The sequence below is a fragment of the Leguminivora glycinivorella genome, chromosome 3, assembly GCF_023078275.1.
Source record: "Leguminivora glycinivorella isolate SPB_JAAS2020 chromosome 3, LegGlyc_1.1, whole genome shotgun sequence".
NCBI classification, from domain to species: Eukaryota; Metazoa; Arthropoda; class Insecta; order Lepidoptera; family Tortricidae; genus Leguminivora; species Leguminivora glycinivorella.
Window position 1 is genome coordinate 9,590,993 of NC_062973.1, and position 62,695 is coordinate 9,653,687.

Sequence of the window (62,695 nt, forward strand, 5' to 3'; positions counted from 1 at the left end):
TGTGAAAATAAAATTATCGACTCTTCTGCGTTTTTGGCAAGTTGAACAGTTTTTTAATACTACGTCAGTGGCGGTAATCAAGCATACGGCCCATCGGACGGTAAGCAGTCTCTGAAGATTATGGACGCCCTCAATTCCAGATGTGACATGTGCATTAATTTAGGATATTTAGGTTTTGGGAGAAATCAAACAATTAAGAACTAATCGAATGAATAACCAGTGGGTTGTATAATGTAAATTATAAATAAAATATGTATAATCTAAAGAGCAAATAAACACGTGAATGACATTTTATGCATATTCGAAACTCGAATAATTATGTGTTACAACCGCAGAAACCGATATTAAACAATCGCAGGCATCTCTCTTCGTCAGTCTTATTACAACTTAAAGGGAGTAAAAGAGAAAAATGTCATAATCTGCAAAACTTTGGTGTCCGCGGTAGGCCCCATGATTACCCAAACCGGACATTATCTCCACATTTGATATGTGTATAGGTATCGAGAGTTTATTCGAACTAATGTTAGACATTTAAATGATGCCAGTTAGTATTAGTGGTTTTATTTCTTAAATAGTATTTTTTAATGTCGTTCGCTTAGCCAATAAATGTTCTTTTAAGTCAGGGTACGTAGCCAAACGCACAAACGCTTACGATATCGTTATCGTAGCCAGCTGCCTCTATTGCTCTTCAGTATTGACGCGACACGGCAGAGCCAGACTGCGTTTTGATCTGCGTCTAATCAAAGATTGTCATTTCAGCTAGGCCGGATGATCCTCGCTAAAAACCAGCGCTATGAATAACCGTGGCATTAAGAATGGGGGATTTATTTTATTTTTTGTGTCTTTAAATAAATGTGTGTATTATCATAGATTAAATATAACAAGATCATACCATCCCATACATTAAAATGCGACCGCCTAAAACCGCGCTTACACTCCACCACACATAGATGGCGCCACAAAAAAAATGTCTTGTAGCTTTCGATTATACTTGTAGATGGCGTAAAGTGTCACTTTTGACATAGATTTACGGTTAAGAATTGACACTTAATGCCAATCTACAAATAATCGGTGGCAACAAGGCATTTTTTGTGGCGCAATCTATGTGTGGTGGAGTGTAAGCTCGTTCGTAGGCGGTCGCATTTTAATGTTTGGGATGGTATGATCTTGTTATCATGCCATGATTGTACCTATTTCTTAATAGAATAAAAACTATCGAACGAAAATCGCTTACACTTCTTAAGCGTATCGTAGCTAGCTTTCCCTATCGCTCTCTGTAGTGGCGCGATAGAGCCACACTGCGTTTCGATAGCCATGTGGCGTCAACGATTGTAACTTCGGCTAGAACTAACGGGCCTAGCACGCTAGTGTACATATATACAATCACGCCTGTATCCCATAAAGTAGAAAGAGCACATGAAACTACTCAAGTGTCAGTGCCACTCCTGGCAATTAAGGGGTTGAAAGAAAACGAAATTGTGACATTGCACTGACAGGTTGCCAGCCTCTCGCCAACGGCACAATTTAATCCATATTCCACAGTCGACTTCTACGACACCCACGGAAGAAAGGGGGTGTATCACACCCTAGTGTGATATAGTTTATCGCGTCCTTGTTGCACCTTTAGTACCTAAGGCCGTTTTCACATTATCTGATCTGATATCGGATGTCGGGAGGATTTCAATAGAAAAAATCCAAGATGGTGACTGTAATGTATGGGATATTGGTCTGTCATTCGATATCGGATCGGATAATGTGAAAACGCACTGTGTCGTACCGCTAGTAGTAGTACTTATTGACTGAGACGTACAGACTAATGACGATAAAGTGACTAACTTTAATGTCAAAATGAGCGTTCGAATGGGCCGCTGGGTGGACTTCTCTCAGTCTCGTACTTCGCGATAATGAAGCCAGGTTTATATAACGTGTAGTGTAAATATTTATTTATAATGTTTATTAAAATAATGGCCTGCTTGCAAACGATATGTGCAGTGATTTTAATGATTGTGATGACCCTTGGGGTTAGAGGTCAAAGTAATGTGAGGCCGAATATAGTTTATATACTTGCAGATGATTTGGTAAGTAAATAATCGTGTTTTTTAGTAAAGAAGTAGTTTATGGCCTAATAACATGGCCTAATAATTTAATAATTGGACATTTGCTTTAAATTAAATTCTTTTAAATACATAGACAATCATTACCTACCATCATTTTGTATCGAACACCTAAAGAGAAATAAAAATATTTTGGAGACCGTCTGTCCTAAAAAGCTAGTACCTAGTGTAGGTAACACGTTACCGCTGGGATTCAAATCCCGGTACGTATATTGACTTGCATGTTGAGTTCTGATACTTACTTTGTTCCTAGACCATGGGCATTTCAGAAACAACAACAATACGGAAATCCATTTGTGCTCCACATACGCCGTCGATTAAGACAAAAGGAAACCATGATCCAGCGGGGTATAGGCATTTATGCACCACAGGCAATAAGGAGGGGGGGTTGACTAGTTACTTCATGTAATTATGTGTGATATATGTACGTATTTAATATATTTGCAAACTACAAAATTAAATCAAATAACTAACCTACCTAATCAAAAAGACCTTCACGTGTTCAAACTTGCCGCATTATCACGTTGGATGGAATCACTTATTATTGTGAATTATAGAATGTTTAAATAAAAAATGAATATTAAATTTGTCGTTGTCTAAGTATCCATATCTATCTAGAGTATACCATGATACAGGGTTGGGACGACGTGAGTTTCCACGGTTCGGAGCAGATTCGTACACCGAACATCGACCTGCTGGCGCGCACCGGTGTGGCACTCCAGCGGTTCTACTCGCATTGTCTCTGCACGCCATCGCGATCAGCCCTGCTTACTGGAAAACATGCCTATACTTTAGGTGGGTTATATTAACACATGCAACCAATTATAAGGTGCTGTCATTAGAATGGTGTAAGAATCCATGGCTGTGTGACAAGTGTGACGAACATAGACCATAGACCTGGTACTCCTGGTAGCGTACTGGCGTGGCCCTCCAGCGGTTCTACTCGCATTGTCTCTGCACGCCATCGCGGTCAGCCCTGCTTACTGAGAAACATGCCTATGCTTTAGGTGGGTCCTAATCACACATGAAATCAGTTAGAATATACTGTCATCAAAATGGTACGATTCTCCAAATAGACCTGGTAGCGTACCACTGTCTCTGTACCCCGTCGAGGTCATCCCTACTGTCTGAAATACATGCCTATACTTTAGGTAGGTCATCAAAAAAAATTTTATTGATGACCTACCTAAAATTCGAATTTTAAATTCGAAAAAAAAAAAACGAATTTTTATTCATGCCTATATTTTAGGTGGCCCATAAACGATTAAACCCTGGCCCCGTAGCCGAATGGCATTTCTCCGACGCGAAACGAAAACAAAACGCCGCGAAAGGTAATCTAGCTCTGTCGCGCCAATAAGCAAGAGCGATAGAGATAGATATCTACTAGCGTTTCGTTTGGTGAGCGTTTGTGCCATTCGGCCCTGACCAGAAATATACTATTGTCATGAGGGCGCTGTTATTGAATGTATGGGGTATCAGTTCAGTTAAGTATGGAGAAAATAGTTCTAATGATTCCGCAAGATGGCGCTTGGTCATATATTTCTAGTCAGGCTTTAAATACATCATATTTTATAAGGTTAATGTAGGAACTTTCATATGCCTTTCACCGTCAGAAAAAATGCGTTTTGCTTCTTTTGCCCTGACGATCTCCAGTAAATAGATTAAGTATACAAATGGGAGAGTTAAGAAGCGACGACAGAACTTGTACAAGGTTTTTCCTAAAAGAGGACCTTCTACGTGACCTAAACCGTGAGAACATCTAAGCTCCATATCATTTATAGCTTTAGTTTATCGTGCTAGAATAAAAGAAATGCTAATTCTGGGTTAAGAGTCTCCTTGTGCTGGATTTCATACAATTTAAGAATATTAATATTCGACCATTTAATATCTAAGATTTCACAAGAGTCGAAATTAGGTATTTGAGGCTTTTAATCTTAAAATCGTTATCTGGAACTTCCAAGAAACGTAAGCTCATAATTTAAATATGAAAAATATTCAGCCTCCAACGAAATACTTACCTCCACTCCAATGTCAATTATCTCGGTATTAAATATTAAGAAACAGCGTTATTGCGTTTTAAAACATTCAAATTTCAAGTTTTCCTTATTAAGGTCTACACAGGTAAATGTGGCATACGACGAAATGTGTCCTTAACATTTATCCTGTTTGAATAATTATGTGTTTACATTAGAGTTCATACATTTACTGGTCAGCCACGTTTGAGGGCAAGAGTACTGTCAAACTGGTGTGACTTGGTCGCAATTCAGATTTACTCTTTGAAACGAGACTGAAGTTAATAACAAAAAATAAAACCGCCTTCAAAAATAAGCGCGTTACAAAACACGGAGAAACTAAAAAGCCAAAAATAATAAACCTTTCAATTCAGATTTCTTATCGTATTGCAATAAGCTAAACATCCAAATTATAAACAAATCAATTATTTTTGTAGTCGGTACCAGACCTGTTCGTCGCCTTGCTATTGCCTGTTTGACCCACCCCACCATACACAGGCTGGTACCGACTCCAAAAATAATTGAATTGTTTATAATTTGGATGTTTAGCTTATTGCAATACGATAAGAAATCTGAATTGAAAGGTTTATTATTTTTGGCTTTTTAGTTTCTCCGTGTTTTGTAACGCGCTTATTTTTGAAGGCGGTTTTATTTTTTGTTAAAAAGTTTATTTATTTGTTGATTTTTAGTGGTTCCTAGTGATATTATATGTATCAGTCCGAATACATGTACAGTAGTGAAAGAATTATCCTTTAACTCCTAACCATTGAGGAGTTGACCTTCCATCATCAGCTCAGTTGATTTTTAGTGGTTCCTAGTGATATTATATGTATCAGTCCGAATACATGTACAGTAGTGAAATAATTATCCTTAAACTCCTAACCATTGAGGAGTTGACCTTCCATCATCAGCTCAGCCACATAAAATTATTACCATCAGACGTAAATACTGGTGTACCTTTGAAAAATATACTAAAAACATTACATGTGCCTATAACATTTGAAGAGTTCCCTCGATTTCTCCAGGATCCCATCATCAGACCCTGACTTGGTGCCAATGGGACCATCTCGGGGTTATACCGGTTCGATCAAAAAAAAAATTTTGAAAATCGGTCCACGATTCTCGGAGATATCGAGTAACATACATACAAAAAAATAATAAAAAAAAAAAACATTCAGTCGAATTGAGAACCTCCTCCTTTTTTGAAGTCGGTTAAAAATACCCGTGACCATGAAGGAAGACATACTTATCCTCGTTGGTACACTTAACCGAGTTGACCTGGGGAGGAATTTGACACGGCCGAAGTGACGTTTCATAGATTCTCCGATGATACAGATCATTATTATGACTTGTCGAACTGGTACTAGAATCGACCCTCTTACATACCTATCGTCACTACTTTAGAGATTTTTTCAAAGTAGTGACGCTATGTCATTTGTACGTTACAGGCATGCAAGGGTACCCTCTCGTGCATAGTGAGGACAGGGTACTGCCGCTAACCGAGAAGATTTTACCGCAATATCTGAAGGAGTTGGGGTATTCGACTCATCTGGTGGGAAAATGGCATGTGGGCTTGTGTCGGTCCGCGGCTCTGCCTACGGCACGGGGATTCGACTCGCACTTCGGGCACCGGGGCGGGTATATTGATTACTACGAGTATACGATAGAGGAATCGGTAATTATTACATTTACTAGCATTTGCCCGATGCTTCGCTTGCGTTAAATTCGAAAATTGCGGAATGCTTTATAACCCCCCCCCCCCCCCCCATTTTTAGAAAGTTAGGGTTAGAAAGAGACAAAAAGTAGCCTTTGTCACTCTCCATCTCTTCAACTATTTCCGCTTAAAAAATCACGTCAACTCGTCGCTCCGTTTTGCCGTGAAAGAGGGATAAATAAACAGACACACACTTTCCCATTTAAAAAATTTGTATGTATGTATCTAGGTATGTATGACTATTACTTATGTATAAAAACCAATAGTTAAAAGTTTAACGAGATATAAGGTGAGCAGATGGAACGCCTGATAGTGAGCGATTGCAATTTTGGCGGCAATTTTCTTGCGCGAACGCAGCGGTAAGTGATCTCACGCTTATCTCAATGCAACGCTTATCTCTATCTGTCTCATTACAAACTTATATCTCACTGCACTAAAGCCCACCACGGGAAGCATGGTCGCGCGATAGACGATAAAATAGCAGGCCGTCCCTATCGCACTATTTGTAAGTGCGATAGGGATGGCCTGATATTTTATCGTCTGTCGCACGACCATGCTTCCCGTGCAGGGTCACCTATATAAGTGAAAGCGTGAAATAGTTTTTTTTTCGCTCCTAGTTATGGTCACCTTGGTGCGATGCGATAGTCTGTTAGCACCTTAAAAACCGCGCACTTAATCGTTCATCATAGGCCATTGTGTAGACGCACCATAACACAATCCTCACGCAAATACAGGGTGTAATTTTTATAACAAGCAATATTTTAAGGACACAATGGGCCTATGTAAAAAAGAATAAAAAACCAAATGTCATATTTGTTTGTTTACATAAAAGGGCCTTTACAAACTGTCTTGTTGATTGATGTTCCAGTGGAGCTCTGGGACTGTGTCGGGCTACGACTTGTATCGGAACGGGACGCCGGCATGGGACTCCGAGGGCTATGTCACTGACTTGTACAGCCGGGAGGCTACATCCCGTAAGATTATGTCTGAGTAATTATATGTAATGGAAATGATTAATATCTTGTTATACGATAACAATTTGCTTCAGGCTAACTCAGCTCCGATTAGCTCAGTATTCAGTTATTACTTAGTGTTGGCCAAATTTGACGTGCTTTGCGTGCTACGGGGGCTTCTAAACGGGCAATATCTTTACTGTAATATGTGGCCGGCATCTGTTGGTGTTCCTCTTTTAAAAACATCTATAGTTGTTAGCCACATATCGCATTGAAAATATGGTCCGTTTAAATGCCCCTTTTGATAATTGCTTGATTAACTAAAATATTTTCGTACAAAATTTGAGAAAAAATGTCGCATGTAGGTATTTTTGTTAGTGAATAGGCAAGAGATGCATCAGTGCATGCTCCACTCAATATCTGTGGGAAAATGTACTTTGAAAGCTCGGCCACACATGCGCGTTTCGAGAGCGTAGGCGGAGCGGTGGCGGAGCGCAATGGTAGCGGTGCGCCGGACGAACGCTGGCGTTGCGCCCAGCGGACGCCGGCGGGAACTAACGAGCGCGGATCGCGAGCAGAACGCCAGCATTCGTCCGGCGCACCGCTATCATTGCGCTCCGCCAACGCTCCGCTAACGCTACGCTATCAAAGCGCTTTATGTGTGGCGGAGGTTTAACTAGTCGCAATTCTCCGACAGTTATCGAAGCGCACGACCCGTCGTCACCGTTGTTCCTGATGGTGGCGCACAACGCCCCTCACGGCGGCAACGACGGGGCTATACTGCAGGCACCGCCGGACGAGGTCCGTCGCATGCGCCATATCGAGTCACAGCAGAGGCGTATACTAGCAGGTGATCTAGAAATATTTAGTGAAAGCCAAGACTATTCGTTATTTCTGATGTTCAAAGCCCGTCACGGAGCCATCGACTGCAGGCGCCTTCGGACGAAGTGCGTCGCATGCGGCATATCGAGTCGCAGCAGAGACGCACACTAGCAGGTGATCTAGAAATACATATTTACTATTAGTCTAGTGTATGTAGTCACAGTAAATGCGTAAACATTTAGTGAAAGCGTCCCTCATAGAGGCATCGACGACGGGGCTATAATTTAGGTGCAATAGGACAAATGACGCATAACTAGCAGTTATACAGGGTGTCCCTAAACCAACGCCAAAAGGAAAAGGGTTAATACTGATAGGAGATATCTCAAAAACTATGACTTCGAGCAGGTTCAATTCCCGGTTATGTATGAGAGATTTAAAAAAAAGTTTGAATGTCATTATTATTAAATTTAAAATCTAAGCCAGGTTTCCTAAGAACAGTTGTCGCTATCCTTCATAGTTTCTAACTTCTTAATTCTGTCTGTTTTTAGATTGATCATTCTGTGTAATATCTTGTTCCAGCTATGATTAAAAAACTAGATGACAGCGTGGGCGACATAGTAAAAGCACTTTCCGATAAAGGGATATTGAACAACACCATAATAGTGTTCACATCGGACAACGGCGGCATGACGTCCGGGCCTTCCCTGAATTATGGATCTAATTGGCCGCTGAGAGGGATTAAAATGTCTCCGTTCGAAGGCGCCGTGAGGGTAGCCGGACTTTTGTGGAAGGCAAACTTAAATCCCGTGAGCGGGGCTTGGAACGGGTATATGCATATTTCAGACTGGCTCCCGACTTTGCTACACGCAGTGGGTGCAGACCCTCCGACAGGTATAGACGGGATTAATCAATGGGACAACATCATTACAAATGCAACATCTGGGCGAAACGAAATAGTTGAAATCGACGACTATCACGGTTTCTATATGATTATATCGGGAGAATACAAATTGATAACAGGGAGCGTGATAAAAGAATACAGTAACTATCAGGGTCATGATTTTAGAGGGATTATTGGAAGCCCTCCGTCATACGTTGATGCTTTGAAGAAGAGCACTGTGTATTCAGTTTTCTCAGATAATGGTCTGAAAATTAATATGGCAGATGATGGACTTAAGAAAAGTTTAAAGTTGATTGCCTAAAAGGAAACGATGAACGCGATGTCTCATTATGTTACCCTGAAAATGGTAAGTTCTTACAATATACAAATAAGAATTTGATAAGTACCATCCATACTAATCCATATCCATAACTAATCCATACTAATATTATAAATGGGAAAGTGTGTGTGTCTGTTTGTTTGTCCGTCTTTCACGACAAAACGGAGCGACGTATTGACGTGATTTTTTAAGTGGAGATAGTTAAAGGGATAGAGAGTGACATAGGCTACTTTTTGTTTCTTTCTAACCCCCTACTTCCCTAGAATGGGGGGTGGAAGTATGGAGCATTCCGAAATTTTCGAATTTAACGCGAGCGAAGCCGCGGGCAAAAGCTAGTAACCATATATTTTTTTTCTGTTCTAGGAACAGTCTGTCTCTATAATGTTATCGAAGACCCTTGCGAAACGAAGGACATTTCAAAACTACATCCAGACATAGTGGAGAAACTGCAGCAGAGATTGGAAACGGAGAAGAAAAGAACAATACCCAGGATTGTGCCCTTGGTACGAGACCCTAGGTCTCATCCGAGCCAGTTCAACTACGGCTGGTCGACTTGGGCGGATCATATGAAATAGCATCACTCACTATTATAGGAGGTTGAATAATGTGTTGTAAATTCGCCTTGCAAAATATTTAATACAGTTTTAATTTTAATGACATTTGTTTAGAAAGGGATATTATTAAGTAGTATGTATTTTTTTCACATTTTTTAAGGTATATTATTTCTACTTCAGAATCCCTATTAGCTTTTTCAAAGGCAAAAAAAGTGTCCCATACGATTTTTTCCTTTTTTTTCCCATCTTCAATACAGTTTGAGATTACAAAAAAGGAAAGTAACAAAAATGAATGGAAATTCTGGAACACTTTTTAGGGTTCCGTACCTCAAAAGGAAAAAACGGAACCCTTATAGGATCACTTTGTTGTCCGTCTGTCCGTCCGTCCGTCCGTCTGTCTGTCAAGACCCTTTTTCTCAGGAACGCGTGGAGGTATGAAGCTGAAATTTATATCAATTACTCAGGTCTACTGTCCCTTGAAGCTGTGAAAAAATCAAACTTCTAAGCCAACGCAATCAAAAGATACAGCCGTTTATGCCGCAAATTTTCGACACTTGCAAGGGAATCAAAACCTACAGGGTGCTTCCCGTGAACTCAGAATCTTGAAATTTGATACGAAGCAACGTCTTATAGCATAGATAAAGGAAAAATTACGAAAACCATAAATTTTTAGTTACATCACATAATATATATTTTTTTAATAATTTTAACCTTACTACCCATTTCCTCATAAACGCGTAAAGGTATTAAATTGAAATTCATACCAAATACTCAGGTCTATAATACCTTTAAGCTGTAACAAAATCAAACTTCTATGTCAACGCAATCAAAAGAAACAGCAATTTAAGCTGCATATTTTGAAACTCGCAAGTACTCGCAAGGGAATCAAAACCTAAAGGGTACTTCCAGTCGACCTAGAATCTTGAAATTTGGCATGAAGCAACGTTTTATAGCACACATAAAGGAAAAATTCCGAAAACCTTAAATTTTTAGTTACATTACAAAATATATATTTTTTAATAAATATAAACTTATTACTTTTTTCCTCATGAACGCGTAGAGCTATCAAGTTGAAATTCATATCAAATGCAGGTTTGTACGGAACCCTCGGTGCGCGAGTCCGACTCGCACTTGGCCGGTTTTTTTTCTCCTATTGAGATAGAAAGTGCTCGTGATACTAAATAAAATTAACTTAAAATTCACTCTTATGAAAATAAGCAAAAAAGAAACGCTCATAATTTTGATATGTACTTACTAGTATTAACAAAACCGTTAACAAATGAATAGACAATATTTACGAGAAAAAGATCCTCTACAGTTCCTCCTTTTGATCCGACCGCGCCAGCAAAGAATCGTAATCACGAACAATAAAATTAAACTGAAGTTTGAAAAGGTTGTTTTGTTTGCCCGTCCCAAATTTTTGATATGTGACGTAAGTCCGTTTTCACATTATCCGATCTGATGTCGGATGTCGAAAGAATTTCAGCGGTAAAAATCCAAGATGGCGCCTGTAATGTATGAGATATCGGTCCTACATCCGATATCGGATCGGATAATGTGAAAACGCACTAGGAGATTTTGTGACATCAAATTCTAAACTTGTTGTAACTAACCATTTTGTCATACATATTTATGTTCAAATTGTACCTAAATCTCGTTTTTTTAAAGTAATAAATATATCATTGAAAATCAGTGATCTCAATTGAAGAATTGGAAAATAAAGAGGACCAGGAAAAGATAATAAAATGTTGTTCCATTCAATTTATATTTTTTAAATATACTAAGTACTAGTAAATATATCTAAACAATTTGTAGGTATAAAGAGATACTTTAAAAAAGTAACCTCTGGTTTGTGGGATGTAATCTTTGTGTAGGTATCTACTTAATTATGTAAGGATCAGCAGTTCTCGAAAAGTTTGTACAAAAATTAAGGGAAAAGTTAAATTTGTTTTTATTAATTCCTATTTTGTTACCAAGATTTTGTTGATGAATTGAGATTTTATTAAGTTTTATTTCGTCATTAAGGTTCTCTAGTATCTATATTTTCTTAATTATAACAATTATCCTGTATATATCTTACGAAAGTCGAATTATATTACTAAATGTTGGTAACAAAATAGGATCAATTAAAATTTGCTGACGTGTCATTGTACAAAGTTGACGGGAATTGCTGGGATATTACTCGAGACCTTATAAGTGAAGTTTAATTCAGTTCTTAATTAACTTGCTGGCTGAAATAAATTATAAACTGCGGTCTACTTGTACTAATAAATACAGAACTAATTTTTAATTAGAAATGAAGTGTCTTTTCAAAAAGACTTATATATTTGTGAATTTCATACAAAAATAAGCGTTTTGCTAAAGATACTCCTCAAATAAGACAGGGAAATTTGAAGGAATTTCTCTAATTCTGAAAAGGTGACATGTTTTTCAGGAGTATTTAATTAAATGCTTAAACACAAAGGCTGTTTTATAAAGCTTTTGAGTGTAAAATAAATTGGATTGTAATCTTTTAATTAGGTACATTAAATAAGAAAACAACAACATACATACAACATACAATCACGCCTGTATCCCATAAAGGGGTAGGCAGAGCACATGTAACTACTAAAGCTTCAGTGCCACTCTTGGCAAATAAGGGTTTGAAAGAAAACGAAACTGTGACATTGCAGTGACAGGTTGCCAGCCTCTCGCCTACGCCACAATTTAACCCATATCTCACAGTCGCCTTCTACGACACCCACGGGAAGAAAGGGGGTGGTGAAATTCTTAACCGTCACCACACAGGTAACCACATAAGAAAACAATACCTTTATTAAATACATCCTTTGAGTTGTGCACCAGTTTACCCAAATACAAACGAGAAATACATGTAAGTGAAGTCAGACGATTCACAGAGCTAACGTTCATTCGAGTGGACCGTCTGTAGGCCTAGCACATGATGGCCGCGGGAGTATATCGCCGCGAGATAGATGCCACGTCTTCTTCTAACTGTATTAATGACATAAGGACGGGTAGTCTATCTCGCGGCGACATACTCCCGCGGCCATCATGTGCTAGGCCTACTGATGTCAAAGTCAAAAGGTATAGTACCAAATGACACAACAACAAGTGTTCTTTCATAGAATCAAGTAAATTCGAGACGTACGTAAACAGAAGCAGAAGCACTACTTATCATTTATATACTATGGTATTGCGTGGGAACAAATGCACAACTGCCAATTGGCCAGCGATACCTCAAAAGCATGATAACCATCCAACAAGGAGAAATAAGGATGTAGAAGGAAAAATCGTTATTCGCTATCGTAGCGTCAAACCCAGCCACATAGTGGCAACCCGTCAATCTGTGTGAGAAAACTTTTTTTTTTATTTATTTATTCATACAACATACAAGCTTACAGTATTAAAACCAAGACGCTTACATGTTACCACTTCTTAAATTCTACTTTTTTGCCGCGCTGTAAGACCCAACCGTGAGAAATGCTCACCTCCATGCCTCTAAGAGTAGCTTCCTTGGGAAATACAATATAAGGGAAATTTAATACGAATATCCTAGTGGTTAGAAAATATGTCCACGTCCAGGATAAACCAGATAATTACAGGATGGCCCAAAATTACGTTGACAAAGAATAGTAAAATGTTGAAATAAACCTAAATATCGAAGTTACCAAAAATATTTTTTGAGCCTATATTTATTGTATATTTCTACATTCACCATGAATATTTCAACAGCATTCATGTCCATTTCGCAAGATTTGCTATGTAGACCAATTGTAAAACGGCGATTTTTTCAAATTCATACGTTCGATACGTTTCAGCCTACCTACGTAAATTCACCTCACTTAAAACTATAAATTATAGTTTGTAATCAATCTTAAAACCCTAGCCCGTTTATTGATCACAAAAATTAGGATATTTAAAAAGCTAAACGTGCAATAAGTTAGACGAAAGTCATACTAGAGGTGCAGCGGCATATCGTTATTTTTTTTTCTTCTTACATTTGCGTTTGTACTTCAAAGCCAAAGTAGGGCATTTTGAAGGCGATTCGATTTATTTGGTCAATAATTATTAAGGTTTCACATTTTAATTTGTTGGACAATCATTCGTATAAGGACAGAAAAATAATTATACAAACGTTTGTCAACGTATTTTTGGGCCACCCTGTAGAGCCCAATACCCAGGCTTTAGTTCGAGTTGGCTTATTCAAAACTGCTCGATATCCCTCTGATTCTAGCCGAAGCTAAGTGACATTGACGCTATATGGGGATCAAAACGCAGTCTGACTCTGTCTCGACTACAGAAGAGAGATGAGAGAGCGAGGTACGAAGCGTAAACGATTGTGAAGTTGTCTAGATACCCTGTAGTGAGTTCACGCGTCCAAGTTTATAACTACCCTCATACGCATGTACGGTATAATTAGAGCTCCAAGTCGTAGCTCAGAACACGTAGTTCGAGCATCAAGTGAGGTGCTTAATCAAGTGCACACATGTAACGTCTAACTTTACTGGACTAATAATGGAAAGTTCTAAGGTAATTTCTGATTCAATGGATGTGTGATTATTGTTGACTGTGATAATGCTAGATTATTATATTTATAGGCTCAGAGCCATTTTATATTAATAATAAAACTACCGTGAGACACTTACCTACATAATATTAAACATGCAAAATCGGATAACTCACGTAAAATTGTCGAAGATCTGCGAGCTGCGGCCCGCAGTCTGCGTCGGGATGCCATCGGCATCGCGCGTGCTCAATGAAAATGCTCCTTGTTACGGAGCGAAACATGTCGAGCGATCTTCGTCAATTTTACGTGAGTTACCCGATTTTACATGTTTAATAGACCCAGAGCCGCGATCTTCCTCTTATTAAAAAGGATGGAAAAAAATAACACTAGACCCTATTCATAGTGTGGTGTTCCTGCCGGTGAGTAAGGCTGCCAGAGCTCAACGAGGGTGCGGTATGCTGATAAGGGGATCTATTGTCCTTTGAGTCGTCGGCAACCCGAACCCTCCTAGAGCTTGTACGACATCTATTGACAAATAGCAGTACTGATCTACTGATAATTTACGCTATTTGACGCGTGATTAACGCTAGATGTTACTACAAATAAGTCGCATTTACTGATGTATGGAGTTACAACTCTTTCCTTATTCCTCTATGATATAAAGACACATTGATTTACGTCCTGGTTGTACAAGCCAAATAAAAGGGTTTTATAAAGTGAAAGCGATCTAGTTCCGATTTGTTTCCCTGTACGTCGATCTAAATAAATGAGGGCTGTCCAATAGGCATTTGGCGAAGTGAAATTCTTCAGCCTCTATCAACAACCATTCGTTTGCCCTAAACTATCTTTTACGATCTATCGTAAAACGATTTATCGGAACGAATTTTCCACTTGCCCTCGTCTGAAGTTTATTGTATCGCCGTGGCTTGCGTGGGCGACGGTCGCGCGATGGTCGCGCGACGGCGATGCGACGCATACCAAATCAAACCTTATCGATATGGAAGTATAAGACGCGACGGCGACGGTCGCGCGACCGTCGCCCACGCAAGACACGGCGTACAGCGGGGCAAATCTCGACTGGGGAGCAAATATAACTGGTCCATTTTTTCCATATTTTATTATGTTTGCATTATTAAATAGAGCGTCCACCGGTTATAATTATATGGTAGGCGTGTTCAGTGGATACATGTAGAACTCAACACCATAGTGTATTAATGGAAAAAATTGATTAGTTACAATTGCCCCCAGTCGAGATTTTCCCCGCTGTACCTCATAACTATACTGAAGCGCTTTTATTAACTTACACTCGACGCCTTGGGGACCATCCACACACAGGCGACTCATGTCCTGAGACGCGGAGCGAACGTCAGCGCCACGCCGCCCGAATGTAATTTAAAAACCGGCCAAGAGCGTGTCGGGCCACGCTCAGTGTAGGGTTCCGTAGTTTTCAGTATTTTTCTCAAAAACTACTGAACCTATCAAGTTCAAAATAATTTTCCTAGAAAGTCTTTATAAAGTTCTACTTTTGTGATTTTTTTCATATTTTTTAAACATATGGTTCAAAAGTTAGAGGGGGGGGACACGGAGCGATTATTTCCGAAAATATTAATATTATCAAAAAACGATCTTAGTAGTTGGGGTTCCGTAGTTTTCCATTTTTTATTTTTGTATTTTTCTCAAAAGCTTTCTAGTGCTACTGAACCTCGAAACTATAAGGGTTCCTAAGTTCAAAAGTTTTCCGTAATTTTCCTAGAAAGTCTTTATAACGTTCTACTTTTGTTCTACTTTTCAAAAGTGATTTTTTTCATATTTTTTAAACATATGGTTCAAAAGTTTTTAGTATGGGGTCTGCTGATTATTTTTTTATAGGGGCACAACTCTCTCAGACTTATACTTTTTAATTAATTTAATTGTTTTATACCTTTTTACGTAATTTCTCCTCTTTGCTCTGTTTTGCATAGAGTTCGTAACATAGATAACTGATAAAATGAAAGTCAATGTGACAACAGCTACATTATAAAGATGATTTATTATTTTCGATAATTACGTACTTAATTATTTCAGCTTTCTAGTGCTAACGGTACACTATTGCAGATTATCCGCGGACGGACGGACAGAGTTGTGCCCTTAGACATGGCGAAACTATAAGGGTTCCTAGTTGACTACGGAACCCTAAAAACGTCTCCTCAGTACATTTTGTATAGAAAGGACGAAAGACGCGCCCCCAGACGACGCGTCGCTTGGCGCGCGGCGCGTCGCCTCGCGCCGCGTCGCCTGGGGCGCGCCAAGCGACGTCCCTTGCGCGTCCCTTACGGGTCCTTCCTATACAAAATGTACTGAGGAGACGTTTTTTAAATTACACTCAAGCGACGCGGCGCTGATGTCCGTTCGTTTGAATAGTTCTTGTAGTAACGACAAGGCCAAGCTGATACAGTTAGGGTCACTTGCATCAACGAAAATGGAGGGTTAACCAATGAGTTAAGCCACCATTTTATATGAAATTTGACAGCCCACTGACGCTGAGTTGTGGTTGGTGCAAGTGGGCCTTAGAAGTTTGGTACTATATTAGTAGGTAGTTGTAAAAACTTTTTGACAGTACAAGCTTATACATATCTTCTTCGCAACATTTTAAATAAAAATCTTTCTGGCGGGCTATTGTTTTTGGAGGGTTTGGGGCTTAGTTCGCTCAAAGGGTTACGAGTAATTGAGAAAACCGCGATATCCGGCGGGATTTTGGTTAGTATAAATACGTAATTAGGTATGTCCATTTTTGCCCTAAAGATACTTGCTCATTTGAATTCGTTAGTTAGCCTCCTAAGTCGTCGGGTACAAATTTTTGTACATTCCAAAATTTATTTTGAACTTTTATTGAATAACAAAGGGTTAAAATTCAAAAACAAAATAACGCTTCTGGGACTCAGGAGGAGAAAATAAATGATTTTACTAACATCGTTATGAATAGCTTTATTTTATTGAATAACAAAGGGTTAAAATTCAAAAACAAAATAACGCTTCTGGGACTCAGGAGGAGAAAATAAATGATTTTACTAACATCGTTATGAATAGCTTAATATTTTTTACAGGCGCTTACGGTACCTACCTAATTAGGATAAGGAGAAAGAGTGGTCGTTTTTCTATATAAAATAGGTAAACTTCTTTATAAAACCGCTCATATAACCCGGCAACCTTCAAATCAAGAGTGAACAGGCATCTTCTGGGCGAGCTCACTCCATCGTAGGCCACGTCTTTGCCTTTGGCTAGTCTGTGGTCAAAAGTAAGCCCATTTATAAAAAAAAAAAATGGCGCTCCTTTTCGTTGATACTTGGTTAGTTGGCAACATGCAATAATATTATGGGTCGAACGAATCATCGTCATGGGAACTTTTCAAATATCAGTTCTTAAAGTTTTAATACTGTGTCTACTGACGGTAAATGTTCCGTTTGTAGTTTACTGTGCGTCTTTGGTTTAAACAAGAAAATTTTACAATTTGGTTTTTGGAAAAATTACGAAATATGCCAACAACACAATTTAATACCTAATCCGTATTTCAATAAACGGGGCTCGTGATAGAAAAGAAGGCAAGAAATAAATTGCCACTTAAACGAGAAACTCGACTCAGGCACTGTAAAAAGGAAAAAATGCAAAGAGAAATTTTCAATCTCATAAATTTTAAACTGAACTGGCCGGCACGGCAGTCAAACACGTAGACGACTTTATAAGCCGGCAAACAACTGAATAAGATGAACTCTGGTCAAGAAGTGGTTTTGCGCTAACATCTTAATATCAATTTGATATTTTGATCGTAGATCTTGGTATATGTTGTTATATTTATGGTCAGATTATTGATGACTACTGCTTCTTCATCATCTAAAATCATTGTCTTTAGAGCCACCCACTAGAGTTCACTAGACACATCGAATTAGGGCTCATTTAAACGGTACGAGGACTCGTACGAGTTTCATTACATTGCGTATTTTATTGGTGCGCCGAGTTGTTTGTAACCTCAACAATCCGTAATGTATCTAAAATCGCATGCGTCTTTGCATGCCGTCTAATAATTCAGTCCTTAATGCGTTTTCACATTATTCAATCCGATATCGGATGTAGGACCGATATTATCCCATACGTTACAGGCACATTCTTGGATTTTTTTCCATTGAAATCCTTCCGACTTCTGATATCAGATCGGATAATGTGAAAACGGACTTAGGTGTGTCTGTCTGACTATTTTACTAGAGATTGTCATACCAACAACTTTTACTAGATATCTAACCTCCACATCGCGAAAAACTGTAGTGCCGTATAAGTTTTTACCTAAAGAATACTTTTCTCAAAATGACATTTTATTGCAGGTATGACAGTGAACAGCACCCCAAAATAGTTATTAACTAGAACCATACATTTTCTGTGAGCTTACATTTTTTCCAGGTATCCTCAAACTTTATAAACAATTAAATATGCCGTCGTACTCAGTTGCCCTCACTAAAGAAGATTAAAAAAATTTGTAACGTGCGTACCGAGCTGCTGGGTTGTAAAGGATCGGGGATCATATTATTATGGTCTTCTATAGAGCAACTAGTATTTTGCGGCATTTCACAATTGACACTTGTTGAAGTAGTCTTCATTAATATTACTATCAACATTCATTTCAGCGATCTGTACTTCTTTTGTCAAGATTTTTGTATAGATAAGTGTCTACAAATTTGTAATGTTAAAGAGACATAAATAAAACGTAGTAGAGTAAATAATGTGTTTTTTTTGTAACCCAAACAAAATACTTGTAGATACGAGTGCGGAAAAGAGGAAAATCGATACGAGTAGCGATAAATTAATACACGATCGTAGGGAGTGTTTTAAATCGACACGAGTTGTGAATGTCCTTTTCGCACGTGTATCGTACGACGATTTTCAGTACCTAAATCTAAGCTAAGAGTTTCGACCAGACAAGAAATGAATCATTGCTTGATTTGCTCGCACTACTGCGTTAAAAAAAGCAGCATCTGTACTGAAAAAACTATCATTGCGCAACAGAAATTCTATTAATATCACAGTAAATACTCTATTTCATTTGATTCCTACTTTTATTGTGTAAAGCAACACTACACTTCATTTTTATCAATAAGAATTAAAAATTATATATTTAATACATTAAGTAACTATAAAGTGCTTATCTATTTGTATTATCATTCTGCACTTTTCTTAACTTTCCCACATTTCTATAAAATGTCGAAGAGTGCTTAAATGGTCGTCGTCGTTTATTATTATTTAATTCGCTCATATTTAAATGATTCAAAGCAACCAGTCCACAACTTCACAAGACAGTTTGAGAAACCTTCGTATTTCAGATTGTCATTTGCGGATACAGTGGTTTAGGAGCAGTTCGGTAATCAGACCTACACATGTGTGTACAAATTCTACGGTTTATGGAATAACAGATTTTAATGTGTATAACGGCTATGTTTATATGTATATGTGCGTGATAGAATGGCGCTGATTGTCACAAATACACGTCACCTTATTGGCATGTCCAACATAAATGATAGCGGCTGCCGTTGGAACTAATATGACACAATGCAATTTAACATGGAAAAGCCCACAAAATGAACTACGAGTACCAGTCATGCACGTAGCGAATATGGTACGGCACGAGTGACTATTTTGCCTAGTGAGGCGATATGCTCGGCAATCTTAGCGTTCTGCAACTCGACCGGTCTCGTTAGAATATGCGATGTGGCAATTGCATGATTGAATGCCTTGCACGGTATTCTCATCTGCCCAGTCGGCCTAGCCGAAGTGACAATCGAAAGTATCGAAACGCGGAAGCGTCTGGCTCTGTCGCTACTACAGAGCAGCGATAAGGAGCTAGGAACTGACACGTCACTATAGAAGAGGAACGATATGCTTACGAAGCATAAGCGATGGTGACTTGTCTAGATGCCCAGTGTGCGTAGCCGAATGCATAAACGCTCACGAAACGCTCACGATAATATCTCTTTCGTAGCTATCTACCTCTATCGCTATTGCGTATTGGCGCGACTAAGCCAGATTGCATTTCTGCGGCGTTTGGCGTCGCAGAAATGCCATTCGGCTACGGGGCCAGATGTTTGCCCGCAGCTGTTTGTTACCTATCCAATTGTCTTCGTATGCACTACATAAATCTCAGTACAAATGTCTATTTTTTAATTTTTGCAAATGACGGTCTTAAGTTGTAAATAAATTAATCTGAAAACTTGCTTTAAGTATATGGTTTCACGGTTTCACTGTAGACGAGTGATTGATTCTCTTTGATATTATTTATGGGCTTCAGTAGGCAAGAAATGCTGAAATCGTATTAAAAAGCGGAAGTGAAGTTTAATAGGATACGTATTACTAAGTAGGTACTCGTACATACTTATAGATTAAATTACTGGTATCCTTGTTACAGTGCCACACGTTTTTCATCTTCTCTCCATCTCCACATGGTTTTCATCGATTTTTGATAATTTTTGAGTTGAAAATCCTAAATTTGAAATACAGATAGAATTATAAAACCAACGGCCATCGATTCTTCAACATTGTATCTCCTAAATTATGATTCCTAAGACTGATAATAAAAAATATAAGTAGGAATATTTTCGTACATACATGAAATCGATATGTTTGGATCTATACTTCCACACTAATATTATAAATGGGAAAGCGTGTGTGTCTGTTTGTTTGTCCGTGTTTCACGGCAAAAGGGAGCGACGAACGTGATTCTTTAAGTAGAGATAGTTGAAGGGATGGAGAGTGATATATAGGCTTCTTTTTGAGTCTTTCTAACGCGAGCGAAGCCGTGGGCAAAAGCTAGTTTGATCATATAAATAAATGGAGTAAAATGCTAGTAAGTACTTACTAACCCAAAACTTTGTAAAAATTTGATTAGGTATTTTTGACTTTAGATTTTATGCATGTTTTTACAAGAATTTGATTTAACAACCGTCAGTTAGATTTCCCTATTAATTTTCATCAAAAATACATTTTGCAAGGCATTTAAATCGAATGGATTAGTCAGTCCGGTTCGGCAGTATCGGGCGGGTCAGCTTCGAGTGTGGCAGCTGACGGATGGATGGCAGCCTCGCTGACTCACGCCGCGCCGACAACTTTTTACTTTTTACCTGTAGTCCGCTAGTCCGCTACCTAATCCATCCAACAATGCCCTGAAACATGCAAGCCCTGAGATCTCTTCTTTCTAGTAGTATTTTTCCACGACTCATGAGAGTCAGCCGCTTAGTCAACTAATCCCAAGATTTGGCTAAGCCAATAGTTTTCGCGAAAGCGACTAGCATCAGACATTCCAATCAAGTGTGAAAACTAGACCTTTTTAGGATTAATCCGGTTTTCCCACGATGTTTTCCTTCACCGAAAATCATCTGGCAAATTCAATAAATGGGCTATGCAGTTTGAAAAGCAAAATTTGATGTATCTTCCTGTAATCACTCAGCCACTTCAATATGGTAGCTAAAGGACTCTTAGATTGCATTCACCCGAGTGCAGAACCTCATCCACTCAATCTTCAATTAATAAAGTTGAAAACTTACACGAACAAAAGTGTAAGGCAGTATTAGTGTCCCGGGGAGACGGTGATGGATCGCCACCCGCAGCCGACTCATCGAGAGGGCATTTACCACGCCCTCCGCTGCAGGAACACTTCCGTTTTGCTTGGATCTTTGCAGAATGTTCCCGTATTAAGTTGGCAACTCGTGGTATAATAAACAAAAATATATCGGTGGATGGCGTGAAGAACTTGATAAGTCGAGATATTTTTTACTGAAATTAGAATTTTAAACATAGTCAACTCTATGGTTCAGTTTTTTTCGGTTTTTACGACTGACTCATCAAGTTTTTCACGCCATGTATGGATATTTCTTTCGATATGTATCAGGAGTATGTTTTATGTCTCGTCATTTCCCTCATTACTCATACGCTCATCCTAGTTACGCTTTTGTTTTGCTAAATACGTAGGTATTTGTTAAACGTCCTCGTCGTTGTCCGTTCAACCATCGAGGGTTTACCCTGGTAAAATAAATCGAGTTAATTTGTCCTTGAAATAACAACATTGTGGAAATTACACATAGTAGGTTTCACGAATTTCAAGAACCAGTTTGCTCTACATAATTATCGGGTTTCACCAGTAAACCCTCGCCATTATCCGATAACGGTAAAACCTACTAAATACTAAATTGAAGAAGCAAAACTAAAAATAAACAACAAAGGACGTTTTTCCATATTTATACATTCCAGTTATATACCTACATATATAAAATAAATTCAAGTAGTATCTCATAATGACAAAAACAGATTATCAGTGATGTCTCAGATTCATTGTTGTCAAAAACAGGAAACTCTTACACAATGGCAACCACTGCTTTTTAACTTTATTTATTAATAGATGGCATTCTTTTGTATAGGAAGAAACGACCAAGCTTTAAAGAAAATTTTATGGGCCTTTAAGCCAACCCCTTTAAAGTGTATTAGTATACTTACTTACTTACTCGTACTAGCCACTAGCCGCGCCCGCTGCTCCGTCAATATTAGGCCCGTAAAGTTACGGTTGCTAAAAATAAAGGTAGGAATACTAGGAATTATTTCTAGATTATAATATGCAAGAATCTTTAATGTACCGGGGCCCGTTTCTCGAAAGGTGCAAGCCTTGTATTACAAGTGCCTTGTATTACAACTGTCAAATCGTATGGGTTGTCATGGAAACACACTTGTAATACAAGACTTGTACCTTTCGAGAAACGGGCCCCAGGAAGTACTTCATTATATCGAAATAAAAGTTTATTTAGAAGTTAATCAAAACAACTGAAATAGTATTTTTCAGTACAGATGGTGTTTTTTTTACGCACTAGTGTGTTCAACTTAAGTTATATTATTATTTTATTTATTTCAATACATCCACATCATATGATTACATCTTACATAATTCTTTTAATAGCTTAAAGCTCGGCCACACACGCGCGTTTTGAGAGCGTAGGGGGACCGTATTGCGCCCAGCGGACGCCGGCGGGAACTAACTAGCGCGGATTGCGAGCGGAATGCCCGCGGATTGCGAGCGGAACGCCAGCGTTCGTCCGGCGCACCGCTATCATTGCGCTCCGCTAACGCTCTGCTAATGCTACGCTATCAAAACGCTTTATGTGTGACGGAGGCTTAAAGGTGCTCAGTCTGATACAATATGACAGTTAAGGAGTATATAGCATTCTCCATGTATGATTCTGGTATAAGTATTATAGGTACTAGTATTCTTGTCATAGTTAGTGTTTTTATTCCATAAACATTTTTTTCTATCTTCCTGTTAAACCTGAAACTTGGCAGTACCTAACCAACTAGGAAGTGGGTTTGGGCGAATTTTAAGGCATTAATTAAGAAACAGTGATGAATAGGATTGTGTCGAGCCGTCAGCCACCACACGACGGGTCGGAACTAATTGAAGCGGACGGACTGAGAAAAAATGCAACACCGGTGTAGAAACAAATGGAGAAAATTGTTTATTTGCTCACTGCTTGGAGTTAATTTAGACTTGCATGAGAGTTTGAAAATACGTGTGTTTTATTCGACAAATGTAACAATAACAATAACAATATATTTATTTAAAGAAATACAAATCAAGAAGAAACATATTCGATGGCCCCCACACTAGGCACAGCCTGTATCGTGGGAACCTGAACCTCAGGAGAGTAAGTATTAATATTAATAGCTAGAATAACTAAAGTATTAACATAATTATGTTTATTATAACTAAAAAGTAAGAAGTAGATATTCTGTACTGTTACAATGTTTGTCATTGGACAAACGATATGCGTTTTATATCACATACTTAATCTACCGACTATACGTTTCCCCTCCTCCTTCCTCCTTGCGTTTTCCCGGCATTTGCCACGGTTCATCGGAACCTGGGGTCTGCTTTGACAACTAATCTCAAGATTTGGCGTAGGCACTAGTTTTACGAAAGCGACTGCCATCTGACCTTCCAACCCGAAGGGTAACTAGGCCTTATTGGAGTTAGTACTAACGACTCGTATACGTTTCCGTGGTGATAAAATCTAGGCGGGGTAGCATAGCTGGCTTTCTCGCGCCTGAGTCCATTCATTCATCTAGCGCGACAAAGTATGGACTCGCGCTAAAGCGCAAGTTGTGCTAAACCGCCAGCAATCTAAAGCAATACGCGAACTCGAATATGATCTTAGATAGGCACATAAAAAGCGTACAGTCAAATACCGCAATGCAATGAAACTCACATGCGAGATCAATACTCATTTTTTAGGGTTCCGTAGTCAACTAGGAACCCTTATAGTTTCGCCATGTCTGTCTGTCCGTCCGTCCGTCCGTCCGTTCGTCCGTCCGTCCGTCCGTCCGCGGATAATCTCAGTAACCGTTAGCATTAGAAAGCTGAAATTTGGTACCAATATGTATATCAATTACGCCAACAAAGTGCAAAAATAAAAAATGGAAAAAAATGTTTAATTAGGGTACTCCCCCTACATGTAAAGTGGGGGCTGATTTTTTTTTCCATTCCAACCCCGACGTGTGATATATTGTTGGATAGGCATTTCAAAATGAATAAGGGTTTACTAAGATTGTTTTTTGATAATATTAATATTTTCGGAAATAATCGCTCCTAAAGGAAAAAAAAGGTGCGTCCCCCCCCTCTAACTTTTGAACCATATGTTTAAAAAATATGAAAAAAATCACAAAAGTAGAACTTTATAAAGACTTTCTAGGAAAATTGTTTTCAACTTGATAAGTTCAGTAGTTTTTGAGAAAAATACGGAAAACTACGGAACCCTACAATGAGCGTGGCCCGACACGCTCTTGGCCGGTTTTTTATTATCTCGTACCGTGTTAAATCAGCCCTTAATGAACGGATGGCTCTTCTCGGAAAGTAAATTGCAAGTTAATTTTCAGTTCTCTCTTTAATATTAAGAAACGTTTACTTGACTGAAAATTATAGATTAAGGTCCACCGGGGTATCGTAACGGTAAAGTCTAATGGGAGTAAATGCGTCTTTTGAAAATGGGTTCCCTCTATTTGGCAAACCTTCAATTGTCCGAAACGATTTTTGCATAACAGACTTCGCATAATCGGTTTTCGACGAATGTTAATTTGGCAGAAAACTTAATTGTCATAATCTAAAATAATACGAATATTACTGTGTCCGAAAATGAGCTCGCATAATACTGTTTACGCCGATTGTGTTTATGAATAATATTGATTCGCATTAAATTGTATTTCTTTGTCATATTTCTTAAAGTCAGAATAACTACTACTAAATGCTAAATGCTGTCAGAAGAGTCGGTTAGGTCAGGTTAGAACTTCGACCTCAAGAAATACAAAATTTGTTGAATAATGTCGGTTGGGTTAGGTTAGAACTGCAACATCAATGCGTGGTAAATTTCGACTAAACAATGTTATGCACAAATAATTTATCCATAAAAACCATTCGGCGAATAACATTTATGCACGAAATATATTCGGCCAAACAAAAATATGTCTAGACAAATTATGCGTAACTATACTATGCCATAACAGAAAGGTTTATTATGCCAATATAGATTATGCCAAAAAAATATCTGGATTTAAAAATTATGCCAAAACAAGCGAAACCTTTGAAAATATCTTCTAAACATAATACATAGATTAGAACTATGATAGCCATTTTAAAGTTTGATTACCATACATAGAACATACAGGGTTGCAATAGTCAACAACTCAACCGATTAATATGTGAGAGTAGTTAATAGGTTTGCAGAGCATGTTTATTTACTATAGAACTACGCTCAGGGTTTCTCGGGACTGCCGTCTCTTCTACAATCTTGCACATTGTGTAGCCCGACTAACTATGACTTTAACAAGCTGCAGCAGAATTACTCCTAGCCGGTCTGTTTCACTCAACTTCTTGGTATTCGCCGTTTGTTTTGCCACTTACAAATTTCAGCGTGGCCCAAATTAATTCTCTTGTCGCTTCCGTTAATTTAGCGTGTTAAACGTACAAATTTAATTGCAAGAATTTTCTTCCACTTACTATAATAATACAGAAACATCGCTACGCTTTCTTGTTTTATTTATAATTTACAAAATGAAGTTCTAGCTTCTTTACGATTATTTGCCTACTTTATGACATTGCTACGCGCTCCGTTGAGCATAATTGTCTGTTAGTTTTTGCTGTCTGTTTAAAAAAAATAGAAAATCTAAATTATACATTGTTGTCAAAAGGTACTTAAATAAAGCAAATTTTAGGTAAGTTAAACATATGACGGTGTCAGTACGTCTTGTACTGAGATGTGTGTAACAGAAACAGCTAATTATAGATGTAGTGCGAAAAGCTTTTCGTTCGTATTTTTTCGGAAACATTCGTACTTGTCAAGCTTGTTCAGACAGTGTCAGTAATGCGTCTTGTACTGAGACTGAAATAGCATGACGTGTTCGTACGTTTCCGTCAAAAGACGAAGGGATTTCTTTTTGCACTACATCTGTATGTTGGTTATTTCGTGGTTGGCCCGACAGTAAAAGTTGCCGAGTACGATTTTGAGAGTTTTCTCCATAAAATATTGCAGGTGATGGAGCAAGTAACTAATTAATGGCTAGGATTATTTTGATGTAGATTATCATCATTAAACTAAGTTTCATTTAAACTTCGATTCGAGAGTGACATGACAAATTATATTCTTGTCATATTCCTGTAAGTTTAATATTGTATTTTTATAATCATGTTGTAAGTAGGTTACTAAGGCGTATGGTTAGTTTATATGTTTAAATGTGTATATTATCTACTTGTCTCTGACTTTCAGTGGGCAAAGCAAGTAATAATAAGGGTTCGATGATATTTTATCCACAACCAATTATCCCGAAGCGATTGTGGGGAGCTCATTACCGCGGTGTCAGGCCCACCCTGATCATAATCGGACGATTATCTTATCATTATCTCCCGAATTATCTTCCAGTTTGTGTTTAGTACAGGTTAATGTGGGTCATTTCAAAACAGATTTTCTATACTGTGTGGGTTCGTATTTTGACTCGTAAGTATTATTTATATCCATACTTACCTATACCTATACCTTACCTATATCTAGAGGATCGGACTTTTCAACCAACACAATGAACATTGGTGGAGCGAACACAACCCACAGGTTGTGCGAAAGAATGCGTATCAGGTGAGGTTCAGTGTGAATGTCTGGGCGGGTATCATCAATAATACAGTGATTGGCCCTCACTTTATTGAAGGGCGTCAGAATGGGGCGAACTATCTCCGTTTCCTACAGCAGGTACTCCCCGAATTGCTAGAAGGAGTGCCTGAGGAGGATTTAGTGAACTTACATTATCAGCAAGATGGAGCACCTGCTCATTTTCAACGTGACGTCCGTAATTACTTGGATAACGAATACCCCGAGCGCTGGATAGGCCGAAATGGACCCATACAATGGCCACCGCGTAGTCCTGACTTAACGCCTTTGGACTTTTACCTATGGGGTGAGATCAAGAGAAGGGTTTATGAACAGGTATCCGATACAGTGGCAGAGCTGCGTATTAAAATTATAGCCGCTTTTAACGAAGTAAAGGCCGACCAATTCGTGCTGAGGAGAGTCAAAGACAACCACCGGAGACGGGCACAGTTGTGTAATGAATTAGGAGGCGATCATTTTGAACATTTATTAAAGTACGTGTAAAATTAGCGATCATTTTTTTTTTTTTCAAAATAAAATATGGTAACAACCAATGCCAAGTGTGTTTACATTAAGTGCATACCCAACTAACAAAAATTAGTCTTATAGTGGCTTATAATGCCAAAAATAGTACTCTTATAATAACCTTGTAAACCCTTTACAAGAGGGCATTTGGGCACACCTTATAAGGCCAAAAACCTTATATCCCCCTTGTAGTTGCTATATTATTAGCTTTCTTATCTTGTACGTGCTTTATTATGGCATGCAATAAGAAAGTTAACCTTATAATGGCAAGAAAAGTGCTTTTAAAAGGCTAATGTACTAATAAGAATCATATTTAAAGCTTTAATAAAGGCAATTATACTTGTAAGAATCATATTCAAAGCTTTTATAAGGGCAATAGCTCTTGTACACGTTTTGTGATCATCAGATATAAGGGAGTAAAACTCATAACGGCGAAACAGGATGCTGTTTTAAAAGTTTATTGTGCTTTTCGTAGTGATTTATGTGTACATCATCATAAAGTTATCCATTTTGCAAGTTAGTAAACGGTAAGTTAACTTTTACATATTACAATTATTTGCTTATTTATTATGAAAACTGTGTGGGAATCCAATTTCATGGTGAAATGTGATATAAAATGTGTTGTATTATTAATGCGCCCTTGTATTTCAACGGTTTTGTACTAAAAATGCGGTTAATTAATTTTGACATTTCTTAAGCAAGGCTGTTATAAGAGTAAAAGCAGTAAGCACATCATTTACAAATACTCTATAAGAGTAAACACTTTATAATAGCCACCGGTGTTACTTAAGATTCGCCATTTTATATATCTTTAGGGTTCCTTCTCACAATTAGTGAAATCCCGAACCTTACCATCTAGTTAAATATTTGTAACGGATACCAGTTAAAAATTCATAACGTTATCGTTAGAGAGCAGATTTCAGGTAGCGATTTAAATATTAATATGAATATGACTCGCATACAATATTTATTATTTTTTCTACACACGAAAAAATGTATGGGAACATAAAAGTAAAACCCTTTTTGGATGCTTTTGTGAATATTGGGCAAAAATTATAATGATAATAAATAAAAATAAAAAAAATATTTATTTATACTTATTTCTTTAATATTTCTTCTGCGCATTGCACAGTAAAAACTTCTATTATGGCTCAAAGAAAATAAAAATGAAAATAATTCGCTTCTTATATATATTTAAATTGAAAGTCCATTATTTAGAATAAAATACTTTTTTTTAAATGTAGTTTGTTGAAAAATAACATTAATTTAATCTAATTATTCAGTGAAGTTTGTGGTGTGCGATGTAGGTAATAATAATAGATTATAAACCACATGACATGTATTTAAAAAATTGCACTAGTCATATCCATATTAATATTTAAATCGCTACCTGAAATCCGCTGTCTAGTTATCATGTATTTGGCGCAAAACTTTGAAATTGCATTTTTGTTCGAAAGACCGTTCTTTTTAAACCGGTATTTTGGGGAACGCTTTGATAAAGGTTTGGTTTGATTAACCGGCATAGAACAAAATAAAACCGTGTAGTCCGCAGCATGTCAGGTAATACTGATATTTTCAATATTTCATTAGGAAGTTATACCTAGAATTTTCAATTTAAAACAAACTTGTGCTTCGGAATATTTAATCTTCTGGTGCCTTATTTTATTACTTCCTATTGATTTATTGTAAATGCTGAGTCAAATACTCTATTTGATATTTATTATTATGGTTATTGTTACAGAATCTGTGGATGAGATACATAGTCAGCCGTTTTTAGTGACGTGAAGATGACAACTCTTCTCCTCCTCTTAGTAAGTAAGTGCTATTGAAAACCACAGACGATTTCAGTACCGCCATCACAATGGACTTTGTGTCGATAACTATAAACAGCCTAGCCTAAGACTTCAAATATTTTTTTTATATTACAGATGAACTACAAAACGGCACATATTCTGATGGAGAAAATCAGTCACAATCATTACTTACACCCAAAAATAAGCCCGGAGTGGTGGATCAAAAAACATGCAAAATGGAAGAGGACGCAGGAAATAGTTTAGGTTGTAAGAAAATCACACCAAGCAAAGATGGCGCTGATAATTCAAAACAAGAAAACGAAAATCAATATATCTTTTGTGAATTTGATGAAGACCTCGATAAAGGAAACTACTTATTATTTTGGAAATATACTGATAGGTTAATGACAATTTCTACCACCGTGTAGGCGCTCTGAAGAATATATTAATATTTTGAAGTATGTAGACTCATTGAAACAGCAACATCGTGAGCAATAGAACTGAAAATATTAATCTTATAAAGTTACTTGTATCGGTTTGGTTTCGTTGCACATAAATAAATATCTTAAAAACAGTGAGTTTGTCTTTATTTGTCCTCAATTTTAATCTGTCTTAGTCCCAAAAGGACTACATATAAAATCGGTTTCTTTTTAAAATAGCCGAACATTGTATTCACTTATTCAGATCGTCCAACATTCACAATGATAATCCGCAATAAAAGATTTTTTTTTATTTCAGACCAAAGTCCATAAAGTAAGGAATACACTTTTGGAACTTATTCTAATAAAGTTAATCTTAAAAATTAATATTAGTAGGTACTGATGGATAAAAAAACTGAGTGCCTTGGTAATAGTCTCTTATACGCTCAGTTATGTATAATTGGCCACCTCCGAGTGCATGCTAGTCTGGTATAACCGGTGGACACTCTATTTAATAATGTAAACATTGTAAAACATGGAAACAATGGACCAGTTACATTTGCCCTCCAGTCGAGAACTGCCCCGCGGCCCCGCTGTATATACCTTAACATTTTTCACCGCAGAGCTACAGACACCTTAAATAAGAACAAAAAATATAATTATTAAGCTAAATCCAAACTCAATTCATCATTTAACGATATACCTGTATTACTGTCACTGCTGCTTGCCTGCATATTCTTATAATTATTCCATAATGGCATCCTCTACGGAACCACTAATCGATAAGTTGGGATCAGATTGTTCACATTCGCTGGATTTTCAAAATGACGAATCAAGTTTTATAAAAACTTTTAATACGACACTTTCAAGAATAATGCCTTTATAATTATTGTATAAGAGAAAATGTATTGCTTTAATTCTTTTAAACACTTTATAAAATGCTATAATTTGTTTGCTGAATAGACGTTTTATAATATGCTCCTATGAGGCATAAAGCATCATAGTTATCTTATGCATTACTTTTATAAGAATAATTGGCCATAACAAAAGCTTTTATAGTGCTTTGAATATTATACAGCGAAAAGGCATTTTAAATAGCTTCTATAAGAATACATATTTTTAAACCCTTATTGCAGTCATATAAATTGGACTTATTAACGTGTACATGGCCAAGTTATAAGAGTAAATGTACTATTGGCCAAATCCTCTTATAATGAGCTACTATAAGAGTAAATATTTTTAAACCCTTATTGCAGTCATATAAATTGGACTTATTAACGTGTACATGGCCAAGTTATAAGAGTAAATGTACTATTGGCCAAATCCTCTTATAATGAGCTACTATAAGAGTAAATATTTTTAAACCCTTATTGCAGTCATATAAATTTGACTTATTAACGTGTACATGGCCAAATTATAAGAGTAAATGTACTATTAGGCCAAATTCTCTTATAATGAGCCGCTATAAGGAACTCTGGCATAATAAATGCTATTTTAAAACTACTATGAGTGTTTAGCCCTTATAGATTGATTTTATAAGGATATTTTGTTTGTTGGGTATTCACGATCTGTATAATATTATAAATGGGATAGTGCGTATGTCTGTTTGTTTGTCCGTCAATCACGGCAAAACGGAGCGACGAATTGACGTGATTTTTTACATGGAGATAGTTGAAGGGATGGAGAGTGACATAGGCTACTTTTTGTCTCTGTGAAAGTTTGTGTGAAGCATTCCGCAAGTTTCGAATTTAACACGACGTGAGCGAAGCCGCGGGCAAAAACTAGTTAGTTATAAAAGCTCCCATTTGCAATTTTCCTTGGTACACCGATAGGTTGGCTCTGAGAAAAGTTCTAAAAAATGTTATCGAAAGTTATCGTCTATTTAAAAAAATATATATGTTTATGTAACATGTGAATAAATTTACAAACGTAGGTATAAAATAACTACTTAAATCTAAATTTAAAAGAAAATAATGCTACAGGTTTTTTGGTAAAAAATACTTAAACATAAATAACTTAACTATACCTAAGTATATGTAAACCGTATATATTTACACATTAAGCGGGGTCGACAGATCCTTAGATACTCTGATAAGTGATATGTACTTAATACGCTGCTGGCGTTGTCCTTATCCATGCGATTTAAATAAATAGTTAAATTAGGTAAAATTTATGAAAATAATAAGAACTCAAACGAGTTTATACATTTTATTAGGGTTATATGTTAATTGGTTAAAATTTACTACAGTTTTTGAAGAAAGTACGTGTATCTATGCTAACTACAGAAGTGCTGAACGTTTGGACCCTTCAAAAACTAAGCCCAAGCTGCGTTCATCAGATTAAAAATTGAATAAGCTTCACGGCACATCTGAAAAAAAAAACGATTTATTATCAATTTATATGAAAAGCCATATTCGAACCATGATTTTAAAATAGAAGTAAGATGTCATTGCGACAATGAAAAAATGAAAATGAAAAAGTATTTCACAGTGATACATAAGTAAGTATTAGTATCAACATAAATGTTTATTCAAACAAAAATATAATTCTGAGGTCTCCTTTGATGGTTTTTTTTTTACGTTTTTAAGCAATTTTAAACCAATATGTAATATTTTCATATATCTGAAAACAAAATATTGGCTGAGATTGAACTTTTAAAGTTTGAGTGTTCATTTTGCTACAACTTTTCTGAATGAAACTCGAAACCAGACGCCAGCTACACCATACATATAAAGTGATTCTTTTAAACAAATGCTGCCGGAAGTAGACGGCCATGGCTGCCGGAAACGCGGAAATTGGCAGGCGAGTGCCTGGGACAAACTGACGGAAGGGGTTGCGGAAACCTCCCGCCACAGACTACGCAGACACGGGTGCCCTCTTTTTCGCCTATCATTTCGCATAATATGAATTCGCATAACAGATTTGGCTTAACATAATTGTTCATAACATTGAATAGGCATAATATTGAAAAAGCATAATACTTATTACGCATAACAATGACTGCATAATTTAATTGTGCATAACATTATTAACTATAACTTTAATTGTCCTAAAACTAATTAGTATAATTCTACAGAACAAGTAGATTATAAAGGTCGCCCTGATCTCCAACTGTAGCCGCTCCTAGTCCGCGTTTCTTTAGAAATAATTGAACTGAAGTTAAAAGATCAAGGTCAGAACTGCGACGCATAAAAAAAACACAAACTGGTATTGAATAAGTAGATTAGGTTTGGTTAGAATTGTGAATGACACATACAGAAACAAAACGTTATTGGAAAAGTGCGTTAGGTTAGGTTGGAACTGTGACACATACAGAAACAAACTGTTATTGGAAAAGTGGGTTAGGTTAGAACTGCGAAACTTACAAAAACAAACTGCCATTGAAAAAGTGGGATAGGTTAGGTTACCTTAACTCTGCACTCTGTCGCATATATATACCATTTCATAATTATGCTAATCAACGTTATGCCTTTTATATTTATACCAAATTACCGTTATAACATATTAAATTATGCGCATTAAGATTATGAAAATTCATGCGTAATAATGATATGCGTTATGCCAAATCATATTAGGCGTATATAAGTATAAATAGCCTATGCTATTTTCCTTCTAATCAAATCAGCTTCTTTATAAGAGCTGTCAAAATGAATTTGAAAGATTTTGATAATATGGAATTAATATGAAATCGTGTCGAGTGACGTCCGGTCTCTCTCTAAGTCATGTAGTGCGAAGAGTATTGTTACGGAAACGTACAAACGTGTCATGCTATTCCAGTCAGTCTCAGTACAAGATGTACTGACATTGACTGAACAAGCATGAGCATGACAAACACGAACGTTTCCGGAAAAATACTTAGGAAACTCATTTCGCACTACATAAACGTATTAAGTAGGAATTGGCTTTAAAAATAACGACTGTTCATGTTTTTCTTACATTTATCTAATGCTTTATTTCGTGCATGGTTTATAATAATTTATTAAGTATAATTTCAGGCAAGTTCCCTAGTTTATTGGTAAAATATCACGATGTGAGCAACGAAATAGAGTAGTAGTACCGTACACCATTACATACTCATAGTATAACATCCCAAGTTCAACTTTAAAAAATTTTTTTATATTCCAAAATTATGCGAGTACCGGATGCAGGATGTAAAGCAAACATTACCGTAACTGATTCAAACGGGTTGCGTTCCCATACAGTCACCGCCATAAATAAGTTTAGTGATGATACTGATGATTTCTGTACTTTGTCTCATTAACATCTTGTTTGAAATATCATACGAAGTTGTCAAATAATTAAAAGCGACAAGGTACATAAATTATCACTTATTTATGCCGGTAACAGTACTAAATTGCTACGGGAGAACATAATATAAAATATTACGTGTGGTGACTTTTGAGTTGGCTGGATTGCTCCGTCTAGTTGAGGTGGTCTGTGCCTCCCGCTTGGATCATTGAAAAATAAATAAAATATGCTTGTAAATTTTTGTCTGCGTCTTTCGCTTCAAGCACGCTTTTATATTATTTAAAGGAAGATAAATGTAAGAAGCATTTGCTTAGAGAGATTTATAGAATAGATTATGTTATTTAGCTTTTGCTAGATTCGCGTAAAATAAATAAGTAGAGTAGTTATTTTTTGTCGAATCTGATTTTTAATAACTCCCTTTACATACTTCCTTATTTGAGTGCCAATTATAACGCCTGATAAGAATTAAAGGCAATAACTCAATTTGGGCAAAATATCTATATCAATTAACAGACGAGGTCTCAATTATCTTACTTTCGTGATGGAGGATCCGTACAAGGCCATGTTCGGTAATTAATTTTGATAGAGAAAAAGTAAAAGAGTTTTTCTTAATTTATTTACAGATATACAAAACATACATAAAACAAAGCCAGTATCCCCAGAAAAGCTTGCCGAAGATAGAGACAAGTGGTGCAAATTGGTGTTCGATGGACGCACAATCCACGACAATGCTTGGTTTGCGGCACTCACAAGTAAGCGAGCCAAGCGTTATCAGCGTGATCTCTTCGCCACGGGTACACTACACTTGCCAGAGCTGTGGTCGTGTTTGCCGCTATCGTATTGGCTTACACAGCCACGAAAAACGTTAAGGCCCACCTGACACTACTTGAATAGTCTGTTAGAGACTTGAAGGCCGATCATCATCCCTAAAAGGTTTAGACATGAAACTGCTCAAGTTTTAGTGCAAGGAAGGGGAAAGAAGACGCACTTGTGATATTGCACTGACAGGTTGCTAGACCATTATATTCTGTATGAAAGTTGACAGAAACACACCTCAGCGAAAGTGTCAAGGCAGATGGCACAGAAGATGGTGCAAATCACGACAGGCTTGATAGCTCGCGTTAGCATGAACAGGATGGTTCGCAGCACGCGCATGTCCGAATGCTTCTCCCAACCACAAGAGTATATCGCTAGACGAAAGTTTTCACCCTGAAAGCACACCAGACATAAGATGTAAATGTACAGTGAGCTGTCAAAGTGCATGGCGAAATTATCAATGAATTCATTCATAATTTCTCCATGCAATTTCTCAGCTCACTGTACCTATATCTATAACATTAACATTAACATATAGGGGCATTTTCAGATTTTGGGACACGCCAATTAGAGTAATCAATCAATCAATCAAAATATTATTTATTCAAATAGGCTTACAATAAGCACTTTTAAATTGTCAACAATGTACAATATTCATCTTATTCTAAATATCAGAGCAATTTATTGGTGCAATAAACAATATTGTTTTAAAACTACATTGAATTAATAAAATGATATCAATCTAAATTGTATAAAAAAATACTAGTCTAAAATCTTCTAGAATAAATTCTAAATGTCAAAAAAAAAGTAAGTTGTTAACAAAAATTAACTAGCTGTCAGTTTTGTGACGACGATTAAGCATAAAATCTGTCCAAAAATTTACTTTTTTCACATTCTGAATGTAGATTACCTATTGCTTAAAGTTTATGTAATTAACACAAAAACAATATTTTTATAAACATTTAATGTTTAATTATCGTCACAAAACTGACAGTGAGTTAATTTTTGTTAACAACTTACGCTAATGGGGGTCCCAAATTCTAAAAATGCTCATAGATTCGCTGGGAAAGTTAAACGGAAGTCTTAGCGAGGCGTCAACTGGTTCTGCCTTTACACAAGGGTTTTACTGTCGACATACTGGTCGACACCACGCTGAAGTTTGCGTTTAATTCTCCCAGCGATCTACGAGTATATTTTTATTTACTGAGAGGTTACTTTTACAGTCAGTGTTATGGGTGGGTTTTATGTAACAACATGAGGAGAATATTTTAGTTACTCTTTTTACAAATTTGTTAGCATTTGTTTGGTGGTCTGACTTATCTTTATTCGTTTCAATTTGATATTGATAATAACTGAATTTCAAAGAAGGTAATACCCGTGTTTCGCGATATTTTTAGTTTTATTTAATTTTTAACACACGCAGCACTCATATCCCATGTCAAACAACAAAAGTAGAACAGATTATGTTTGCAACACGCTCGGCAGACGAATTCGGCAGTTTTGTTTTAGTACAACGTACAATCGCCATTAGATCGATGCTGCCAAAGCTCTCTCAAATGTAGGAGGACGCTCTCTAACTCTAACGTCTTGACAGTAGATACGTGTGATACTTTGGCAGCTCCTATATATTTGATGGCGACTGTACGTCTGCTTGACAACTGCAATTGATCGTCTTGAAACGTTTTTCATTTTACCGCTCTAAATCCGAGCAGTCGTCGAGCTGTATCTTAACCGATCTCAAAATTGAATAAAGTTATGTTTTGTGTTCGTATAGGAGGTGCAAGCACTAATTGCTCGCCCTTAGAGTTGGTCAAAGGCGCCTAGCTTTATCAGAGATAATATACACTAGAGAAATTTCATCGGGTACCACGGCGGGCGGGTGGTCTAGTGGTGAGGACGTTAGCCGCGTAAGCTGAAGACCCGGGTTCGATTCACGGCTCGGCCACCAGTGGGCCCTGTCGTTTTTTCTATTTAAATTTATCTATTTAAATTTATAAGTTATGTTAATTTCTTCCATTTTCTAATCGAGTGTAGACTTTAGATTTACACGGGTCGGCAACACCACGGTATAAGTAATAGGTAGTATTTTATAATTTGTTGCTATTTTTTTGCAATTTATACAGGCGAATGGACAAGGGCTCCCACTTGATTTTTTTTTACAATTATTATTCAGTTGAATGATCAATGACAGCCAGTTCCCTAATGACCAAACCATAACCAAAACTAATTCATAAGAAAAAACCTCGCCATTAATACCTATCGAGTTATCGACTTCGCTTCTAGAAATCTAGATCGACAGTTGATATGAAAATATTAATTTAATAATTACAGTAACAATGTCTGAATCAATGAAATCAATGTTTGCTTTGCAAATTGAATTGACTATGCTTTTAATTACTGTTTGACTTTCATTGAGCGCGCACTGGGAATACTAGGTACGCCTGGGGGTGAACATACTGAGCATTAAACTGTGGGACATTTTCGCAAGTCGACAACCATTGTGCCTATTTTGAGAAAATGTAGTAATGTTACTAGTGTGTGTATTTCCCGTGTGGTGACGAGTTAAGAATTTCACCACCCCCTTTCTTCCCGTGGGTGTCGTGGAAGGCGACTGTGGGATATGGGTTAAATTGTGGCGTAGGCGAGAGGCTGGCACCCTGTCACTGCAATGTCACAGTTTTCGTTTTCTTTCAACCCCTTATTTGCCAAGAGTGGCACTGAAACTAGTAGATTTTGATGTGCTCTGCCTACCCCTTCATGGGACATACAGCTAACTCTATATGGCTCTTCTGATGTGGTGTGACAAAGCCAGACTGCGTTTCTATAGGCTACTCACATCGAATTTGGCACAATAAATGATTGTCTTCAGTAGTATTTGACATAAAAAAAAACAATGTATGATGACTAAATACGTATTGCCGGTTAAAAATGTGTGTAATTTTTATTTTTATATATTTTTTATTTATTTATTTTATATAACATAACATAACATAGCCTTTATTTCCATGACTTAAAATTAGTTTTAACAATCTGTAAATATTTCAATTTAAAAAAAAAAAAAACGTGGTTAAGACATGGCCCCTGTTCGGGTATAGGCCTCCTCCAGCTGTCTCCAATCACTTCTTTTTTGTGCCTTTTCCATCTAGTCTGTCCCCGCTATGTTTTTGATTTCATTGACCCAACGATCTTTTGGTTTTCCTGATCTCCTTTTCCCGCTTGGATCCAACCATTTTGTGACACGTTTTGTCCATCTGTTATCTGTGACCTTGGCAAGATGTCCAGCCCATTTCCACTTTAGCCTTTGAGTGTGTTGTACTGCATCTATTATTTTTGTTTTCCTGCGTATGTCATCGCTTCTTTGTTTGTCTATAAGTTTTAGTCCTAGGATTATTTTATATATTTTCGCGGTATTTTTTTATATATTTTCCTTCAAAATCCTTTTTTTTTTAATTTATTTACGTTCAATTTTCAAGCTCTTTCTAACGATACCCCACTTGACCAAAATAACTTGAAATTTACAGTTTGCAGTTTCCATTTTATACAATTAAAATTCATAAATTTAATAAAAATATACTATTCTACTTATAGAGGTTTACAATGTTCACAACTATTCCAAATTTCAAGTTGATAGCATTAGTAGTTCTCGAGATATTTAGTAATTTGACAGACGGACAGACAGACGGACAGAGTCGCACCATAAGGGTTCCTGTTGTACCTTTTTGGTACGGAACCCTAAAAAGGGTCAAATAGCCTATTCTATAGCCACGTAGCGTCAACGATTGTCAATTCAGCTAGGCTGGCAGCTGCTCTAGTGTCTTCATGTTGTCAAATGCCTGAATTAGTGTGTTCGAAGTTCGTTCAACATTATTGTCATCATAGCGTATCTTCTTCCTCCTACCCTTATCCCACGTTATGTGGGGTCGGTACAACACGTCTTCCTCTTCCATTCTCCTCTATCTTTCGTCATCTCAACACTCACATCTTTCTTCCTCATATCCTCTTTCACACAATCTATCCAGCGTTGTTTGGGTTTACCCCTCCCTCTCCATCCATCAACCTTCATGTCCAACATTCTTTTGCCTATATGACATTCATCCCTCCTCATTATATGGCCATACTACGCCAACCTGCCACTCCTCATCTTTTCCGTTATAGGCGCAACTTTCAAACTTCCCCTAATATACTCATTCCTGATCCGATCCATTCTGGTCACTCCACACTTCATCATAGCGTATAAAGAGGGGAAATAATATAAGTTATACCAATATACCCACCGTTTCCATTAAAAGATCACTGTAATAGCATGGTATGAAGAAATGTAAAATGACACCGGTGAAGAAGCCGATGAATTCAAAATTTATTTCCCCATTGCGTAAAGACTGAAACAAAATGCATGCTTAACTCAAAGTAACTTCTTCACTAACTTCCGAAAAATCAAATTGCTAAAAGCAACTTCCTACTAAAAATATGTTTTTCTATGTTTGCAAAAACTATTTTGCAGTAATTTATCTTTTAAAAAATCGTTTTATTTATATATTTAATTTCGATTAAAATACGAATTCATTAAAATTTTAAACCATACATTTATTTCACTTCTTTGCTTAGAATAAATTTAAAAGTGGAAAATGTCTGCCTTGGGTGAGACTTGAACTCACGGCCTCTGGATCGATACTCCAGCGCTCTGCCAACTGAGCCAGAGGCCGTGCCTTCAAGTCTCACCTAAGGCAGACATTTTCCACTTTTAAATTTATTCTAAGCCTAGTGGCATCGGTTGCAGACGTTTCTGCTAATCAGAAGTTAAAAATTCACTTCTGAGTTGTTTACTTACCTCAGTTATTTGAAATGCCGTGAGTGGAAGCAAAAATGTTGTGGTTTTCATCATAAATTCGTACAATACTGTAAAATTCGTTTTAATTACTTCAATGAATCTGGAAAGAAAAAGTTTATAACTTAAATAATAACACAAAAAACAAGAATAACCGGGATTTCGTAATTAAAGTAAAAAATAAGATTATTTTACCTGTAAATATCCTGCAGTTTCAGTATAATTTCTCCAAGGTTTTTACGAACAATTTCTTCGGAGTCCTCAGTATCAGAGAACAGTTTAGATATACGTAACTTAAGGATATCAAGCTGTCCGCATAGGTGAAGCATAAATATAGGAACAATCGGATCGAACCCCACGTACATTGAGGTAGCATAAACATCAAAGAATAGTGCCAAACCGAATAGCATAATAAACATAATATGCACGTTCTTATAATCTTCTAAGATCCAAGGGTATGTGAGTTCAAACATTGGCACTAATTGAAATTCGCCTGCCATGTATGATTTTCCCATGATCATCAACGCTTTCAAAGGGAAAATAGCGCTCGTCGAACAAGCAGAAATGATCCAATACTGACATACTTTGACTCCTCGTAAAGAATAGTGAAGAATAATACGTTGTTCTTCTTCACAGAACCCCTTCGCCAATTTGTAATCATCGTCAACTATGCGAATAAGTTCCGTGATGGAATCCTGGTATCTTAACATAATCGAATATTTGTAGGTAATCGTGAAGGCAACTATGGCCATAATAGCATTTTTGCTGGCTTCAGCAAACAGTCCACATTGTATGTCGTGGAAAAGAATAGAATATAATAACAACAAAAAACATGACAGAGATAAAATAAATATTGCAGTAAATTGAGTACGCCAGAGCTTGTCTCGAGCGATATACGGATGTGAGCGATTCAGGCGCATTGCTGTAGTGGCAATCCAGAAAATCTTATCGAAATTCATGTCTTCGTCTAGAATTGCAGACATTTTACTCGTATCTGTAGGTGTAAACCGCTGCCACTAGGTGGGGAAACTTGAAGACAATAGTCCGATGTGCTTTAGGGCTAAATGATGAAGAGTTTACCTGAGAACAGAGCCGGTGTGGTTGACATTAATGACCAAGCAGAAAATACATAGGTTAAGCCGTTTCAAAAAAGTAATGTAGTTTTTGTAACTGTTGCACCGAATATTGTGCCAATTGTAATCATACGTGTATAATCGAAAATGAAAACAAACTACAGGGGAGTAATTCCGGCTAGCGGACAACTTCAATTGATTGAAATATTTGAAAATGTTTTACATTTTTAAATATACGTATGGCTACGTGTGCCATATTTTTAGATTGTAAAATGATGAAAATATATATCCACTAGCTTTTGCCCGCGGCTTCGATCGCGTTAGAAAGAGACAAACAATAGCCTATGTCACTCTCTATCCCTTCAACTAACTCCACTTAAAAAATCACGTCAATTCGTCTCTACGTTTTGCCGTGAAAGACGGACAAACAAACAGACGGACACACACTTTCCCATTTATAATATTAGTATGGTATGGATTAGCTGAAATCATCAGTTGAGATTGTTTCTTATTTTTAACCCCCGACGCAAAAACGACGGGGTGTTATTAAGTTTGACGTGTCTGGCTGTCTGTCTGTCCGTCTGTATGTCTGTCTGTCTGTTTGTCTGTCTGTCTGTGTGTGTGTCTGTCTGTGGCATCGTAGCTTCCGAACGGGTGAACCGATTTTGATTTAGTTTTTTTTGTCTGAAAGCTGAGTTAGTTAAGTTCTGAACATAATTACGAGTATGTAAGTAATAAACACTAAAAAAAATAATGTTGTAAGTACATACAGCCTGGCAAAAAGAGTAGAAAATAATAGGGGCGCCACCGTCTATGTACGTTTGCACTTTTGTATGAGAACAGTAAGTGGTGATTGTGATTGATGTTGATTTTGAAAAACCCCCGACATAGGCTCCCCACAGACAGTCTTAAAAATTCATAATCTTAAAAAAAACTTGTATGTAATCTGACAGTTCAGATCTGTCAGTGTCTTGTCAGTGTCAGTTTGAACTGTCAGATTGCATACAAGTTTTTTTTAAGATTATGAATTTTTAAGACTGTCTGTGGGGAGCCATAGAGGACCGATTTTCAAGAAACATGGCTAAGAACACTCCCGACTAACTCAGCTGTCAAACAAAAAAAGACTAAGGGCCGGTTGCACCAAACCGTCTGTCACCGTTAAAGCATTCGTTATTTTTTATTGTATGGGAAGTTCCATAGACCTCTGCTGCGTGACGATGATGTGTCTGTCAAATGTGGTTGATGCAACTGGCCCTTAATCTAAATCGGTTCATCCTTTCGGGAGCTACGATGCCACAGACAGACAGACAGACAGACAAACAGATAGACAGACAGACAGACACGTCAAACTTATAACACCCCGTCTTTTTTGCGTCAGGGGTTAAAAAATAGTACCATTTTTACTCTTTTTAACCCACGACGCATAAACGACGGGGTGTTATAAGTTTGACGTGTCTGTCTGTCTGTCTGTCTATCTGTCTATCTGTCTGTCTGTCTGTCTGTCTGTCTGTCTGTCTGTCTGTCTGTGTGTGTGCCTGTCTGTGGCATCGTAGCTCCCGAACGGATGAACCGATTAAGATTTAGTTTTTTTTGTCTGAAAGCTGAGTTAGTCGGGAGTGTTCTTAGCCATGTTTCATGAAAATCGGTCTACTATGTCGCGGTCGGGGGTTTTTACAAAATTTTAATTTGCCAAGTTGTACTACATGTAACGGTGTAAGTGACAGTGACAGGTTTTGATGGCGGATCGCTGTGGTTTCTTCATCGATGTCTTGACGTTAATTACCACCTACATCATGTAAGCTGTAATGTAAGCGTTGTAACAGAAACATCGTTTGCCACAAAACCAAGCGCATGCATAGTTGGATTTTTAGTCTTGTAAGATTTCGATGAATATATTTCATTAATTAATAACGTTATTACACAGTAAACGTTGAAGTGACTTCTTTGACAACAGTACGGTGTCAATAAGACAGGGCTAGGGCCACTCTAGGTCTAGGATTCAAATTGGTTGACTATACGAAGTTCTGCGTCTATCTATGTGCTTCTATAAATAGGTACTCGGAAGATAAATGCGACGTATTTTAATATCATTTTTTTTTACTTTAAAAGAAGGTGCAAGTACTTCGTAACATCTAAACTAGAATTTAAACTGCTAAAGTCTTTATGAAATTGTGCATTAAAAAAAAACTTATTTTTAATCTTCTAAATATTACCTCATATGATTTTTAAGGTAAGAAGCGTGGAAATAAAATATTTATTTCTAAAATATCTATTTAAATATTATATTCCTTTGAAGCTTCAGCTTAAGCCCAAGCTGCGTTCATCAAATTAAATATAGAGTAAGCTTCCCGGCACATCTAAAAAAAAGCAATACTGATATAAAAACTGACAGTAGCTTGTTAAAGTTCGTTTTATTTCACTCTCAGACATGTGACACATGCACAATTAAAATGTCTATGGGATTCAACTTTCCGCAACTGCATATTTTTAATTTGCCTTCTTTTTATTGGCAAAGTGTGTTACTTTCTTTTTCATCGCGCAAACTATTGGATATTCAGGTCTTTTGGTTCGTGGAGCCAAAGCCAAAACGTAGAGGCTTTGATACTTTAAAACCACAGATATATGAAATAACATGCTCTGAGTTTAAAACGGAGTGCTTTTGATACTTAAATGAAATAAAAGGGTACACCGATCGGATGCTGCCCTTGCGCGTGTTATGGGACGCACGCAGCACACACGTCAAAACATTATCGTCCCATAGAAAATTTGAATTTCGCAATTTTTTTAATGTCAAGAGTCTTTTGACCGTCTATAAGTATTATGTTACCTGAGCAAAGGTGTCGAGACAGATGGCGCAGAAGACAGTCCTGATGACGATGGGCTTCAAAGCGCGTGTTAGCATGAACAGGACGGAGCGCATTATGCGCTTGTCGGAGTGCTTCTCCCAGCCGCAAGAATATATCGACAGACGGAAGTTTTCACCCTACACAAAAAACTTCATCTCAATTCCAACTTTATTATAGTTATGTGTAATAGTATTCTAAACTACTGGGTTTTATTTATTAAATAAATACATCTGTACAAAAATATACAAAGAACTTGAACTACTAAACTTAATCTAACATGGAATAAATATATGTACACAAAAATATTTACGAATAAAGCACAGGAGCAAGCATGTCGAAAGATGGTAGGGTGCACAGATGTCATATATACCATAGATCAAGCAAACGTATCTACTTAGCGTGTCAAATGAACTCAGTGAAATCCACTGAGTTGTCCGTCTTTAATCGCAGCTTGCAGCATTCGGGCGTCAATTTTTGTAAGTTGAAGTCAATCAAAACATAAAAAATGCCTCGTTACGTGATATTCAATTGCAACAACACAAAAATTATGAACAATCAAGAGCCTGAGACATATTTAAAATTACAGGCAAGAAACAACTTCAGTACAAAATTTGACACGCTCGGCCCCTATACAAATAGATGAACTTGTTTCTTCTATATAAATAAAGTTCTGTGGTAGGGTGCCCAGAAGGCTGGTAGCATTGCCGCGCTGGATCGCGATGCTTATCCTCTGCGCAAGAAAGAAACTAGCCCTCTGGTCACCCGTAGCACTTATGAGGCGCTTCGCCATCTAGATACGATATTGATCGGATATTTTAGTATCAAAAATCATCAAAAAACATCGTGAGGAAACCGGACTAATTTCCAATAAATACTAGTTACCCTTTGGGTTGGAAGGTCAGATGGCAGTCGCTTTCGTAAAACTAGTGCCTACGCCAAATCTTGGGATTAGTTGTCACAGCGGACCCCAGGCTCAAATGAGCCGCGGCGAATGCTGGGATAACGCAAGGAGGATGATGATGTCAGTATCAAAAATTATGTTTCTTGGTACAAACATTCTACTATAAAATTACTTGAAAAACTCAGGTACGGATTTAAATGAATGCATATTATACAGAGTGGGGCCTGTAACAAAGGCGAAGAATTGAACTCTAGGCTATTCTCCTTATACTGATCAACATTTGTTCGGCGACTTTTAAAAATAACTTGTATTTTGATTTTTATCACCCTTGAAAGGTTTTTCTAAGAGGTAATGTATTGCGAATTCTGTTTAGTCTAAAGTGTGACAGACAACGTCAATGACAACCATAATGGCTTACATTGAAGCTAATATTTATTTTGTATGAAAAATTAAAAATTTAAAGACTTCATAATTTTTAAAAGTCACTGAACAAATGTTGATCAGTATGAGGAGAATAGCCTACAGTTCAATTCTTCGCCTTTGTTACAGGCCCCACTCTGTATAGAACACTGAATTTAAATTAATTTCTTGACAAAATTTATGTTTGCCAGTGGGACATGTTTTCTAAGCATACTCAAGGGACAGTAAGTATAAAATAATAAGTTATTAAATAAAAATGAATATAATTGCGATTCCGCACATACCGTCTCCATTAAAAGGTCGCTGTAATAACAAGGTATGTAGAAATGTAATATGACGCCGGTAAAGAATCCTATGAATTCGAGGTTAATTTCTCCCTTCCGAAGAGACTGAAATAAAAATCAATTTTTACTCAGTTAAGGACAAATCGAAAAACCAGACAATTCCAATGTTTTAGGTCATATTTAAAAATATTTTAATCGGGTTAGTCACGCGTTAAGTCGATATAACGTTTGACATGTTTCGATCCATTTCCGAGGATCTTTCTCAAGAGTCCCACCCGCTTAAGATATTTTTAAATATGTTTGAGTCTCACGGGAGTTTTATGTCATATTTAAAAAAAGTTACCTAAGTATATCTTATTATTGTATATTATAGTTTTTCAGTATCTACATAAATAAACTAGACAATTATAATAAATAACTATATTCCACTTTGTTTTTGCTCTTTATTACCTCGGTAATTTGAAACGCCGTCAGAGGGAGTAGAAAAGTTGTTGTTTTCATAATAAATTCGTACAACACGGTGAAATTGGCTTTAATGATTTCAATAAATCTGAAAGACAAAAATATTATATTCATATGTTTCACCTGAAGGGGAACCTCTTGAATATAAGAAATGTATTCGTACTTGTATATATCCTGCAGTTGTAAAATAATCCTTCCTAAGTTTTCTCGAATAGTTTCAGCTGAGTCCTTAGTATTGGAGAACAATTTCGATATTCGCAGATTAAGGATGTCCAACTGTCCGCACAAATGAAGCATAAATATTGGGACAATCGGATCAAACCCCACATACATCGAAGTCGCGTAAATATCAAAGAAGAGTGTTAAACCGAACAACATGACAAAAACGAAATGTACATTTTTGTAATCGTCTAGAATCCAAGGGTAGGTCATTTCGAACATCGGCACCAGTTCGAATTCACCAGCTAGATAAGACTTTCCCATAAGTACAAAGGCTTTGACCGGGAAAATAGCGCTCGTCGAGCAAGCTGAAACGAACCAGTACTGAGTAACTTTTACGCCTCTCTTTGAGTACTTATAAACAATGCGCTGTTCTTCTTCACAGAACTCTTTGGCTAGTTCGTAATCATTATCCACAATGCGAATTAGATCGGTAAGAGACTCCTGATATCGTAATAAAATCGAGTATTTGTACGTAATGGTGAAAGAAACTATCGCCATTATAGCACTTTTGCATGCATCAGCATATGCGCCACACTGTATGTCGTGGAAAAATATTGAATACAACAGGAACATACAGCAGAAAAAGGATAAAGTGGATATAGCTGTAAATTGAGTGCGCCACTTTTTGTCCCGCGGGATGTAAGGATGGGATCGATTCAGACGCATTGCTGTTGTGGCTATCCAAAAGATATTATCAAATTTCATGTTTTCACTAAGTATTTTTGACATTTTGCGAATGTGTATGTGTTGACTGCTTGTCGGGACACCTTGAGTACAACCGGGGGTTCTTTTCTGACAAATGCTGAAAATATTGGGTGAGAATTTGCGCGTGTGGGTGACGTTAAGTGGTCAGCTTGTGACAGATATACGATGTCTTATGTTTGTCGTAAAGCAACGAAGGACTTTTGGTATCGGATTCATTTATCTAACAACGTCTAATATATATAATTATAGTAACAATACAGTAACTATAATTATATATATTAGACGAATATTTTGAGTGATTATTTTTTTTCGTATGTTTCCATTGTCAGCATGACAAAATAAAAACATCTTTTTTAAGAAACAGCACGATTGCAGCTACATTATACCTACATGCTGGATTATATTTAATTAATAATTTAACGTGGTTCATTTTAATAATAATTTTAGTACAATTTGGTCTAATTTTTTTTTATACCACGTCGGTGGTAAACAGGTATACGGCCCGCCTGATTAATTGTTAAAGTAGGTATATTCATTGTGTGCCTGTCAGACTTCATAATGTCATAATTTATAAAAAATATATCAAAGCTAAATTCAAAACCTCAATATTACATTAATGTTGAATTTATCATTATATATTTTTAAATTAAAGGAAAAATGGAAAAATTCACACCTCCGGCAGGACTCGAACCTGCGACCTTTGGCCTTGCCGGGGCCATCGCGCTTCCAACTGCGGCACGGAGGCCTGCTGGATGTGTGCGAATTTATCCATGCCTTCCCTCAATTCTCAACCGCCTTAGGGTGGCGTTATAGCAAACATCTACCCGTAAGAATAGATCTTAACAGGCACTGAAGTCTCAATTTACATTGAGAATTCGCCAGTAACAATGTGCTAACCCATACTACATTTGTTTTTTATCATGCAGAAGCGTCTGCGAGCGATATTACATATTTTTAAAAATATGTAATATCGCTCGCAGACGTTTCTGCATGATAAAAAACAAATTTATCATTATAGTTAATATTAAAAGACACTAAAAATTCACTTCTAGTCTTCTGTGCTTTAGACCAAGCTTCCAAGTACGTAAAATACAATACGTCGTGCAAATTATACCGCGACTTGTAAACCAGATTACCTGACATTACTGGAGACACCTGACAAAATAATGGCTGCTGCCTCATTTATCAACTATTCGGATTGATTCCCAGTTTCTACGCGACTTGTCATCAATCAGGGACAAACATCGAATCACGTCGCCTTGCCTGTAATTTAACACAAAGGAACGCATAATTGACGTACAGGCTGATTCCTACTCGTCTTAATCTAAAGCAATCTATGTATATGGAATTAGCGAAACGCCTCCTAGAGGCTTCGGGCGCTCAGACGGCTTAGCGAACCAGCGTTGCTGCTCAGAGAGGCAATGGCGGCAATGCAGTCAGTCTTCTGGCCACTCATCCTGCCGATAAGAGGCAAATCAGGAAGGTCGCCTAGTGGTAAGCCTGCTGCTCATGGACACACAAAATACCAGAAGGGTTGGAGTTGCGTTGCTGGCCTACGGACGGATTCTTACGTTTTTAAAGAAAAAAATATATTTTACAATGTTTGTATTCATCTGTTTTTTGTTGTTTTAATAAATAAAAACTAAGCAATTATTTCAATGAAGTCTCAGGTAAGTATAGTGGGATTCCTCAAACAAATCCAATTTCAAACTCATACCAACTTTCTACAAGAATTGACCTCATGACACTAACGTCCTGAAAAATGGGAGTGTTTTTAGTAGCGTACCTATGTACATATTCTAATCTACGCTTGTAGTGTTAAAAGTTATATATGCACTTTTTAATAAAAAATGAGTATCGAACTTCAAATTAATACGACATTATACGTAAAAAAACTCTTTCAAGTAAGGAACACAAAGCTGGAATTGGATTAAATATATGTATAAGCCAACTTGTACTTATTGCAGGCGACGTTGGCGTTTAAAACTATGAAAATTTAAATCTAAATACAAAACTTAAGGTACCTGACTGTTTGCAAAAATTATAATGTAACTCCAGTAGATAAGTATATTTGCCCGTACCCACCGTCATCGGTCCCAAAAAATCCAAACAAGGGCTTGGCCTTTTAAAAATCTCTTTAGTGCTAAATTTTAACGCAAAACGCCGGGTTCATTTTGTATTCCGCGGGGGCGCGCCGCCGAGGGTCGCGAGTCGTGAGGACCGCTGCCATATTTTGCATAACTAATCCAATGGTAACACTAATCTATCCTTAAGCGTAATGGTTCGTGTGTTGTCTGTTTGATCCATTGAAACTATTACTTTATGTTGGGTTATGTATGGAACAGTGTTTCATATCATATAAGTCTAAGGGTCCACTGAAAATCAGCGTCGTGGCGCACTATGTGCTCCGACACATGCTGAGTGGCATCCTTTTTGGAACAACAATCTATACATTTACCACTTATGCAACTGCCAAGATGTAACGTGTTGTTTCGAATAAATTTTATTTCATTTTCATTTCATTTTTTCAAAAGTGCCTGAAGGTAAATATATATCTCTGTCTATTAGCTTAAAGTGTAGGTAACAGCATATAATTAAACAAAGGAAGATGTATTAATTAGCAACCTACATAGGTATACACCTTGGACGTCACAGACGATATTTTTTTACCCTAATAATGAGCTGTTCATGCTCATTATTTATTTAAAGAATTGGAAATATAAAACTGATCTTTTTTAGTGGTAGCCATGTTGTATTTGTTGTATATTCAACGATTCAGACCATATTACAATTAAATACATGTATAGCAAACAGCATCGCATATTCAATTCCAACATGGCATACTTAGATAAAAGTACCTACCTATCTACAGACTTACGTTAATATTCATTATATTTCCACAGGGTTTTCCCAAGCAGCAGTCGATACAAACTGTGTCAATATTCGAGAGTTCATTTAGGCATCACAGAATTTTTTACTTAATCTTTGTTCATCTGTATTCCAAGTCCGCTCGAGAACGAAGCTTTCCTGAATTCCTTATTCCATTCTCAGCATCTGTTTTCATTTTCCTTGAGTCGATTTTATGATAAATAGAACGAGCGGTAAGCGTTCAATTAAAACAGAGTCCGTGGACCAAGTATAAAGTACAGAAACTGTTTCTTTTCAGTTTGTGATACAATGGTGTAGATTTAACTCTCATAACCAGTTAACAGATAACTAATAAATTATGAAAATGCAGTCAATATCAATCCTATTGCTGGGAACAGGTCTCCTCTCTCTCAACTATAAGAAAGAAAGGGCAACGCTTCTTATGGCTATAAGGTCAATATGGATAAGTGTCGCATACATACGGGTACCTATTTATGTAAGTATGTCTTATTTTGAAACAGTGATCAGTGTTTTAAATTAGTTCATACAAAAACATACGTAAAAAGGCCAACCACATATCCCCGAATGGCACAATTAAAAACTAAAGCTACAGGTAAAAATGTTATTTCAAAAAATGCGAAAAACTCATTGGTACAGGATTTGAACCCGCAACATCCAAATTAAAGTCAAATATCATAACCGTTCAATTATCACCATTTTACAAGTCGGTAAATAATAATATCAAACTTCCTTCTTAACTTGGTAAAATTACATCAAAGCATAAAAACGCTTTTAACACGCATACAAATAAAACTCAGTCGTTCTAACTAATATCATTCAAAAAGTTTACTCATTATTCAAATCCAATTTTGAGCGGTTTTCCGTGCGCATCCAAAACATGAATGTATATAGTGAAGCAAAAAAAAACGTTTATTCAAGTAGGATTTTACAGCCTCTTTCGAATCGTCAAAATTACATTAAAATTAGATTAAAAAATAAATAAAAAATTCACAAAAATAATAATAACTTAACAAATTATAATTATTAATGATTAATACATTGTAAGGTAAAAGTACCAGTAGTGGTCAACTGTTTCCCAGCCGATGCCACTTTTGACCCAGCACTGGTACTTATTACTATCACTACATAGTATAAAACAAAGTCGCTTTCTCTGTCCCTATGTCCCTATGTATGCTTAAATCTTTAAAGCTACGCAACGGATTTTGATGCGGTTTTTTTAAATAGATAGAGTGATTCTAGAGGAAGGTTTACATGTAGGTATAGTACCCGTGCGAAGCCGGGGCGGATCGCTAGTATCCTATAAAACAATTTTCCATTCCACCCTGCTCTAAGTTTTCAGTACGTGTACCGTAATACCACCCAACTATAGTCCAAAGCTATCAACTTATGGTCAAAAAATAATTGTAAATATTTCGTTCAGGGGTGCCTTTTTACTAGGTGTATTTTTTGTTGATCTAGGGCTGACTAATTAATTTCAAATGGATGAAAATACTCGGACTAAACCAAAAAAACCATTAGTGACGATTATTTTTCAGGACAGTCGGTCTTGGAGCATGAGAACGAGGAGAGCCGACCTCAAATTATGGGACAAAGGCAAAGGAAAAGAAGAAGATTTTTGAACTTCTGGACCATATAGTTGCAGTATTGGACTATAATAGTAGGGTAGTTTTAGTACTTAATAAACTTAAGCATATACGGAATCTTTCGTGTAGCTCGTAACAAGATCTAATTAGTACGGAGTCTTATATAATAATAAGAGGGTTATTTTCCACATTTCGGTATTCGGTACTGCCAAGGGTGTGATCCTGGATTCCGGGAATGATGCGAGTGATGCGACATGTAATGATAATTAGTAAAACACGGTGCCGCTTGCGTCGTGCCGGTGCCAGTTATAATGAAATCAAGTGTTTCAGTGGATATGGGGCGTGCTTCCGTAGCAGTAATACTATATAAGTAGGTATACAGGGTGGGGCCTGTAACAAAAGCAAAAAATTAAACTGTAGGCTATACTCCTTAACCCTTAATTTGGCAAAGTCCGGTGGGACGGACAGGTGATAAAAAAAAATATTTCGCTTTTTAGGTACAATTTTATTTAATAAGTCAACTGTTTTTAGCAAAATATTTATGCGTTTTTCTTTTGGTTTTTGTAAGAACAGGGTATTTCTGTTGTATAAATAATAAAATATATTACATAATAGTTGCAAGTGGTTATGTTTTCAATTTATTTCTCAATTTCTAATACTCATAATCATCATTTAAACAAGTTGTCCGCCGCACCGGACAGTGCCAAATATATACTAAATACGATTTGTCCGCCGTGGCGGACTATGCCAATGTTGCGGTGACACGTGTTGTAACAAATTATTATATTGTTTTGTTTATTATTTTGATTTTCTTGTTTTGGTGGCCTGCTTTAATGCTTAGATTTTTTATTTAATCCAACAGCGTGTGGTGCTGGACCAAGCAGTTAAAATTTTGGCACTTTTAGGTATACGTAGTGCGCGGATATTGTGAATGTTACATGTCGCGCGAGGGGTAGGTAATAAACATTAAAGAAAACCGGGTAGATCAAAATTTATAATTTCTTTGTCTGCCCCGAACATTGATATAATTAATTTCGGGTAGTTTTGTGTTGTTTACATCTTCGACGGCATTTTGCTGGGACATCACTGTCACATCAGTCTGTCGTGATCACGGCCTGTGCAACCTGGCCAAAAAGTCGGAAAAAAGTTAAAATAATGATATTTGACTATAAATATGTGTCAGTTTGATTACTTTGATTTTCATACAAAATTATTATATTTGTTAATTTTTAAAATAAATATATGTTAAGAAATACTTGTTTATTTTAAATGACCGTATGTTTGGCAGTGTCCGCCTCGGCGGACATATTAATTTATCCCAATATTTGGCAGAGTCCGCTGTGGCGGACATATTTTTTTTCCAAAACTAATAAATCTAGATTTTTTTAAATATTTTTCGGACGCTTTAAAAACACCTGTTATTCAATATATTAAGTAAAATCGGAAAATTTATGTCACCAGAGTCTCTGCCAAATTAAGGGTTAAACTGACCAACATTTGTTCAGTGACTTTTAAAAATTATGAAGTCTTTAAATTTTAAATCTTTCATACAAAATAAATATTAGCTTCAATGTACGCCATTATTGTTGTCATTGACGTTGTCTGTCACACTTTAGACTTAACAGAATTCGTAATACATTAACTCTTAGAAAAAACTTTCAAGGGTGATAAAAATCAAAATACAAGTTATTTTTAAAAGTCGCCGAACAAATGTTGATCAGTATAAGGATCGGGTGTCAGAGCAATTATCTCCAGAAATTGTTACTGAATCAAAAATCTTTCTTAATAACCATGACATCTTTCCGAACATCTCGATTGGTGAGCCACGTGTCCATTTTAGTGGAAAAAATATTTTTCACTTTTTTTAGGTAACTATCTATCATGAACCTTAAAAATGCACTGTTTGTATGTATTCATACAGTTCATTCATTCATCATGGCCCATCGTATTTTGTAGCAAGTTTGTAGCACAGGCAGGTATTAGAGGTAAAGTGTGACTTCAATGAATTTTCACGGAAAATGACACAAGAAAATAGCGTCCCCAAACCATCACAATATGATGATACATTATATCCATGACGTTATCGGTATGACGCTTTCGATAAACTTTTCTAAAACGTCAAAAACTCGGAGAGCAAAGAGATCGGCTCAGGTGCAAATGACAGATCGTAACAAATCCACCACATACCATGTTTTATGGAAAGGGTCCCCCTTCCCTTGAAAGAATTTTTCATAATGAGTAAAATAATTCGAATCTTAATCAATTTATTTATTTATTTCATCTTTGTTGCACAGAAGAAAATCTTGCAGTACAAAAAGGCGGACCCAATGCTTTAAAGCTTTCTCTACCAGTCAACCTCGACGTTAAGCAAAGATATTGTAAGCGGTGCACGGTGCGGTGCTACAATATCAACAGTAAAATTAAAACAAAGGGAAATAAAAAAGTATATAAAATAAAAAATAAAAATAATTAAATATTGTTCCTTTGTCTATCTGTCTAGTGCGCCGCAAGGTACTACTGTGACAAGTTGCGCTTGATTCCTCTTATGAAGCTAGCGGCTTAACAAAACATGTGAGACATTAACAGACCAAGAAAAACATTGGTCTTCAAGTACATCATACGTTTCGTCTGAATCCTATTCAAACTGAGAACTTCTAAATGAACACGTAAAGCTTTGTGAGTCGTCGAGTGGAACGCACCGTGCGCGAGTATCCACGTCACGCGCCGCGGCGGAGTGCTCGTTAGAATCAGCATTATTTCACCCACTACCCCCTACTTACATAAGGCTACTTTCACACAGACATGCGGGTATTTATTTTATTTATTTTATTTTATTTTTAATATTTATAGGTACTCGTGTTATTAACTAGATTTATCGAAAACAAAAATAGTCAATTAAGATTGTTATTATTATGAAAATTAAGTTGATCTGTGTAAGGTGTCCCCCAATATTTTATTTATTTATTTTAAGAACACTAACTCAGTTAAAAGATATTCCGAAAAAATCTATAAAATCGAGGTTCCGCTCTCGACTGTTTACTCCTCCAAAAATTGATCAATCGGAACGAAATATTTGAGAATCTGAATAACAATGAAATAATCTGTGTTGGACCGTTTAATTTTTTTGGTTAATTGTTACCAATTTTTAATCTCACACCTTTTTTTGGACCATAATGAAAACGGCCGTTTTTGGAAATTTTTGATGGGATCGTCTATTTCTCGTATAGCGTCTTTAAAAATTAAAATATCAAGAAAATCAAAACGGAAAATAAAACTAATATTGATCTGTGTTGACAAAATCATTGCTCTAACTCCAAAAACCAGGGAGCAAATACCTAGTCGAGAGCGTTTGTATGCAAAATTGCCCCCTCCTGTTGCATCTTAAGTTAACTAGTGAATATCAAGGTATCTAGCTAATGGTCTTAAGGTTGCATCGATAGCTTGAAGAGAATGAAAGGTATCTAAGGAAACACGTAGAAGACACCAATCTTCGCACATAACTTGACAGCGCCAGATATGGACCTAAAATGGCAATTGTAAAAACTAGTACTACTTATCAAATATGTACTACACAAAACTACATTTAGATCAGTCATATTGTGACTTGGTATGTACATGCATATGCAATCTGTGATAAAACTGATAAAATAGATTAAACAAGGAAACTTGAAAAATATTTACAATAGGAAAATAACTTATTATAATATAACTTACTTCAGACAATCAAAATGTTCAGAAGTCTATAGGATGGGAAAATGTAGCAACTGAAGTAGAATTTTAAAAGTTATTTATTTTTGCCACAATATGTATTTTAAAGCTAAATATTTTTCAGCAAATGTTAAACAGTGCCTTTTTTAAATGAACTCGCGAGAACCACTGACTCGTCCTGTGCAGCCACCGTGTACTGCCAACCAGCCGGGAATGTACGCCAATAGGGGTCAAGTCTGAGGCGCTGGTGGCCTAGCGGTAAGAGAGACTTTCAATCCGGAGGTAGCAGGCTCGATCCCCGGCTGGCGAGGCGAGGTACGAACTCTACGAACCTCGCCTCGTTCCTTATGTGCGAAATGTCATTTGTTATTTGCCAGTCGCTCTTCGGTGAAGGAAAACATCGTGAGGAAACCGGATTAATCTCAGATGTCAGATGGCAGTTAATTTCGTAGAACTAGTACCTACACTAAATCTTACTTAGTTCTCAAAGCGGACCCCAGGCTCCCATGAGCCGTGGCAAATGCCGGGATAACGCAAGGAGGATGATGAGGAGCCATGTCTGTGTGGACGTAGCCTAACCCCCCGCGTGACGAGACATTGCTGAATCGCGTAATGCTCTGTAACGGCGTATAACAACAATTGTAACCAGGCACCGTCATGTTGGGGCCGTCATTTTGTGGAAAGCTCACGTTCTGTAGATTTTTGATCGAGTTTTGTTAAACTCGCATAAAAAGTTGGAGACTATTTAACACGTTTGAAGTCTTTGATGACAATATTACGACTAAGTAAGTAATAAATATTTATGACACGATGTTCAAAAGTCATTTTGGAATGCGGTTATGCTATATTTTAAAGAACAAATATGAAAAATGCGTAGTAAGTAAATAGCATGGAATCTTCAATTTGTGCCAAAAAACACTAGCATATTTCTTACACATATCGCAACGCAATGTCCCCATTTTCCTGATCCTGAGTCATCATCCTCCTTGCGTTATCCCGGCATTTGCCACAGTTCTTGGGTAGCCTGGGGTCCGCTTTGACAACTAATCCCAAGATTTGGCGTAGGCACTAGTTTTACGAAAGCGACTGCCATCTGACCTTCCAACCCGAAGGGTAACTAGGCCTTATTAGAATTAGTCCGGTTTCCTCACGATGTTTTCCTTCACCGAAAAGGGACTGGCAAATATCAAATGACATTTCACACGTAAGTTCAAAAAAACTCGTTGATACGAGCCGGGGTTCGAAGCCCGCGACCTCCGGATCGAAAGTGGCACGCTCTTACCGATAGGCCACCAGCACTTGACCCTGAGTGAATGACATAAATGTAATTATTTTTTTGTATTTGATGAATATTATCATCAGCAGCAGCACAACATGTAGAATTCTTTGTGTTACTGTCATATCTTTAAACGCAGATAAATATGAAAATAGATCCATTGAAATGAGATCTACTTTACCAAACAAAATATATCATATTTTCTTCTTGCAACAATCTAAGAATATTTTCGTCTCAAATCTATTTACATTCGAATAAGATACTGTCATTTGCAACATCGGGTACGGATTACCAGTTTTAGATAATGTCATATATTTGCATAGCTAGTTTTTTGAAAATAGTTTTGCTGATGCTAGAAAACAAATATAGGAAGATTTGGGAAAATATTATATAACAGGTGAATGTTGGTAACTGACTTAGGGTAAACTCGCCTCATTCGGTAAAACAACCAAAAATCGTCTTTCGGAATAGTGCTTCAAAGCTTGTATCACCGAATTAGGCGTGTCACCGAATGAGGCGAGTTTACCTTACTTAAGAATTTGGCTGTCGACTGTTCCTTAGCAGACTAAGGGTCGGTTGCGTCAAAACGACTGTCACAGCGTTCGTTAAATATTATTGTATAGGAAGTTCCATAGACGTCTGCTGCGTGACGATGATGTGTCTGTCAAATGTGGTTGACATAACTGGCCCAAAAGGCGAGACGACTAAAAAGAACTAAGTATGTAGTCCGTCAGATAGATTATCAAAAAATTTGGGACTCATATTTTTTATTTTTTTTCGTAAACAAAAAATGACACACGGTACAGTGCGTTGAAGTTTCGCGTGACGTCACGCCTAGGTACAATTTTTACTTAAAAGTGACGTCACAAGCCCCCACTCCGGCACTTTGATGCTCTATATCTTTGTATTTTTTCACTAATTACATAAAGTGAAAAATATGTGTTCAGTATTTTTGGACGATCTAACTGACGGACTAAACAGAATGCCATTTTTAATGTAGTCGTCATCCCTATTCTCATACGACTCCATACGGTTCATTCAAATTGAAACTTTTCGAATGCAGTTTTCGAGACACGATATCAAATATAAAATAAAACAAATGAAATGCACGCAACGGAAGTAACAATATGATTACTTTGGCCTATCATACTTATTACATGAGTTTATAATCCGTCGGAGAATATTATGTGGTATTTCTTATGAGTGAGTAGAAGACATGTATGAAATCAGAACCGCCGTGAAAGCAGGCATGGCCGAAGTGTATTTAAGCGAATTGATGGAAGTGTAACCCAGCTGTGATCTATGAGTGCCGCCTCCGTCTAAACATTGCGAATTAATTGAATTCGTGATACGAACGCTTCTCCGCAATCAATTTAACAAGCGAGCTAATTAGTTTGGCGTTGTCTACGGTTCTGATATTGACGACCGTTTTCAATACAATTGGCAGTAATAGCTGAAAGGTAAGTAAAATGTAAATTGAAACAACAAAGGAAAGAAGTTGCTTTTATCATCATTTTAAGGTACATCAAAGGCTTAAATACCAAAAACGGTAAAGGTACCAGGAATCTAAATTTGACTGGCTGACTGACATTATCAACGCACAGCCGAAACCGCTGGTTCTAGAGATTTAAAATTTGGCACTTAGGTTCCTTATATAGAGGAGCACTAGGAAAGGATTTTTCAAAATTCACCTCCTAAGGAGGTGAAATGGGGGGATAAAGTTTCTATGTGAAAACCAGAGTAGATTAGTACGCGGACGAAGCCGCGCGAAAAAGCTAGTCATAGAATAAACGATAGCTAAAATATAACAGGTGGTCTTTTACATATTATGAGCTCGTTCCTTTATGCCTTTAATAACACGTGTATGGTATGGATGATAATAGTTATGAAAATATACTATATTCAACAACATCAGCATACTTATGACATTGAAAATTTTCTAATTAACAAGCAATACACCTATCAAAATAACTAGGTACAGGCAAATATTGCTTCATAACCGTGCGTGACAAGTGGTACAATTGTGTCATCACGAACGCTGACGTGAATCATCAATATAGATCGACTCATTCACAATGGCGCCCAGGTCTGTCAAATCTACGTTTAATAGCTTGACAATACAAGCCAAAACACGTGTCTTCTTTAATGGAACGAGCATATAATGGTCGTTATAATCATCAGCCAATGTCGGCGTAAATTACCGCTCACCGGCAGTGCCTTGTTGAGTTCTATAACAGATCGGATAATTGCAACCATCCAATTATAAGTACAATCGGGGTATTTCATGGATGTTTGGCAGCTCATAAACATATTACGCCGTGGCTTGCGTGGGCGACGGTCGCGCGATGGTCGCGCGACGGCGATGCGACGCATACGAAATCAAACCTTATCGATATGGAAGTATGAGACGCGACGGCGACGATCGCGCGACCGTTGCCGTCGCCCACGCAAGACACGGCGTTATAACGTTGACGACGTATTAGGTTGAATGAAAACCCCAACTAAAACTGTTTAAAAAATAATTTTGACTACATTTTTACCGCATCATCACCAATGCAGCAGTATTGCAGCCCGACAATACTTCTGAATTGTCTAATGTCAAATTCCACATTACTGACCACATTTTGACATTCGTAGCGCTGTCTTGACAGCATTTTATGTACCCTGCCTACCAACTGATTTATTTCACAATAGTGACAATTGTCGCCCGACCAAGCGCGGATCCAGCTTCGTCCCCAGGGGGGGGGGGGTCACGTAGTAAAGGCCCAGTCCCCAGGGGGGGTCACGTGGTCTATTTGTATGGCCAACCTAGGCTCCAGGGGGGGGGGTCATGACACTTCGCCGTTCATTGCCTGTCCAACAAGGAAATATTGACGCTGACTAACAATCAACCCAGAAATAGGCACAGAACTGTCAGTGTCAAGTGTCAGTGCGGAGAAATAGCTCACTGGTATCGGAATTTGTCATTCCGGTGGACTTATATTATTTATTTATTTATTTAAACTTTATTGCACAACTAAAGAAACATGTACAAATGGCGGACTTAATGCCAAAAGGCATTCTCTACCAGTCAACCATTGGGTTAAACAGAGACATATTATATGTTGGCGCAGGAGAAATAATAGCTAACAGAGACAAATATAATCGTGACATCAAACATAAATTTACTAAACTCAGGTTGAATAAATACTAATACTTATATAGTTTGTATAAAGATAGACTAATATATATAATTACATATATATGATGGTGAACATTATTTGAATTCTTCTGTCAGAAGATGCTTGCGGAGCAGTCGTTTGAAAACGAGTTTGCTTGGGGCTTGTCGAATAGAGAGAGGGAGAGAATTCCAAAGACGGATTGCCTCGACGGAATTAATGTTTTGAAAGACGACAAATTTTATAGCTTCAAGTAAAATTGTAACAAGAACAGTTTCTCAGTTAAATCAATTCAAAAGCGACTACAAAATTGTAGCCAACGTGAAGAAATAATAATAATATTGTTCTACATTTTAATTAGACACAAAGATAACTAGATAAACATCGTTACGCTCTACAAATTACACAAATCAATGTAATATTTCATTTTGTTGAGTGATAGTAATAAAAATAATAATTATAAGCTGATTTTAAAATAAAATCAGTGATAATCACATGCCGGTATCCAATTATTGCGGATTTTCATAATGAAGGAAAAGCCGCTTGTATTACATTCAATTATTTTTATTTGTATCGAGATGAATAAAACCGAGTGTAAATTGATTGACACAAATATAAATTACTGAGTCTCATGGTCACCCTAATTGCTACGTTAAACTGTCATAGACCTAGATAACATTCATCATCTAACCTCTTTGTAAGAACCAAAAAAAATATTTATTGACAATGGCAAATTCAAAAGTCATAAATAACATCAAGCAACGAATTTTTATTGAAAAGTAATAATTCTCGTTTACAATGCCACCTGCGTATCCTTATACTTTTATTGAACGTTACGATATGATAAGATTTTACGCTCAAACTAATAGTACAGAGCAAACAATACAAGCATTTAGCGAACGTTACCCAGAGTCACCAGTCCCGACACACAACCTGATTCGCAGTATGATTCATAATCTCCGGCAGTACGGACAGTTTACTGTTCCAGCGCACGCACAGGCCAGAGGAGGGCAGATTATTCGTCCGGAATACTTGCACAGGCGGATACGGAACTTCTTTAATAGAAATCCACAAGCGAGTACTAGACAAGCTGCCAGACGCTTTCGTGTAAACCAGATGTACGTGTGGCGTTTGCTTAATGCGTCTGGCCAACACCCGTTTCATTTTCAGCCCGTACAGGATCTCGTGTTAGCAGATTACGCGAAAAGGGTAGAATTTTGTCGGTGGTTGTTGCAAAACCAAGATACAAACATCTTATGGACCGACGAAGCGACATTTACGAGGATCGGACTTTTCAACCAACACAATGAACATTGGTGGAGCGAACACAACCCACAGGTTGTGCGAAAGAATGCGTATCAGGTGAGGTTCAGTGTGAATGTCTGGGCGGGTATCATCAATAATACAGTGATTGGCCCTCACTTTATTGAAGGGCGTCAGAATGGGGCGAACTATCTCCGTTTCCTACAGCAGGTACTCCCCGAATTGCTAGAAGGAGTGCCTGAGGAGGATTTAGTGAACTTACATTATCAGCAAGATGGAGCACCTGCTCATTTTCAACGTGACGTCCGTAATTACTTGGATAACGAATACCCCGAGCGCTGGATACAATGGCCATACAATGGCCACCGCGTAGTCTTGACTTAACGCCTTTGGACTTTTACCTATGGGGTGAGATCAAGAGAAGGGTTTATGAACAGGTATCCGATACAGTGGCAGAGCTGTTTTTAAATTAAGTTAAGTTAAGTTTTAAATTAAGTTTAAATTAAGTTTGAATTGTCATTGTTGGCATTAAAGTTAAGTTTCGTATTTTGTTTTTAGTTTTATATCTGTTCTTTAGTTTTTAAATTAAGTCTCGTAGCTCAGTTTGCCTCCTGGCAAAGGCCTCCTCTAAATCCTTCCAGTGTGTCCTGTCCATGGTTGCTCTTCTCCAGAATGGTCCCGCTGTTAGTTTTATTTCATCTTCCCATCTACAGAGCTGTGGGCCTTTCTTACGGCTGCATCCTCTGGGGTACCAGTTAGTGATCTCTTTACTCCATTTTCCTTCTTTCGAGCGCATCATATGACCTGTCCATTTCCATTTTAGTTGATCTATTCTCTGCAGGATATCTGTCAGTTTGGTCTTCTCTCTTATGTCGATATTTCGTACTCTGTCGCTTCTTCTGAGTCCCAAAATGCTCCTCTCCATCGCACGCTGGCATGACGCGAGTTTTGCTCTATGTACTTCTGTGAGGGCCCATGTTTCACATCCATACGTTAAGCATGGGAGGATACAGGTGTTAAATACCTTACGTTTAATTGTCATGCTAAAGTCTTTGTTCTTCATGATATACTTTAGGGACCAATATTTTTTCCAACCACTTGTAATTCTTTTCTCAACCTCCTTTGACATATGGTCATCAAATGAAATAATTTGGCCCAGATATACGTACTCCTGCACATATTCCAACGGTTCGCTGTTGACAATTATGCTTATATGTTCCTTATTAATGCTGGAGTTATTCCAAAACATTTGTTGTGAATGTAGTAAATAAGAGTGCCATTCATAAAATATAATAATAATGTAGTAACTATTTGTTCATTTTGTTTTATTGGCTATTTGTGCTGTATTCAAACTTATTGGACACGGTGTACATATTTTGATTTTCACCCTTTAAAATGTTTCTAAGACGCAACGTTTTGCAAATTTGGTCACGTCATGCACAGTTAAACTGTGGAATGAATTGTCGCCAGCGCTATTTCCGGACCAATGCGACCATCAAACCTTCAAGAAAAGAGCGTACATCCATCTTAAAGGCCGGCAACGCACCTCCAACACTTCTGGTGCTTCTGGTGTCCATGGGCGGCAGTGATCGCTTACCATCAGGCAGCCTATCTGCTCGTTTGCCTCCTATCCCATAAAAAAACGTTTAATATTTTTTAAGAAAAAAAAAACCGCCGCCTTTCGGGTTGTGGTGAAAGCTACTTGCGAATGTTGGATTATGTAGAAATGTGTAGGTATTTTTTAAAACTGCTTTTAATGCTTTAATTATTTGATGGCAACACAAATCAATATACGTATAACGCTAAGGTTTGAGAGTTTCTCAATTCCTCATGAATCCGATTATAAGAAATCGAAGCTTGACAAACTTTGATTTGAAAACTCAATAATTATGCTTAACAAACATAACTAAATAAATGTCACTGTTCTGAACTTAAATGCATGCTTTTCTTACAAAAATACCAAAGTCACTATGAGTGTGCCGTTCAGATTTGAGGAGTTCGGTTCTGACCATCATCAGCAGTTCCACTGCACCAAATGTCACTGTTCCGGACGTAAGTGCATGCTGTTCTTATAAAAATACCAAAGTCACTATAAGCGTGCCGTTCAGATTTGAAGAGTTTGGTTCTGAGTGTTCTGACCATCATCAGCAGTTCCACTGCACCAAATATCACTGTTCTGGACTGGACGTAAGTGCATGA

General features: G+C 37.1%; 2 protein-coding genes and 1 pseudogene across 2 annotated transcripts; 1 reads left to right on the top strand and 2 right to left on the bottom strand.

The window, feature by feature from the left end:
• Positions 1–1,889: 1,889 nt before the first annotated feature.
• Positions 1,890–9,698, top strand: LOC125224862 (annotated as a pseudogene).
• Positions 9,699–32,131: 22,433 nt separating this feature from the next.
• On the bottom strand, positions 32,132–40,689 carry LOC125224837 (odorant receptor 2a-like). The gene is made up of 5 exons (XM_048128315.1): positions 39,902–40,689; positions 39,710–39,809; positions 39,156–39,260; positions 35,119–35,274; positions 32,132–32,185 (listed from the first exon to the last, which is right to left on the bottom strand). Exons 1-5 carry the CDS (start codon positions 40,687–40,689, stop codon positions 32,132–32,134), a joined length of 1,203 nt encoding a protein of 400 aa, XP_047984272.1.
• A 2,393-nt stretch (positions 40,690–43,082) lies between these two features.
• LOC125224833 (odorant receptor 2a-like) lies at positions 43,083–46,643 on the bottom strand. The gene is made up of 5 exons (XM_048128310.1): positions 45,856–46,643; positions 45,681–45,780; positions 45,231–45,335; positions 43,607–43,762; positions 43,083–43,136 (listed from the first exon to the last, which is right to left on the bottom strand). Exons 1-5 carry the CDS (start codon positions 46,641–46,643, stop codon positions 43,083–43,085), a joined length of 1,203 nt encoding a protein of 400 aa, XP_047984267.1.
• Positions 46,644–62,695: the final 16,052 nt, after the last annotated feature.

What these genes read in the sequence shown, in the direction of transcription:
- LOC125224837 (XM_048128315.1), bottom strand. Translation starts at nt 40,689, where the DNA reads ATGTCTGCAATTCTAGACGAAGACATGAATTTCGATAAGATTTTCTGG. An exon ending in AAACTGCAGGATATTTACAG is followed by an intron (nt 39,810 to 39,901) that starts GTAAAATAATCT and finishes TTTTCTTTCCAG; the next exon opens with ATTCATTGAAGTAATTAAAA. An exon ending in CGGCATTTCAAATAACTGAG is followed by an intron (nt 39,261 to 39,709) that starts GTAAGTAAACAA and finishes ATTTTGTTTCAG; the next exon opens with TCTTTACGCAATGGGGAAAT.
- LOC125224833 (XM_048128310.1), bottom strand. Translation starts at nt 46,643, where the DNA reads ATGTCAAAAATACTTAGTGAAAACATGAAATTTGATAATATCTTTTGG. An exon ending in CAACTGCAGGATATATACAA is followed by an intron (nt 45,781 to 45,855) that starts GTACGAATACAT and finishes TTTGTCTTTCAG; the next exon opens with ATTTATTGAAATCATTAAAG. An exon ending in CGGCGTTTCAAATTACCGAG is followed by an intron (nt 45,336 to 45,680) that starts GTAATAAAGAGC and finishes TTTTTATTTCAG; the next exon opens with TCTCTTCGGAAGGGAGAAAT.